The 60,948-nt window shown below is 41.5% G+C and overlaps 2 protein-coding genes across 3 annotated transcripts; both read left to right on the forward strand.

Annotated features, from left to right (window-relative positions):
* Nucleotides 1–14,820: 14,820 nt before the first annotated feature.
* LOC100690683 (diablo homolog, mitochondrial) lies at nt 14,821–20,453 on the forward strand. Its single transcript, XM_003455937.4, has 6 exons — nt 14,821–14,942; nt 15,353–15,485; nt 15,593–15,715; nt 18,273–18,383; nt 18,537–18,633; nt 19,025–20,453. Exons 1-6 carry the CDS (start codon nt 14,899–14,901, stop codon nt 19,228–19,230), a joined length of 714 nt encoding a protein of 237 aa, XP_003455985.1. The 5' UTR covers nt 14,821–14,898; the 3' UTR covers nt 19,231–20,453.
* A 3,717-nt stretch (nt 20,454–24,170) lies between these two features.
* On the forward strand, nt 24,171–56,715 carry nectin3a (nectin cell adhesion molecule 3a). 2 transcript variants are annotated; one of them, XM_005460674.4, is made up of 6 exons: nt 24,171–24,359; nt 43,781–44,128; nt 47,706–48,005; nt 49,953–50,070; nt 51,338–51,489; nt 53,763–56,715. In XM_005460674.4, the coding sequence occupies exons 1-6, from the start codon at nt 24,272–24,274 to the stop codon at nt 54,416–54,418; spliced, it is 1,662 nt and encodes a 553-aa protein (XP_005460731.2). In that variant the 5' UTR covers nt 24,171–24,271; the 3' UTR covers nt 54,419–56,715. The 2 variants fall into 2 exon arrangements, with proteins under 2 accessions (XP_005460731.2, XP_005460730.2); XM_005460673.4 differs by having other exon boundaries at nt 24,172–24,359; nt 43,778–44,128.
* Nucleotides 56,716–60,948: the final 4,233 nt, after the last annotated feature.

Consider the following 60,948-nt stretch of genomic DNA (forward strand, 5'->3'; position numbering starts at 1 on the left):
TATGTGGCTGTTGTTTCTGAGTTTAGGCCCAATACAATGACTTCACTTTTGTCCAAATTATAGGGTGTTAGCTTCGCCTGTCTGTATTTTAATTTGTACATCTATAGACAAGTTAAAACATACCAACGTGATTGCTCTCCTTTCATCTCAGACAACACTCTCATAAAGCTTCTTGCCATTTTTTAGCAGAATATATATATATATATATATATATATATTTTTTTTTTTTTTTTTTTACATTTGATATGTTATGCACAATGTTCCAATTATACAGTTATATGTGTGGTGAGGTGTTTTTATAGTGTTTTATTGTGCCTTTTCTCTTTGTGGCTTCTCATTTTCAGGCAATAATAAATTATTTGGGGAATATAATAGACATTTATTTAGGTATAGCAGTAATAACATTTTACAATTTTTCAGCCAGGATGAAGCACAGAAAAGTGAAGATCTTTAATCTGATCCAGTTTATCTTCTTAAATTGGTAAATAGTGAAGGAAGATAAATTTGTTTGGGTGCTTGTTGGCAGGGCTAGGGTGTCGCCAGAACAAGAAAACAAACCCAACACAGATGGACACAGATGCATAGTGCGTTTCTAAATGTCAATCAAAGGAGCTTGCAAAGAACAGCGTCTGGACTTCTTAAAGTTGCTTGAAGACGTTTCACCTCTCATCCGAGAAGCTTCTTCAATTCTAAGGTCAAATGGTGGGGAGTCCCAGATTTAAACCTAGTGGGAGTATCCCCCTAAAGAGGGACAAAAGGACCCCCTGATGATCCTCTAATCGCCTGAGCCAAGGTGTGAAAATGGGTGTGGGCCCCAATCAGCCAGGGTTTCGGGTGAGCCCATTGTGAAACCTGGCCCCACCTTGTCATGCAAATTCCTGAGGTCAGATGGCCCAGGATGTGAGTGGGCGTTAAGGCGTCTGGGGAGGGAACTCAAAACTGGATTATAGAGGGCAGACAGTTGGTGTCGTAAACCACCGCCTCTGTTCAAAGATAGTCGCTCACAGTGGACATAGATGGCTTCTTTCACTCCTCTTTCAAACCATCTGTCCTCTCTGTCCAAAATGTGAACATTGGCATCCTCGAAAGAGTGTCCTTTATCCTTAAGATGTAGATGGACTGCTGAGTCCATCTGCATCTGCATGGACCCACACCCATTTTCACACCTTGGCTCAGGCGATTAGAGGATCATCAGGGGGTCCTTTTGTCCCTCTTTAGGGGGATACTCCCACTAGGTTTAAATCTGGGACTCCCCACCATTTGACCTTAGAACTGAAGAAGCTTCTCGGATGAGAGGTGAAACGTCTTCAAGCAACTTAAAGAAGTCCAGACGCTTTTCTTTGCAAGCTCCTTAGACTACGATGACCTGGATGACTGAGAACCTTCACAGACTAAATGTCAATCATTTATTGACACGCAAAAACTAGACAAAAGCAAAAGAAAACACACTGAACATGGTGTACTGTGAATTCTGAACAAGAACAGTAAGCTATGGCAAAGGTCTGGTGTGGCAGCTGAGAACCACTTGTGGACTCTACAGTAGATTTTCACGAAAGAGGTCAAGTTTCGAGGAATGGTGATCAGCGTCACTGTAACAGAGGGAAGAGGCGTCAGGTGAATTACTGATGGAATGACCGGTTGACATATGAGTGAACTTTGCCATTTTACTTTGAGCAGGTAGGTGATGGTGTGGCAGGGAGGCAAACGATGAGATCTGGGTGAGTGTCCAATTGGTGAAGATTCAGAGAGTCCAGTGATCCAGTGAGTCTGAAGCAATGAAGGCAGGTAGGCAGTAAGGCAGGCAGGTGAAGCAAAGAACTTGAGCTGGTGTGAGTTGTGGCTGTGAATGAGTCGGGAGACCAGCGTCCAGGAAAGAGTGAAAACAGGTGATGTATTAGAATTTCTTCTATTTATGTCTTGATGCATTCTCAATCATCCAGGAAAGTAAATCTCCAAAAGTTGAATCTGTTCATCTGGACGTAGCGTTTTGTGGGAGAAACGTTTCGTCACTCATCCAAGTGACTTCTTCAGTCTCAGCTGACTGCAGGTTTCCCCAAACCTTATAAACAGTACATTTGCATAATGGGTGTCATCAGGACGCTACAACACAGAGCGAACACCATCCCCACTGACACAGCGGCCAGGGAGGCAGAAGAACAGCACATCAAGAAGGCCCTGAGTAAATGTGGTTATCCCAGCTGGACTTTTGTCAAAGCTGGGAAGGCTCCTAAAGAAAGCTCCAGGAGAGAAGGACAACCGCTACCCAGGCGAAAACCTGTAGTGATCCACAAAACTGGTCCACCCCAAGGATCGGGTCCCCCGACACAAACAGAGTAACATAGTGTACGCTGTTAAGTGCCAGGAGGATTGCCAGGATTTATACATCGGGGAAACCAAACAACCTCTAGCGAAGCGGATGGCACAACACAGAAGAGCTACCTCGTCAGGCCGGGACTCTGCAGTCTATTTACACCTACAGGCCAGTGGACACTCTTTCAACAATGAGGATGTACACATCCTGGACAGGGAGGAACACTGGTTTGAGCGTGGAGTCAAGGAGGCCATTTACGTGAAAAGGGAAAGACCATCTCTGAATCGAGGAGGGGGCCTAAGGGTACATCTTTCGCCATCTTACAATGCTGTGATTGCAGCCATGCCCCAACTCTCTGTGAATGGTACTCATGGCCATTGATCAGTGTTCTTTGATCAGTGGGTTTTGGTCAGTGATTGTTGATCAATGGTCATGGGAATTTGCATAATTATGATTAAGGAACTGACCTCACAGCCCATTGTTCCTTCAGTGGGCTGGTTTCAGTCATTATGCAAATGTACTGTTTATAAGGTTTGGGCAAACCTGCAGTCAGCTGAGACTGAAGAAGTCACTTGGATGAGTGACGAAACGTTTCTCCCACAAAACGCTACGTCCAGATGAACAGATTCAGCTTTTGGAGATTCTTCTATTTATGTATTATTCATATTATTTTATTGTATAATGCTGGTTTTAGCATGTCTGCCTCATGCCCCATTCAAGCAGTTGTTTGCAGACAGATGGTGGAGGTCTGTTAAGGAAATGGGGACATTCACCCAGGAAACCTGGCACCAGTAAAGACTCCACAGGTAGTGGAGTCTTTTGTTCTTCGACCACTGTAAGAGGTAGCAAGGGAGTGTAAATTTTTCCTTTGGGGGAAGACCAAAGGTGTTCAGACAGCTGTGCATTGCCCTTTATTTAGTAGAAGGTATTTAAACCCAGGGCTGTGCAGGGTTCAGGAGAGACTCTGCCGGTTGTTTGCCCTGCGATGGCTGCTCTCACCAAGCTTGGGCTTTTGTTCTTTTTGATTAAAGGATGTTAGCTACACTCACCATTTGTCTGCAGGCTTTATTAAATGGGAACTTCCACAACAGTGAGTTGATGATTCAAGGGTTACTATAACACAGGAGATGACACAGTCAGCACAACAAGAATACCAGACTTGACTAAACATTACTTAGCAGCTGGCACTAGCGAAGGATAGCCGACGATCTGACGAAGACTCATCGAGTTCGTTAGTCTTATATACAGCCACGGAGATTACTAGCAGGTGTGGACAATGAACAGGCCGATGAGGCTCCACCCAAGGGCAGAGGCCAGAGCCTGGAGGAAACATGCAGCCACTCACCTGGGCGATGACACTCATAAAGTGAGTAATTATTAGTTTGTTCATATTCTAGTTCAAGTTCAACCTGTTATAGGAAGGCCTGCAGGATAGTGGAGAATGTACTGTCTAATTCATGCCAGCGGCAGTGATGATGAATGGCTGCCAAAAAAACAAGGAATCAGGATTAATCAATGCTAGCAGCAGTGACAGTGAAACTGAGGGTACTGAAGTAGCTGTAGGTGGTAACAAAGCAATGCAAAAATGTCGAACCAACTCCCAACTGAACTTCATTTCAGTCTGATTACAAGGAAATTTGGCAAAACTTCCAGGGCACAAACCAAAAATATGCAAAACAAAGCACCTGTCCTGTGAGAGATGCTTCGGGTGTCTGGCCCGTTTTTACTGGCCATTCTATCCTTATACAACTGTTGAAAGAGCTTGGTCCATTTCCAGTGGGTGATAGACTCTGCCAGTGCTGCCCTTTGTCACCAATTCTGTTCATAACTTTTGCTGACAGAATTTCTAGGCATAGCCTAGTGGCAGAAGGATTCTACTTGCCTGGTCTCAGAATCTCATCTCTGCTTTTAGCAGATGATGTAGTTCTGTTGGTTTCACAAGGTGACGGCCTCCAGCCTGCACTGGAATGGTTCGCAGTATTAAATTCAGTTCTTTGTATTCTTTAACGGCCAAGAAAGACACGGCTCAAAGTGGTCTAACTTAAAAAATGATCTTTAATTTCACATTTTCCGGAAAATGGAGACCTAGCACAGAAATGCCAGCTCAAGTCTGGGGGATCAGGAGCCCATCTCGCTATATATTTTGCAGCACGTCACACATAGTTTCGATACAAACAAAACCTTATATGGTACAAGTTCCTCTTTTCTTTGTGTCAAATTTCCGGTGGAGCTTTGCACTTCCTCTTTCTAAAGTCTGCTGCCAGGGCAACTTGTCACCCTTAACCTAGTCTTGTCTCCTCTGAGCTCAGTTTCTAAAGGCCTCTCATATTAAAATACATAAAACAATATAATCAGAAAATAAGCATTAAGAATATATATTTAAATCCCAACAGCAGCCAAGTGTGAAGCAGCAGGAATGAGAATTAGCACCTCCAAATGTGAGATCATGGTTTTCAGCCGGAAAACGGTTGAGTGCCCACTCTGGATCAGGGACGGGTACCTGCCCCAAGTGGAGCAGTTTAGGTATCTCAGTCTTGTTCAAGAGTGAGGGGAAAAGGTAGCGGGAGATGGACAGATGAATTGGTGCTGCAGCTGCAGTGATCTGGACGCTGTACCAGTCCCTCTTGGTGAAGAGATAGCTGAGAGTAAAACCAAAGCTCTCAATTTACTAATTGGTCTACATCCTTTTATTCTTTTTATTATTCATTTGGGTAGTGACTGAAAGAACGAGATTGCAGATGCAAAAAGCAGAAATGAGCTTCCTCTGAAGGGTGGCTGGCCTCCTGGGAGCCTCCTGGGTGAGGTGTTCCAGGTATGTCCCTGAAACAATTTCTGTTAATTGATGCAAACACATTACTTTTTATTTTTACCCTGCATGTTTTGTCAAATTTCCTTTAAGTCAGACTGAACTGCATTATTTTAGGTGCCAGTAATACTTTTGTAGAAAATCCTTGAAAGTCCGCAGTTCATCGGTCAGGATTAAGGTTGTGGAGGTAAACACAGACGACACGAGAGCTCTCGATTAACACTCCTCGTTTATTCCTCATCACAACACAACTGAACACTTTCCCCTCCAAAACATAGCGACAACACTTCCTGAGAACTGGGTGTGAGTGGAGCCCTCCAGTGGTCCACCACACATGCCCCCCCCCGAACACCCAGTAGGGTCATCCCCTAGTCCAGAACCCTCGCTTTAATCAAACGTCCAGAACGGCTGAACCGGGGAGGTGGAGAGCTGGCTGAGGGGAAACGAGCCTGAGGACCAGGCTGGCATGGGCGGCCAGGAGAAGCTGAAGATAGCTCGGGCCCCGCCAGGTGGGGGGTGCTCCCAGAGGAAGAAGCAGGGCTGTCCAGTCCAGTGGAAGGCGGGCGGCCACGGCGGGGGGCCTGAGCCGGCACCAACTGATCATCCTGCAGCACATGTGCCGGCTTAAGTCTGTCAATAGAAACAGTCTCCTGACGACCCCCAAAGTCCAAAAGGAAATGCTTCTGGCCCGGTTGAATAACCCTAAAGGGGCCGTCATACAGTGGACGCAGCGGAGGCCTATGAGCGTCATGCCTGACGAAAACAAACTGTGAAGAGTCCAACGACCTCGGAACAAAGGTGTCGGGCAGACAATGGTGCACTGGGCCAGGAAGAGAAAACGAGTCTCTCGGGGGACGGAGAGACAGCACAGAGGGAGCAAAGCACGGGGGTGGGCTCTCGGGCAAGAATTCCCCGGGGACCCGGAGGGGCTGACCAAGGACAAGTTCAGCTGGGGAAACCCTGAGGTCTTCTTTAACCGCGCAGCGCAACCCCAGTAAAACCCATGGAAGGCGGTCAACCCAGTTGCCATCTGTGAGAGAAGCACGGAACGCGGCCTTAAGCAACCGGTGGAAACGCTCGCACATCCCATTGGCCTGCGGGTGGTACGCAGTGGTTCGGTGGACCTTGACGCCCAGGCCGTCAGCCATGGCAGACCAAAGCTCGGAAACGAACTGGGGGCCCCTGTCTGAGGTGATGTCGGCAGGGGGACCGAAACGCGAAACCCACGTTGACAAAAACGCCCTGGCCACTGCTGCTGCTGTAGTGGACGCCAGAGGCAGACGCCAGACGCCAGGCCTCCTACCACAGTCAAAAGGTGCGTGAAACCTTGTGACTGCGGCAGGGGACCAACCAGATCCACATGTACATGATCAAAACGCCTCCCTGGAACGCGGAAGGATTCGAGGGGCGCCTGTGTGTGCCTATGGATCTTAGCGCGTTGGCATGGGATGCACGCTGCTGCCCAGTCTTTCACCGATTTATGAAGGCCCGGCCAAACGAACCTAGAGCTGACCAGCTTGACCGAGGCCCGGACGCCCAGATGAGAGAGGGCGTGTACGGAGTCGAAAACGCGACGACGCCACGAAAGTGGAACTACAGGGCGTGGTCGGCCGGTGGAAACGTCACAAAGCAGGCTAGGCCCGCCGTTCCACACGGGTCTGTCCTCCAGTACAAGGCCCGTTTGCTCAGACCGAAGGGCAAGGACGTCCGGGTCCGCCCGTTGGTCAGCGGCCATAGCGTCAAAGTCTATGCCAACATAAACGGGAGAAACCAGCGCGCGGGATAGACAGTCAGCCACGCAGTTGGACTTACCAGCCACGTGCTGAATGTCAGTTGTGAACTCGGAAATGGCTGCCAGCTGGCGCTGCTGGGTCAGATACCTTGGACATCGCGAATGTCAAGGGTTTATGATCGACGTACGCGGTGAAACTCCGACCCTCTAGAAAAAAACGAAAATGCCGGGTCGCGAGGTGCAGGGCCAGCAACTCCCTGTCAAAAACGCTATATTTGCGCTCACTGTCCCTAAGCGTGCGACTGAAAAAGGCAAGCGGTTGCCAGACACCGGAGACCCGCTGCTCCAACACTGCGCCCACCGCCACGTCCGACGCGTCAGTGGTCAACGCAATCTCCGCCGACGGAAACGGGTGGGCCAGCAGGGCGGCGTTTGCCAGCGCGGCTTGGCCTCAGAAAATGCCTGGATGCGTTCAGGGAGCCAATCAATCGGGTCCTTAGCAGTTTTACCCTTCAAAGCAGCATAGAGAGGCTGCAGCAGGTGCGCAGCTCTGGGGAGAAAGCGGTTGTAGAAATTGACCATCCCCAAGAACTCCTGCAGCGCTTTAACGGACGCGGGACGCGGAAAAGCCGAAACGGCCCGGACCTTGTCCGGCAACGGAACCACACTGTCAGCGGAAATGCGGTGGCCCAAGAAATCCAGAACCGGCAAGCCGAACTGGCACTTGGAGGGGTTGACGATCAGGCCGTGTGCCGCCAAGCGCTGGAAAACCTGACGCAAATGTGACGCGTGCTGACTCTCAGAACAGCTGGCCACCAATATATCGTCAAGGTACACGAAGACGAAAGGCAGCCCGCGCAAGACAGAGTCCATCAACCGCTGAAAAGTCTGGGCGGCGCCTTTCAGGCCGAACGGCATGCGCAAAAATTCAAACAGGCCAAAAAGGGTAATAACGGCAGTTTTTGGGACGTCTTCGGCGCGCACGGGAACCTGGTGATACCCCCGCACCAAGTCAATTTTAGAAAAAATCGAGGTGCCGGCGAGATGGGCGGAAAAATCCTGTATGTGGGGAATGGGGTAACGGTCGTTCTCCGTGACATTATTCAAACGGCAAAAATCCCCACACGGCCGCCACCGACTGTCGGACTTGGGCACCATGTGTAGCGGAGAGGCCCAGGCACTCTTCGAGCGCTGCACAATGCCGAGGCGCTCCATAGCGGCAAACTCTTCCCGAGCGATGGAGAGTTTCGCGGGGTCGAGGCGGCGCGCGCGTGTGAACACCGGGGGACCGACCGTCGGAATATAATGTTCAACCCCGTGCTTCGTTGCCGTGTTTGAGAAATTAGGAACAGTCAGTGAAGGGAACTCAGAGAGCAAACGCTGAAAAACATTCCCAGAAGTCACCAAATTAGCCCAATTCAGGGGCTCAATGGCGCGAGTGAAACAGGGCACTGAAGAAAAAGACTGGGCGTCGATTAAGCGTCTGTTAGCGACATCGACCAGCAGTCCGTGGGCACAAAGAAAATCAGCGCCCAAAATAGGTACAGAGCTAGCGGCAACAACAAAGGTCCATTGGAAATCCCGACCATGAAAACAAACAGTCACGAACCTTTTCCCGAACGTTGCGATGGGAGAGCCATTAGCCGCAATAAGCTGCGGTCCGCAGCCCGCTGCTAAACTGTCGGCGCCGGACGGGGGAAGGAGGCTCTTCTGGGAGCCGGAGTCGACCAGGAAACGTCTCCCGGAGCCCGAGTCTTCTATGAAGAGCAGTTTTTCTTTGTCGCCAGCGGTCGCGGCCGCTACAGCGCGCTGTCGGGGCCTGTGTCCCAGGGTCGGAAAAGCACAAGGCAGCAAGCAGCGGCGCGCTCTGGGGCCAAAACGCTGATGGTAGAAACAGAGGTCCCGTCCGCGGTGTCGCGACCTTTGCCGCCAGCGAAGGAGCGGACACGTCGGGGCAGGTCAGCTGGGAAGTAGAAGGCGCCGCCGGCGAGGCTGGAACTAGGTCGTGATCATGGAAAGCGCGGGTAGCCAAGAGAATACGATCCGCGTCCTCAGCCAGGGAGCGATAATCCTTCATGCCCAGAAGCGGAGAGTTGGCGAGGCCGGCTCTCACGGCCGCCGGCAGCTGTTGGAGGAAGATGTGGGCGAACAGGAATCCCCCGTCGTCCGGACCGAGAAAGGACAGCATGCGCTCCATCAGTTCGAGAGCTGTACCGCCACCCAGGCCTGAGAGGGAGAGGAGCTTCTCGGCTCGCTCTGCGTCGGAGAGGGTATCGCGCCGAAGAAGCAGCTCCTTAAGGGCGGCGTACTTCCCTCGGGCGGGTGGGTCCCGGAGGAGAGTCAACGCACGACGGGTGGCTAGCGGGTCGAGAGAGGCCACCACCTGGTGGTATTTCGTGTCGTCAGCCGAGATGCCACGAAGGGCGAACTGAGCCTCCAAGTGCACGAACCACGACAGGGGATCGTGAAGCCAAAAGTCCGGCAGCTCGAGCGGCACAGCAAACGAAGCCGCAGCCGGAGGCAGAGGGCTGGCGGCTGCTGATGCATCCAGAGCAGAGTCGGTGCCACCATCGGACTGCAGCATGTTCGAGTCAGGGGTCACCAATGTGGAGGTAAACACAGACGACACGAGAGCTCTCGATTAACACTCCTCGTTTATTCCTCATCACAACACAACTGAACACTTTTCCCTCCAAAACATAGCAACAACACTTCCTGAGAACTGGGTGTGAGTGGAGCCCTCCAGTGGTCCACCACAAGGTCAACATTTTTGCATTGCTTTTAAAGGTATTAAAAATGTTAAAATATGAGGAAAAACATAACAGTATTAAAAAATATATTTTATTGTCTTTTTCTGTTATTGGTTTGTTGAATACATATTTTTTTTCAAAGTCAAAAAAGTGTCCAGGTGAGTAAACATGTTTGCAACATAGAAAAATGGGTTGGTAAACAAAATTTCAATTTATACTGTTTGTTTGTTTGTTTTTTCTTGTCTAAAGAAAAATAAAAACTCTCAGAAATCACAATCACAAATCTTGACAGAAATCTTGTTTCATAATTTTATAATTCATACATGAAAAAAAACTATCTGCTGTTTTGTATTTAAATGACATTTGAGTGTTGGAATCACTATATCCACATATGTCAGGAAAATGAAACTTTGCTTAGTTTTAAAACATTGCTACATTACTGCTCAAAGTTTGACCTGCTCATCAGTTTGATGTCATGGGGGAGTTCCAGGTTGTTTGTCATCAGCTGATGTTTTCTTTAATGCAGCCATAATGATGATAATTAGCCAGTCGACTTTATCCCTTTGTGTAATAATAATATCTTCCACTGAAACTAATTAAAAGTGATCACTTATGGGATCATTAATTATTTAAAGACTGGTGGTTAATGACAACACATGCAATAGCAGGTAAACAATAGAAGGTTAAAGTTACTGGGGAAAAAATGGTCAACAAAACTTAAACTGAAATTCCATATATTAATGTTAAGATATATGCCTGAATGCTGAAAGTGGAAATAAAAATTTGCATCAATAAATGAGTTTGAAGGTGTGGAGAAATAATCTCATGCTTATATGACAGGATCTATTGCAAAATGCAGGTTTGCAAAATGTAGGTGTGCAATATCTTCCACACCTTGCTATCTTCATATGACTTTTTAATTTGTTTAATTTGCATTCGTGCACCCTGATAATTTCTGAAGTACAAAGGTTAGTTACATTAAACTTCCAGTCCAGAAAAGCAAATATAAGTAGTGTTTAAAAATGCAGCCAAAAATTTTTTACACCCACCCCAAAAGCCATAATCAAAGAGAATTTTTTTGTTTTTGTTCAGCATGACTTTTTTAAGCTAGCCTTCAGCATCATAGCATTATACTATGATATGTTATAGTTTCAATAAGAAAAATCCACTAATTTAATGTCTCTGTGCAGAAGAACAACCATTCAAAACCTGATTTTTATCTGATTTCTGAAAAGTCACTTGAGAAAAATTCAGAAACTGCATCTTTGGCTAAACTTTAAATGGTCATGTCACCATTTGGGATAGTGGACTGAGATTGCCCACCCCTGGTCCAGCACATAACAGCTGCAAGATGTTAGCATCCAGGGCATACATGGAATGCCACGACCAAGTGGCTGGCATATACAGGAACATCTGTGCTAAGTATGGTCTAGAAGTCCCGAGGTCAACATCAGGAAGAAAGAAGATGCGAAGCTTGAGAAATACCAAGCACTGAGAGAGGACATTGAGAAGATGTGGAAGGTGAAGTCAACAGTGGTCTTCATGGTAACAGAGCAATGAGCCCCAAATTGGCTTCAGCAGATGCCAGCAATGCCATTCAAAATCTCTGCCCAGAAGAGAACAGTCCTAGGAACAACACAGATAAACATGCAGAACCCTCAAGCTCCCGGGCCTCTAAAAAAACCACCTGAACTAAAAGGATAAAGACTATTAACAAATATTAAGATATTCTTCTAAGTTCACGCTCAGTCCTGGGTACATTCAGGAAACAGATGGCCAGCTGACCTGAGAGAGCAGGTGGGTGTATAAGGCTGTAGCAGGTCAGAGAGATAAGATGGGGCTAGGCCAGGGGTGGGCAATCTCAGTCCACGAGGGCCGGTGTCCCTGCAGGTTTTAGATGTGTCCTCGAACCAACACAGCTGATTTAAATGGCTAAATTAGCTCCTCAACATGTCTTGAAGTTCTCCAGAGGCCTGGTAATGAACTAATCATGTGATTCAGGTGTGTTGACCCAAGGTGAGATCTGAAACCTGCAGGGACACCGGCCCTCGTGGACTGAGATTGCCCACCCCTGGGCTAGGCCATGAAGGGCTTTAAAAGCAAAGCATTTTAAAATGAATCCTAAAAGCAACAGGCAGCTAGTGAAGTGAAGCTTCACAGGGGAAATGTGCTCAAACTTTCAAGCGCCAGTTAAAAGACAGGCCGCAGCATTTTGCACCCTCTGTAGATAAGCAATGTATGATGCTCTGACCCCTATATAAAGTGCATTATAGTAATCCAGCCGAGTGCTAACAAAGGCATGGATAACTTTCTCAAAGTGCTGCTTTCAAAGAATTGGCTTTATTTTAGCCAACTGCCTGAGCTGAAAGAAGCTTGATTTTACGATTGCCTTAATCTGACTGTGAAGCTTCAGTTCAGAATCCACTTTGACCCCCAGGTTTGTGACAGTTGGCTTATTATACGGGGCCAAGGAATCTAAATACACATTGGGGGTCTCAGTGGGGCATCACCTCAGTCATTTTGTCAATGAATTTTAAAAAGATGAGAAACATCCAACCCTTACCCATATGGAAAAGATATATATAAATCTTATAAAGTTTGTATCTGTCTTGTGTGAAACTTGTATGAAAAGCATACAAGAGTGAAAACAGATATAAGATCCCTTGAAAAATTATATAAATGAAACTTGTATGTTTTGGATACTTACTAAAACAATATATGAAAGTAATGAGAAAAGTGGCCACTTTCATGAGTAAATCATATAAGCCTTATATGATTCACTATATGAAGTAGGCCACCTCTTATGCAAGTCTTTTATAAGTTTTTACTATTTCTTTTCCATATGGATAATGTCATCAAGTCACTGAAGTAATGGCTGTATGGAATAAGTGCCGTTTTTCTTTAGAGGGACATAGATCTGACAGTCATCAGCATAAAAGTGAAATACAATGCCGTGTTTTCTCAGTATAAAACCCAGAGGGAGCAGATACAAAGAAAAGAGGAGGGTGCCTAGAACTGAGCCCTGTGGGACACCACAAAAGAGATGAGCGGAGGACGACACATGGTCACAGAGACTGACACAAAAAGTTTGCTCTGCCAAGTAGGACCAGAACCACTCCAGTGCTGTGCCCATAATGCTGTTCCCACTGTTCCAAACTAGAGAGTAAAATGGCATCATCAGGGACAGCATCATTTGGAGACCCCGCATTCTTCAAATGACCAACAATCTCCTTTAAAGACGACAGAGTCACCGGCTCAAACCTGTCAAAGACAGCAGAGCAGGAAGCAGAGACTGAGGGGTCATGAGCAGAAGGAGAGATTTGAGCCCTGGTGGAGGAGACCTTCTCAATAAAAAAGTGTAAAAAGTTTTCACAGGCTTCAGACGAGGGCTCGATACAGTCAGTATGTTGTGCACTAAGAACAGAGTTAATGGTCTTAAATAAAACATGCGAGTTGTGACAGTTTGACAGAATAATGTCAGAGAAGTGTTTACTTTTGGCACCTTTTACACTTTTTTGATACTGACTCCAACAGTCCTTTAGCATCTGGAATGACACTTGTAGTTTGTCCTTTTTCCATATGCGCTCAGCTCAACGGCACTCGCATCTGACAGCTTGGGTCATGTTGTTCAGCCAGGGCTCAGATTTAGTTTTGGGCAGCCTTGTTTTTAATGGAGCCACAGTGTCCTGTAGGTGGAATAAAGCCAAGAGCTCAGTTCCTCAGTCTGGGTGCATAAAAACTCCCGGATTTTATAGCTCTGGTTAAAAACTGATGAAAACTGCTCAGCAGTGGAGGAGTTAAAAATGTGACAACGCTGAGCAGCAGCACGAGGTTTAACTGAGGTACAGGCAAGAGGAACTACAAATATCACACTACTATGGTCAGAAAACACAGGATTACAAATCTCTATGTTAAAAAACAGAAAAACCATGAGATAAAACAAGATCAAGTGTGTCCTCGTCCATATGTGGGACCGGTCACACATTGCACCAAATTAAAAGAATCGATAAGGTTTAAAATGTTCTTTGCCATGGGCATATCAGGGCAACACACGTGAATATTTAGAAAAAAAAGACCCACAGGAAGAAATTTCAAATGCATGCATGAGGTGCAAAAAATGTGCCAAAAAGACCATAACACTTCTGGATTTTTTTCAGCTTTTAGTTTGGGTGTCTTTTTCTAAGGGCCTTAACTTGTCTGTCTGTCTGTCCACTTTATTTATTTATATATATAGCTTTGTCCCATTTTTATTCATCTTTTCATGCATAAAAATTTCATGAATAAAAATACAAAAGACAAAAATCCTGATTGAGGTTGTCATGAAAGAAAAGGAAGACAGAGCGGGAGACAGAAAAACAGTGCATGTAGCTGTTTAACCACAGGGGGGCGACCTTGTGTGTCTTTGCAGAGCTTTCACTTCATTGTTAGATTAATTTAAAGGTACGAGATTGTCCAACACAAGGCACATTCAGGCCTTGTAGAAATTGAGAAATTGAGATGAAAGCTTTGACAGTTACACAGAAATACCTTGGGCGAACACTCCAATTTCAGTATTAGCAGCAGCCATTAATACTGTGTAGTCAGAAATCAGAAAGCTATAATACACTGTTTCAGGGTTTAAACATGGGGGGAGGTAAAGAATCAGTCATTGGTCTGTGTAACCCAGAGAAGTGCTCACAATCTTAAAGGCCTTTCAACAGAACAAAGAGAATTTTTTTTTCTTTTCTTCTTTACATCCAAATCTATTAAAGTGCAGTTTAAACAGACCTGATCATACAGAACTGGATTTTTGGAGCGCTTGACACATAGGAATATGATATTTCTATGAATACCTGCGTCTGATGAAGTCAAGAGTAATATCAAGAGTAAACGTCATGAGTAATGTATATATTAAACTCATAGAAAGACAAGTCTCTTTGTGGGGTTTTTTTTTTTTTTTTACTGTAGAGTTTCCATATCCAACAGCCATACATCATAACATCATATCTTGTATTCATTTTTATTATTAGTTTTTATGTTGTGGCAACCCCAATGCAATAACAGCCTAATGTTACGCAAAGTGTAAGATGATGAAGATACCAATTCATAAAATGCACAAAATATGCTCCCAGTGCTTTGTTGCACCCCTGTAGTTTGGATCCTGCTGGCATAGTTGGCATCAATGAGTAAAGAAGTCATTTGTTTTCTCACATCGTTAGAAAAAGATAAATGAATATAGAAATGCACCCTGTATTGTCTGTCCCTTCTCGGCTTCCGTTGGAGGTCTTTGCTCGACGCAATGTAATTGCGGCGGATCATAATGGCCGCGCTCAGGAAGGGAACAGTGTATCTCCGTTTCGTCAGGTAAGGCATTAAGGTTGAATAAACATACGGACTGATTATGTCATCAGGTCGATTTATCCTAGGCTGAACTGACTTTTGAAAAGAAAATCCTTTACTGTAGGAAAAAGATTTTTTGTTTGATATCGCGGTTAACAATGGCAACGGGAAGTTACGAGTCCTAAAGTCATAACTCATCTACGCTTAAATGAGCGTTGTTTTAGTGACTCATTAAAAACGTAAAAAAAAAAAAATACATTCACTTGTAAACCAGCTTCACTTTTGTTTTAATTTTTATTTGGTTTTTGTTTGTTTGTTTGTTTTTTCCCTCGTTGGGCTTTTTGAGCTTTGGCACCTGACAGACAGGTAAAAACGTCATGGATTTCACTGGAATTCACAGCCTGAAACTGAAAGTATTTTTTTTGTTTTTTCAGGAGTTCCGGTGGTGCCCTGTTGAGCAGCAGAAAGCCTGCAGTCAGTAAACTGGGAAAATGGAGAAATATTCTATACACAGGTGTAGCGTCGTTAGCTGTGGGCGGTGGGCTGTGTGCTGTACCTTTCAAACAGGTGAGTCGGCCTCCCTACCTGACCAGGCAGTTGTTAGAAACTTCACAGCAGTATATATCCGCTACCTGACTTACTTTACATGTTTATGTTCTGTGTCTTTGCTGCAGGTTGAACCCCTTTCTCATGACTCCCTAATCAAAAGAGCAGCCTCTCTGGCGACCGACAGCTCAAGCACTTTTCTCTCTCAGACCACTCTAGCACTAATTCATGCCATCACAGAGTACGCCAAAGTAAGCCTTTCTCTTATGTTAAACTTTCTGTCCAAATAGTAAAATCTAGTCCAAGTTCATGTTTATTGTAGCATTTTTACCATCACAGTTGATGGGAATTTATCTCGATGGGCTCACATATACTGCAAGAAACAGCACACAACTCTGCACAACATGTTATCAAAATACAAGTTCATGCAATAGATCACCCCATAAAGAACTCCACTGGATCAGTTTTCGTTAAAAAATTTTTTAGCGGAACAACAATCCACAGTGCAACAGGTTCATTTAATATACAGCTTAATATGTAACTTTTAGTTATTATAATTTTATTGCTATTATAACAAAGATAATAGTATAAGTTTCATTGCATAATACGTTCAGATTATCGCCTCACAGCTGGATGTAGATAAACTGAATAAAAGGTACAGTGCATATTTAAGCTTGGGGGTAGGTAGTACTCCTGAAGTCTGATATTCTGCTACTATTACACTTGTATCTTTTGCCTGATGGGAGAACATTGAACAGGTTATGTGAAAAATAATACTACATTTTTCTACTAAAGTATATACTGATCAGCCACAAAATTAAAGTTGAGTAGTAACTGCCCAAACAGTTTTCACCTGTTATGACATGGTCGCTCCGTACCCCTGCTCAAATCTTGGCAGCAGATCCTTTGGATCCTGTGTTCTGCAGGGTGTTGTGGGCTCCATAGGTCAGCCTCGTTTTGGCCCATCACCTAAAGATCATACTGTGATCGTAGGGGTTTGGAGGCATTATATTGTGTTTTTGCTAATGTTTATTTATTTGGTTTCTTGTGTGTGCCCCTTGATTTTTGCATTAATTAAACATAATTCAGTTTGTGGCTCCATAATGTAGTACTTAGTATAACAAATTTGATTTAGCAAATGAAAGGATGCTGGTTCAATTCCATCTGAGGAATTCCCCTTTGGGGTTGTGAGAGGAAGGACATCCGGCATAACATTCAGCCAAATCACTACCTGCCTACCTGCTGTAATGAGCCCCTGTGAAAAGGCAGTAGCCAAAGTAGCTGCTTGTTCTTTTTCCGACAGAATGCCTTTCCTGTCTGTGGGGAAACGGTAGCCCAATCATGCCTTGCTCAAAGCAGTAACATCATCACTCTGTCATCAGCAAAGCAGACAATCACAGAATTCAATATTCTACACCTGGTCCACAGACTCCTCAGTCTAACATCTTGTAAAGATGAATACTACTGACACCTACTGGCAACTATACCTATCATCAAGTGTTACACAGTTCTAAATAAGAATTAGTAGACTATCAGTAACTATGATCAATACATGTGTTTACGAAATCCTCAAAACAAAGCAAGAAAAACTGGTATAAAAACTGCATGCTGTGACTGTTATGAACCGTGTGTTTCAGCAAATGCTATTTTCGTTAACATACCCGAGGCTGTTTCAGTTGCTTAGTACAGTTCAGTGAGAGAAAAACAAGTAACAATGTCTTAAATTTGTCATGTGTAAAAAAAAAAAAAAAAAAAAAAAAAAAAAATTCTTTCAAAAATTAGTTTTTCAGCATTTTAGGGTGAGTTAGTTTCTTTTTTGTTACATCCCCATGAAAAAATAGTTCACACAGCGTACTTGTATTTATTTAATATAAAAAGAAGAACAGTGTCCCTGTAAATAGTGTCCCTGTAAATAAATGCCAATAAATGACCTGTGGATCATGTGTCATGTCTGGAACAAATACATCAGGGAGGTATTTTTTGACCTCTGCAGTGGCATCAATGCTTGCACTGTGGGTACTGTGGGTATAGCTGGGTTTCACTGTCAAAGAGTTCCCACAAACTATCTGCTGATTCTTTTGCTGTGGTTGCTGCTGACACTCCTGCTGATGATGATCATAATGACATAAGTTTTGTGAGAGTTTAGTGTCATCAGGTTTGTTCAGCACTCTGCTGCTCAGACCTAGAAGCACCAGACAAGCCACTTGTCAAAAATGGCCTGAAATGCACTAAAACCTCAGTTAGCTATGGTCACATGATGTGGCTATTTTGAACCATGCTTCAGACCAGTGTACAGAATATCATGTAAGGTCAGTATCGAGTTCCCCATTCCCAATGAGTACACATCATGCCTGTTCAAAAAACTGCTTATTAGATTGATAAATAAAGGTTTATAAAATCACGAGTTTGGAGACTGCAGTGCTTATCCTGCTCAGTGGAACACATTAAACTGCATGTGTCCGCATCCAGTTTAATTTAAATCAAATTTAAACCACTTCAGAAAGCTAGTTTATGTTCTAACAGCAACTTTTTAACTAATCTTGCAGTTAAAACCATTAAAATACAGTTTAATTTGTTTGGACATGTGCAGTGGAGAGATGGACAACAGTAAATGGTGAATATGGAGGTGTTTATGGATGCAATGAAGAAAAAAACAGGCAACTTGTTGGTGTGACTTAAGATAATGTAAAGGATAAGGTGAATTGGAGATAGATGTTCTGCTGTTTGACCCCTGAAGTGTTCCCACTCTATAAAACTAGCAAAATACTACTAAGTTGTTCTTTAAAAGGCTCCTTGTGCTTATTCCAGGCTGTGCACACACTCATTGCCCTACAAAAACGATATCTGGATTCACTGGGAAAACTGACCCCTGCAGAGGAGGATTCAGTCTGGCAGGTGATCATTGGCCAGCGTGCAAAGGTCAGTCTACGTTGCTCTCTTCGTTTAGAAGTATTTAAAGAAAAGCATCTCATTTTTGTTTTGTTTTTTGACATTCTTTGTAAATGTGACCACAGATTTGCAAACGGGTTGCTGTAGATCTGTTCGGGTCTTATTCTGATTTTGTCCTGACAGGTTAATGACAGACAGGAAGACTGCAAGCATTTTGAGTCAACCTGGTTCAGTGCAATGAAGCTCTGTGAAGCAGCAGCTGAGGCGGCATACACATCAGGTGTGTGTGTTTTTTTTTTTTTTTGGTTTTGTTTTGTTTTTTTTGTTGTTGTTGTTGTTTTGTTTTTTTTTTAAATCTGAGCTATTTGGCCTGTGTGGTACAACAGTCAGGTTGTAGTGTTGGGGCAAGTTCTCTTTGGGTTCATCATCTTGAACCTTTCTACATTGCCATTTGTGGTGGTTTCTGTTCAGGTGTTGACAATGTTAGACCTTGATCGGTGTATGGATCATTTGCTGTCACTCTGCAGACGGCCAGGTTTTTGCATTTAAACAGAATGGAGATGATGGACAAGGAAGGCTGCCTAATGACTTTAGCCAATGTCTGAAGTGGACAGGGTGTTGTGTGAGTCTTTGAACACTGTGTTTGCATTTGTGTGTTTTGTTTTTTTCAGGGGCTGAACATGCGTCTGTAACAGCAAGGACGAACATTCAGTTGGCCCAGTCGCAAGTGGAGGAGGCACGAAAACTCTCACTAGATGCAGATAAGAAGTTGGCCGAGACTAAAGTAATGGAGGTTCAAAGGATGGCACAGTATGCCGCCTCCTTAGAGAATAATGAGGAGGAAGAGGTGCCTGAGGCTTATCTAAGAGAAGACTGAAACGAACAGCCACAAGTATCAGAAAACAATAATTTCTCATCATCCTTACACTGTCTTCTTTTATGATCTGTAATGTATTTGGTTTGGTCAAACTGATGTGCTTACATCAACAACATCAACAAAAACTTCTGAAAAAGAGAAGGGTATCTATAACTCAGAGCTTCTTGGAAGAGTGTTTCTTTAATGGGTTTTTTTTTGGGGGGGGGGTTACCAACAGTGAACTAACACAAATCATTTGTATTATGTGAAGATTTATTGCAATAAAGACAAACATCCTCTGTAAACAAAAACAAAACGCGAACTGTTGTCATGGTGTTGATCCACAGAAAATGCGTTTATAATTTCTGCTAAAATTGGACGGGAGACCGTGTGTCCACTTTACATTGTTGCCAAACTTAATTGTTAGTGTTTCAAATGAGATGCACGAGTGCCAACTATGCGAACAAAATATCCCCTGTGGTCATTGTGAAAATGTTCTGTTTTCTAAAATGACCAGAAGCCACTTTGTAAACACAGTAAGTTTGCCCAGATGACTGACTGTCAAACACCTTTGTGCATTACAATCATTCTTGCATGTTTTGTTTTGTTGTTACAGTTGAAATGTCTACAGATTCCCACCCGTATGTTCCTCTGAAGACGTCTTTAAAAACGGCGTTAGCTTGCTTGTTATTTGTATCTCTTGTTTTCACTCAGCAGCTTTACCTTCACTGCTAATTACCCATGTCCTGATTCAGTCCAAGAGAGCTTTTAGGCAGGTTTTCAAAACCCCTCCTTTGCTTTCCTGTCGTCACTTCATCCACAACAGCAGTCTTTCCACACCACCACTGAACAGGAAAAAAGTGGAGACCCAACCTCTGGAAAAACGTTAAAAATGTATGAATTATGATGCTTTAAGGAAAAATTTTAAAAATGGAAAAGACAAGTTACTTCATAATTGGATATAGGGTCTTTGTTCCCAGGAAAGTTAAAAATGTGATGAAGCAGAGAGAAACTTGTCTTAGTTTATTTATGTTTATTCCAGCAGATGGCGATGTAAGTCCACTCCACTCCACATCTTTACCCTCTGCTTCAGTCGGATGCATTGCATTTACATTTTCATATCATGCCACATGTATTTTATATATGCAAGATGCAACTCATATTTTACTCCAACACATGCAGCCTGTATTGATTTGTTTTGAATTAATGGTTGTGATTAAATAGAAGCCCCAGATTGTACTGCATACCTACATTTACATATGGCATTTTGTCCCTGAACTGGTGTCTGCACATAAAGTACAGTGAGACTCTGTATGAATTTTAATTAGTTTGAATTCCAAACACTGTAATTTATTTCTTCAGTTGTTACTTTTATGCATCTCTTAAGAGTTGATTGAATACTGAAGAATTTTAAATAACTTTTTAAAGATGTACACAGTTATTACCGGCCTTATCCATAATATGTCCTCTGTAACAGGTATTCTATCTTAATTTCACATGTACTTTCTAAAGGTCGGTGTGTACTACAGAGGTCATTTCATACAGAGCTCATTATGGGAAAGACCTGTGTGGAGGTGCAAGCACAAGTGTGTAGCGTCAGCAGTGAGGTGACCTCTCCTCGTTGTAGATGGTCAAACCTTGGCAGGAGATGGGACTGAAAGTGTGGCTACAATGGGGGAGGAATGGGTGGGAGGTTTTGAGGTGTGCAAGGGCCAGCTGACCAGTGTGACTAGTGAGGAATGTTGTGTTTAACAAAGGCTGTTTTCACAGACTGTAAAACCAAATGTCCCAGACAGCCTGTGTGGATGTGCAGCCACTGGTCACAGGGGAGGTGGTGCCAGTGCAGCATTGCTTGCCTGGAAGAAAATGTAATAACACTTAGTGAAAAGTATTTTTGCTGCATAAAACCTCAATGAGGTAACCACAATTACAAAGGTCATGGGCCATAAATGCTCATAAACTATTTAGTGCTACTGAGGGGGGTTTAGGCATTTATGCAGCAGTATGCATTTATGCCAGTGGTGTGGAATAATCCTTGCTGAAGCTGTTTTTACCGAAATTGTTGATATAATTAACACATTAAGAGTTGGGTAGTCGAAAATAAGATGTGAATTATCATCTCATAAAGACAAGAGGTTGCACTAACTCTATCGTTCCAATGCAAAGTGCCCCAGGAGGGGAGATTGATTAGTGAAAAGGCCATCACTTTCACCTGGGGATTTATAGCTCTTTGAGGATATAAATAAACCACCAGAGGGTATGAAGGTAGGGGGTACAGTGTGGTGACACATCACGGGTCATGCTTTAATCACTGTAAAGCTGAGCTATAGCACTGAGAGGGAGTGAGTTCGTTCTGCAGGAGATGGAGGTTCCCTGCAGAGTTCACATTCCCCTGATGAGGACTCGGAGCTAATAGAGTCTATAAAGACATCACTGCAGAACGAAACTGGTGGCTCAACGCGAGGGAGGCACATCGAAACAAGCATTTTTGCTTATCTTCAGTGAATAAATATGATGTTCTCCTAAAACTGCTGAGAGAGCAAGTTTATCAGTTCAAGCTTCAGCGCGTGATAATAACACAGTGCTGCACACAGCGTCGGATTCCTGAATGTGTAAAAGCTGTAATTATCTCAAAGAAAAGAACAATGCAAGAGTGTTTCATTACCACTTTGTTTTAGGACAGAGTAGTTGAAGTGTGTCTGCATTCACGCTGATGAGTGCACACTTTTTTTTTTCCCAGCACTGTACCTGCATGTGATTGCTTTGTCCTTCAGTGACTGATCTCCTGGGGTTTATATTAACTTTCACATTCACTTCCTTGTTTCCACTACAGTTTTAGGATAGTTCAGCATATCTGTGACTGAGTTAACATTATTAAGCTGGGTTTAAAAAAAAAAAAAACCTTTGTGTGCACTGTGTGCACTCAGGCTTGGTTAATGGTACAGCAATGTTAGCATTTCTGGTGTGTGAGGGTGTGTGTAGGGGTTATTGTCAGTTTCCTTTTTCTACATGCTAAAGGACTGTGGGACAATGGCTCATTATGTGTATTTTGTGTATTTTACTGTAATTAAGGAGGTTAGAAGGGTCATAAAGTGATTGACTGGACTTGCTAAAGTGAAAGCAGCACTTATATCATCTTAAAATCTGCTTAACACCTGCTTATGAAAATGTGATGTAAAAATAGATTATTTGGTCATTAGAGGGACTGAAGGGTAACCAGTAGGTTGCTGTTTTTTATCCCCACAAAACCCATGAACCCACCAAAAACATCTTTAGTATATTCTTAAGCAACTTGATGAACCTTTGCCTGTTTAGTTGCTGCACTGAAGATGATAATCATGATTAAAAAGCAAATGGTTATTTGTGCTATAAATGGTTCTGTTCACATTTAATGTCTGTTTTCACAAGTGAGACCTTAAAACAAGGGAATTCCCCACTGATTCCACAAAAAATAAGAAGAAAAAACAAACAAATAAACAAACAAAACGTCATTATATGTGAGGTTTTAGGCTTTCTTTCTTTTAAAACTGTTAAATCCTATGTTATGATCCTTATCAGATCGGTTTATATTAACTTAGTGGTGAAATCAGTATCTTTTTTAAGCCTAGTCATTGTCAAAATTTGATCCTTTCTATCTGTAAAAGTCCTTTCAGCTGTATCAAGATAAAGTCTTATGAAACAGTGCTTAGTAATAAATGTAGTACTATTTCATCAATCTTGCGTATGAAAATGTTTGTGACTCCCTCTTGCTAATCCTGCTGTCCCTACAATAACAACAACAATGACTGCTATGGCTAGGGTTGTAATATTACATGTGAAAATAATTAGGCAGTTTAGATGTTTCAACTATTTTTTCATCACCGGGGAGGTTTTTGATCAGTCCCATATTTTACAGCCCAAACATACAGCAACAGATGGTTTATATGGCCCCACGGAGACCCGATTTCAATCATGCAGTCAGTCTGGGATTGCGTGAACAGGCAGACGATACCAAGACAGCCTAAATCCACTGAAGCACTATGGCAAGTTATCCAAGATGTTTAGACAACCTCATTTGCTTTGACAGGAAGAACTGGCACTGTTTAAAAGATAAAGAGTGCTTACACCAAAAAGTTCTACTTTTATCCGCTTTTTAAATGAAATTAAAAACAAGAATCACCTATTTCTGAAAGCATCCTTTCTTTGCTGTAAAACTAGACTAAGTCGTCTATTTTATGACTGGATAAATTCACTTCAATTTGGCAGTTAGCCTATTGTATACTTGAATGTATACTGTGACATCTAAAAAACCTCAAAGCTATCTGAAACGTCAGTTTGGGGCAAGTTTTTCCAACACAATCAATACAAGCAAGCCACGATAGTTTTTTTCTTTTTTTCTTAAGACTGGGATGTCTACTAAGAGTCAGTGCTGCTGCAGTATCTGCTCTAGGCTTTAAAGCCCCCTCACTGAAATTATAATGAGAGAAAATCTACTACTACTACTACTGCTAATAATAATAATAATAATAATAAGAAGAAGAAGAGGACAAAGAAATGAGCGAAAATAAGAATAAATAACTAAATGGATTGGATATATAAATGGAAAAAAAATTCTTAACAATCAAACATCGACAACTGGCTCCACACGAGAAACTAACTGAAATTAAACGTAATAAAATAACAATTAAACATAATTTAGAGTACTGATCGTGATAGCCCTGCTATCTATATTTATGTTGCCCGAATCTGTATATAAAGTACCCCCCAAAAATCCCACAAACAAACAAACAAACAAAAAGACAAACAGCTCAATGACAAGCATTTCAGAACTGCGCTAAAAGTGTATACACATGGGGACGAGTGGGTCAGCGCGCGTGCGTTCTTAAGTTTCATGTGTTTTCTTTTTGTTGACTTGCAGAATGGTACAGCCCACGCGGTTCGGTCGCTATGGAGAGAGGCTCCCCAGGAGTACGAGCCAGAGAGAGAGAGAGAGAGAGAGAGAGAGAGAGAGAGAGAGCAGGGACGAGCGAGGAACGAGGAGAACGGATCCGGGAGTGCCGAGGCGCACAGACACACAGGAATCATGGAGAAAAGATTACCGCTCAGGAGGACTTTGCCATCTAACGGACTGCGACTTTTAATATCCCTCCTCACCTTATACGGACTTACCGGTGAGTTAACGGTTTCTGTATCGTCCCTGCCATAATACTTTTGAGGCCATTGAAAGAAGTTGTTGCAGTAGGATTGCTCGTAGAGGGTCCTCACGGATACAGCCCACTACCCAAACCGGCTGGCTAGTTTTTGTTGTTTTGTGGTGGGCTCGTCCTGCTGCATTTAAGCTAAGCTTAAGCAGGCTAGTTGTTGCCTGTGGACAGTTATCTTTACGTTAACACTGATGGGAAAGTAGCTGCTGCGTCAGTTGACCGTTAGCTAAAACTCACTCTCCTCCCCCCATTTGAATTCAACTCCGTTAACATCAGTTAACTTCTTTGCATCGGAGCGACTGTTACACACAAGCTAACTGTGTTAAGATTTTCAGCTCATTCCAAGAGACACAACTCAGACACGGCACTGATTTGTGTTATGGTGATAATGGGCAGACCTTAGAGCTAAGGTTACTTACAGTATGTCACATCATGACTTGGCTAACATCATTCAGGGAGTTTGGGGGATTTACCGGCTAGTTTGTCTCCCACCCACATGGTTACAAACTGAGGAGAAGCAGTGATTAGAGGTGCACAGAAATAGACAAGAAATGGAACAATCCCGGTGTCACGTATGGCTAGGAAAAAAAGAGACTCCTTTGTGAAAAGTTTGCCAAGTGGTTGGTTACAGATGGATTGGAGGTTATGTGATACATGACAGGAGGAGAGTCAGCGCAGAGTCTTCAGCTTTGGGGTGAGGGGTGGCAGGGGAAATGAAGACATATTTGAGTGCAAGCACTGCAGTCGCAGAGTCTGTAGAAGTATTGACCTGCAGTTGGGCTGCATGCCAGCTGAAGCACCTTCCAGCCCCCTTACTGTCCCGAGGAGAGCAGCTGGAGAGCTTTGCTGTGTCTCAGACACAAACACAGATGGATGCTTAAGTAAATACTACCCAGCAATACACCAGTGTTCTTTTCTTTTCTGAATCCAAGAGCAATACAAGAAAGGAAAACTTTTACTGTATTGCTCATTGTAATGTGTAACATAGTGTTGGGTGGTATGGAAAAAAAACAACGACTGCATGATGGTATTTTTTTTAAGATTCTGGATGGTTCACAATAGATCTATTATTATTACTATTGTTTACAGAAAATGTGCTTTTACATTACCTTTTCATGGCCGTCTTTAAGGTTTATACGAAATTTAAAAAAAAAACTCTTCTCTTTTAAACAATTTAAAAGGAAAAAAAGCAATCAAAATAATAAGTAAACCACACTTAGACTCTTATCAGTAGTGCTCATGTGTGCAGTAGAATTGGTCCTTAATAGACTGCTTGTTCTGCTTTTAGGTAAGATGTCAAACTGGCTCCTTAGCATTAATATTTCCACAGCAGAGCAGAGCTGGGTCTGAAAAAGCCTTGACTAACCTCATATCATTGGCTTACCTGATTCCCTTTTGCTGTGTGTGAGTAGAGCTCCCTTAGACTTGCCTCCAGTGAAAGTCACAGAGACAGCATGACACAAAGCGAGTCTCATTTCTTTACAACTGAAAAACCAACAAATGACAAACCCAGCTCCTCTCTGGGTCACAAGTCATTTGGGTTCATCCCCAGTCTTGTTTTTTTCATCCCATATGGCTTCACTGTTCTTGAATGTAGTGAGGGAAGCCCACCCTTACTTCCCTAGCTGTTGACACATTGTTATGATGTGTTCAAGCCATATGCCAACAGACGTTTTCATGTGGTGTGATTACATACAGAGTGAGGCGAATTGACAGAACTTGCGCTACGTGACAGGAGTTGGGATGAAGCTGTTTGCTCAACTTGTGACACACAAAAAAATCAACTTCACTCTACGATAGAGCCAAAAAATGAAGAACAAAGCTTGGAGAAAAGCGAGTGAAATCATAGTAAGGTCTCAAAATACATGATCATAGTTTGATTCCAGCTATTGTGTTTATTCTGTCTCTGCCCTCTTTTAGGGGCAAATATTTCTTTGTTTTGAACTTGACTATGTTCATAAGACTAATGCAAGGTCAAACTTTGTGATTTATGTCAACACACCTTGATGTTTCTTGGCACCTTTCTGTTTTAGTCATGCAGCTTTGTAAATGTACTGTTATTAATGTTTTAAGTGGTTTTATCATTAATTATTCCATACCATGATTTTTTTTTTCTACAGGTTGTGGATTGTTAATATTGTGTATGATTGGAACTGAGTTAATATGGGTACCATCTCAGTACACTCTTCTGCGCTCCTAGTGGCAATATAGTACATGTAAACCACTTGGAAAACCTGAGCGAGCATTTTGCCTGTTCACCATTATTTGCAAAATTCAAACATGCATGAAATTAAGCTCAGGATGCTGCCCAGCACAAGTGTGGCTCCCAATATAACACTAGCTAATGGCCTTTTAAAAGCTGTGCTTTTTGCCTAGACACTTAGAATTACTATTGATTTATCTCTAATTATATTCTTGCTTAATTGCTTGATCCAAACAATCTGTGTTACAGTTTTCCAGAGCTCAAGCTGATGTACAGAGATGCCATTTTTTGTCAGATCTGTAATTAAAAAGCAGATATTTTTGGTTTAAAACCCTAGAAAACTGAGCAAAAACTCTCTGAGAAACCATGTCTTGTCTTAAATTGTATAATATCTGCTCTTATAGTAAACTGATTAATGAACAGATTAATCGGTTGAGCACTTGTCTTTTGCGCCTGTCCTCCTGCTACAGTCAGTTTCATTTCAGTTGCTTTCAACAAATGTTTTTATAGAAGCCTCTTCGTGCCTTTCTTTTTGTGTCTGTACCCACAAAACACTGGTTCATAAATCAGCACAGCAAACCAATAAACAATGCACTGTTGCAATCTAAGCTGATTAGCCTCAAAGGCGTGTTCAAGTGTGTTTGCAGATTTCCAGTCCAACAGGGTACCTCTACAGCCAAATTTTCTTAGCATGAACACAGACGATAACCTAGCCAGCATTTTTTTTTCTTTTTCTTTTTTTTTCGGTTTTGTATTTGGATAAAAATGTGTACAGGTTTTTGACTCGTAAAAACATTGTTAGCAGCCACGTGGTCCTAGGGGACATTGTGATGTAAACACTTTTGAAGTTAGTTTTCTTCACTTCGCTGTAGCGTGTGGACAGGATTTTTGAGGAGGGGATTTGTTAAAAGGCGTGGCCACTGGCTGTGAGGTCTGTAATTGAAGACCATAGTTTTGTGGTTCCTTCTCTTGGGGCCACATGATTCACAATCTAAATAAATAATGTAGTAATGGAGCCACCCCAAATTACAGACTCAGAAATAGATTTGAAAAAGCAGTGCAGCGACTGAGCAGATTTGGTCCTTATAAAGCTTAATATGATTCTGGACTCATTAATTGACAGCATGATGTAGCCAAGAAAGTTACTTTGTCATTAGGAATATAATTAAAACAGCCGTGGCTTTGCCACCACATGGTATAGGGCAGATCAGGTCAAGACCCTTTTGTTGGGGGAGGAGATTGGATAACTTAATATAAAGTTACATCCCAGTCTTACTGGCTTTTCTGAGCAATTACAGCGTTAATACCTTGGATCGAGTGATTTAGCTTTTTCAGGACTGATTACAGTCATTAGTAATTATAGAGGTCGATAACCAATATTTTAATGTATATTTTTAAAAATAGCATGTTGTCATGTTTTTATTCTGCTATTTTGATGCTTATTTGTTTTTTATGTTTTAAGTATTAGCTGTTATGGTGTTTTAGTGTCTATTTAAGCCTTATGCACTATTGGGGTTAGCACTGTTGCCTCACAGCAAGAAGGTCCTTGGTTTAAATCCACCATCTGGCCAAGGCCTTTCTATACGGGTACTCCGGCTGCAGATGTTTGTCTGTCTCTCTGTGTTAGCCCTGCGACAGACTGGTGACTTGTCCATGGTGTACCCTGCCTCTCGCCCTGTGGCAGCTGGGATAAGCTCCAGCTACCCTAAATTGGATAAGCGGTGGAAAACTGATGGATGAATATTCAGGGTAGTCTGAAGCTGCCTGCTAACTTAACCACTAGCATAACCCTTTGCCCTTTTGCTGTTAGTGTAGCTTTCGCCACTGTGATCCTTTTTCCTTATCTAGTCCCAATATGTCTTGGTTTTCTTCAGTTTTGACAGACTGTCTTACTTTCACCCCTCCAGCTGGCCTGATAGCAAGCCTGCTATCCTTGCCTTCAGTGGATGTCACTGCAAAATATTGCATTTGATCATTAATGCATCTGGGAAACTGTGCATGCTTGTCATGGTTGTGTGGTCATACAGCAGAAAGAATTGCAGCATTTATTGCAAGGTCAGCTATATCTGCGATATGCAGTCCAAACCACAGCTCCACTACTGGAGCTGCTTCAGACTGTGTTCTGCTCTGTGCTCAGTGCTGATAGGCTTTTGTCCATAGTGTGTAAACAGTCAGATCATTCTGTGGGCAGGACCCTATACCACAGAAAGTCATACAGAGAGAGGCAGTTTTGTATGTGACAAATCAGCATGCAAAAACACCGAATAATGACCCCAGTAATCAGCCTATCTATAGCTAATGCTTAAAAAAAATACACCCTTTGTCATGATAAATTTTGCACCACTCACTTGACACTTCTGCATATTTCAGCTAGTCTCTTCCAAACAGTGATAGTGATAATTTATAGCATGACTTTTTGACTTAGTAGATTCAGTAGATTCAACCATTTCTCTTCATTGCTGATGTTAATTATCCACAGTTGTTATTTGTTATCAGAATTATGAGCAAGAAAACTGGCTTTGAAAGAGCATTTTAGCATTTGGATACACATGTGTGGGTCACAGCTGTCACATCCATCTGAGCCTCCTTATTTGATCTCAGTTGAGAAGCAGCTGACTGAACACCCCTAATCACATTAAATGCACACAGGGTTTTCTTTTTGAAGGAAGGCCATCAGCAGATGAGTGTGTGGCTTTGTTGTGTAGGCTGGTGTGTAGGCTGTGTGTGGAGTTCAGTCTGTGGTCACCAGCTCCTGTTGACTCCACCCTTTGCTTCCTCTTCCATGACAGATGTGACTGACTGTCAGAGGCTGTGAATGGCAAGCAGCTTCCTGGTGGTCCTTTAGTGAAAGCAGAGTTGTAAACCCAGTTTTACCTTTTCAGCAAATTTGTTTGTAATTTAAAAGACATCATCGTCAGTGACACTAAAGTTGCTGTTTGTTATACCTTATAAGTGGGGCATAGAAGATGGCACCATTTTTCATTCATTCCAGTGTGAATAGCTCTCTTTTTGGTTTCTTTCTTCGTGAGTGGGCTAATGCACCAGTACGCTTTAGTATTGACTGCAACATTCCACCAATGTGTTCCAAAGCATTTTGTTGTTTGTTGTACCACTTGTCATTGACATATGAATGTTTCAAAGATCAAAAAGGAGGCAGCTAATTCAAGGGATGAACTGCTGTGGTTTTGCACATTTTGCATTAAAGCACATTTTACACAAATGTGCTAGTAATGCAAGAAAGTCTAAGCGAGCTCAGGCTGTGTTGAAGAATAAAGGTTATCTTATCAAATATTGACTTTCAAGCTTATTAGAATTGTAAAAGCTGTGTTTTTTTTGCCTTATATACTGTATATAACCCAATTTCCCATTGTTCTAATAAAATATAAAGAAATGAGGGGTGACTATATGGAATCCATCTAAAAGTAATTTTTAACCCCACCGTCTCATTTTGTCAGTTAGTGACTTCTGGTGGCATTTGTTGTTTTATGTCTGTACCAACTTTAGTAGTTACCAGTCATTATGACTGCAGTGCCTGAGTGCTTAGCCATTCAGAATTGGAAGGAAAGGGGAAAATATAGAAAAATACACAAAAAAATGCTAATATTAGCAGTACTATTTTTTACTAGTATGTCTTGCCTACTGAATAAATCTTGGATAGACAGGAATCGACTGTTTCAATTACTGAGTCATAGGAAACGGTGCTGTATAAATGTCTTCCAGATATTTCCATGGTTAATTACCTACCGTGAATGAACAGAGGGAAACTTTTTAAACAGTTTTTTTTGTCTGCTGTTTTCAGGAGTCCGGGGTTTTTCCCAGAAAAACAGAAAGAGTAGATCACATTGTGTGGCTGTTAGGGTCACATGAGCACACTGTTGCTTTACAGTCCATATTAAAAAGCTATACATACAGTATGTCCACAGTCAGCAATCCAGTTCCCCAGGAGAGGAGCACAGAGGTTATGGGAAACAGGTGTGGCGGCTGAGCTTCATCCGCTCGGTCTCATTTGTTTCACTCTTTTCAAGTATGGGATGAGCACGCAGTCAGTTGTGTGCACTGACACACACCCTGCCACCCAGGTGGGAGATTAACACCCACCAGTCAAATACTGGGCAGTGTTGGTCGTAGAGGGGAAGCTATCTGCAGCGTTGTCTCGTACACACAAAGTATGGTGAGTAAGGTGCATTAAATTGAATAAGAATAAGCGCACCTTCATATTACTCATCTGCTCTCTGCATCCAGCCTGGATGTAATGTTGCTATTACAGCCGACTGGCATCAAATAATTTTCTGTTGTGTTCTGACTGTGCGCCCGAGTGAGTGACATTTTTACCTATGTAGGTAACTACAGAGAAGACTTCTAACACACATACTGCACTTGAAAGTTTCACAAAATGTGTTGGCCACAGCTTTAAGACAACTTTTTTTTTTTAAAGTAACTGTTTTTTATTCTCAGTTTGCATCGTACACAGTTATGCTACTAGTTGGAGAGCAGTTTTGAGAGTGTTTGCAGATCTTTTATACAGACTACTTGCGACTGTGGCAACCTGCTAGTGATGAACATGATTGCAAGGAGGTTTTTGTGATGCGCCGTCTTTGTACTTGATTTCGCCAAGCAAGATCTAGCAACCTCCAGAAACTACTTGACAGTCCAGGAGGGAAGGGGATCATTAACCATGTAACTGAGACCTCAGTTATTTATTTATTTTATTTTTTTTAAAGGTATGTAAGGTGTGATTTTTTTTTTTTTTTTTTTTTTTTTACATATTTAAGAAGTCGTGAGTACACCTCCTTTCATGTGCATAGGCTCAAACCCTCTCCTCAAGCTCCATTTTTGTTCATTTTCAGAGGTTGTATAGTTTTCCTTTTAGCACCAGCCATGTTTTAACCATGTGTGCTCTAAGCTCTCTAGCATGATGTTTATTTAGTAATAAAACGTGATATGCACAAAGAAAGAAAACAGACATTTTATTGAAAGATGTTTTCACCTCCGTCAATCAGTCGCAATTCTAGCTTTTATCAAAGACCTTATTTACCCTCCTTGATCTAATCCTCATTGTATGGTTTTTTGTGTGGATAATCAATGACATACACCTGAATTAAGTAGTGAAAGCACAGAAATATTTGGCTAATTGGAGGTTGAAAGGTTCAGTTCCTTGTTCCTCCTGTCCTCATGTGTGCTTGGGCAAGATACTGAGCTTCAAATTGCCCCAGTTGCATCCATCTCTGTGTGAGTGTGAGATGGGTAAAAAGCACTTAAAGACATCGAACAATGTGGAAAAAGAAAAGTCATATATAAATACCAGTTCACTTGCCGTTTACGATTGAACTGTGATCCAAACCCAGAAGTGAGCAGGAAATGTTCACTGCATGCTTTATTTACAATAATATATTTTCTCATGAGTGACAGCCTTAAACTATTTTTTGCATTACCAAGGGTAGAGTTTAAACATCTGACTGCGGAATTCAACATTTATTTGAAACAGCCTGTTTGTCTTTAAGAAAATCAATGCCGTGACACTTTTTGGATTTCACAGTTACTGTTTTATCATACTGTGGTCCAGGATTTCAGACACTGAAACCCGGGGAAGGAAAACCTGTCTCCTAATTCACACTTTGCTAATTTATCTTTCTGAGCATGGTCCAGAATGCAGATTTGTTGCAGTAAACGCTTCAACACAATACTGCACAGCCGTACTCTTGCTGGTTTTCAGACAGATTGTTCTGTTCCCCTGAGAATCACCGCTACACCACCCATGTCCATGCAGCCCCCTTCTCCATACTTCAGTCTCTCTGCTTCTGTTTTAGTTTCTGATCCCTTTTTCCTTTCAGCTGAATGCATTTCCCCATCTTGATTAAAGCAGCAGCAAAGAAGAACAAACAGACTGCAGGTTTTATTACTGTTTAATATTGATGAAGGAAAGTGGACCATATCTGTACACTTTTTTTTCCCCACATCAAGTTACTCTGTCACTGAGGGGATGAGTCATAAATCAGTGCTAATCTCTGACAAACTTAATGGTTGTTGTTTTTGCCTCAAAAAGAATCATCAACAAAACAAATGGACAGGCCGGTTCCTTTTAGGTCTTAAAAGAGTCGAACAATATCAGATTTTTGAGAAAGCAAGGCACATACTCTACATCCTAAATGTGTTAGGCAAGCAATAACAGAAATCTTTGTTTTGTACATGTGAGCTTTGTTCACGTGTAACCTAGATTTTTTAAATCTATTTGTTAAAAGTTTGAATCTCTTTTGATTTAACAAATGCAGGTGAATGTGGAGAGTGTGTAGTACGTACGCATGCATTTGCCTGTTTCTCTGAGGTCCCTGTGGATACAAGCTTCAATCAGTTTTGCATTTTGTGTTTTAACAAAAGACCTGAGTGACCCAGACACCTACATATTATCTCCTTGTTCTCTCTGTTCAAAGTGGGTGGCACATCTGAATAGAGAGAAGTGCCTTAATCTGCTGCAGAAAAATGGTGAGAGCATGTGAGTGGGTGTGCCGGAAAAACAAACTTCCTCTTAGCAGGATAATGCTGGGGCAATGCCACACTGACCAAACTACTTACTACTTATATAAACAGGACAGGATTTTGTTGGTTTGCTTTACTTCCTCCCCCTTTTGTGAAACAGTCAATATTGCTCTATACGTGTATAGAAATCATAATATACTAATTGCACTAATTAAAACCCACAGGTGTAATCCTATCTGAGTAATATCTGAGTCTGTGTTTAAGTTATTCCAGGTGTCTGGATAATATTTTATACGATTTGTCTGTTTGATTGTGGCAGAAATCATAAAGGGGATTACTTTAATCAGTAATTGAAATCTGGTTTGTTTAACACTTCTGTTAACTGCTGGTCTATGCTAGCCAATTGCCTCCACTTGGGTGTTTGCATGGACAGCAAGAGGTCCTTGTGGCACGGGACTCGTGCACCTTAAGAGAGATCATCATAGTAGCCACAGGGACAGTGAAGAGCTGAAGACAAAAACCAGCTGTTACCTTGGTTGCATGCCACTGAACACCAAACAAAGGCAGCTGCAGGTTCATCCTCAGAAACCTTTTACAACTTTTGCCCTGGATAGATCTTGTTGATCAAAGACTCTTTCCGTCATTGCTCAAGTTAAGGTAAACTGTGACTGTGTTTTGGCTTTCACACTTACTTTATGCCCCATTTGTTGCCCTTGCGAAATTTGGCACATGCCAAGAGTGATATCAGAAAAACTGGCGGCAGCACTGTTTTTTGTCTGACACACAGTCGGCACACCCAAGTTGGAGCAGATTGGTCTTTACCAGCAATTCAATTACATGTCAGCTTAGATGAAGATGCTGCAGCAGTTGAAAAAAGATGATATGTTCGTAAGAAAACTGGGGGATAAAAAAGTGTACTGAGGCCAGTACGCTTTAAGCACCAGTGGTCATGGGGCTTTGTTGAGGTTAAAGTTTGCATGAGCAATGGCCAATGCATCAAGCATAACCACAGCTTTAAGTCAGGACAAATGCAAATCACTGAAAGAAGAAAGGTTGTGCTTGACTCTGATAGTTGGAGCTATAATCTGATAAATCATCCGGCACGGTTATATAATATACGAAAATGTATCAGGATTTTTCGTAGACATGTTTGAAAAACCCTCCATCAGAAGGGATCATCTCAGCTTCTCTAGTCCAAACAACTCAGGTGTAATGTATTAGTACTGGGCATTTGACTGGAATTAAAAATCCTTTCTTTTCTGTACATTATTTTGCCAACCCTAGCCTGCTGCCTTTGCAGCATGAAGTATTTTGCTTCATACTCATATTGAAATTAATATCATAATGTGAAATTATTATTTGGGGAACTTTTTGCAGCAGAAAATATGAGTGCAGTAGACACCCTCAGCCATTGGTCATAATCTTGACATTGTGCTTATGTTGTATGTGCTTCAAGGTTGTGGTTTGGACTGGCTCACCAATGACTAATTGTAAAGTAAAAGAAGTCTGAAGTTGACCTAATGCTTTTGTAGTCCAAGCAACTCAGAGTCACTTTCTTCTGCTTTTCATCCATTTCATATCAATATTTTAAGCTTATTAGCATGACCACACATGTATTTAAATGTGCTTGTAATCAACATTCAAGTTAAGTGTTTAGCTGATTAGAAGATAAAATGTCAGAATTGAGTATTTTTCATATCCCACCACTATTATTTTTCCATCTTTGTTGGAGTTAATGAACACAGCTCTTTGTATATACATAGATGATGTCCACTGAGTAGCATTGTTTTTGACATTCATAGGCCTTGGAGATGATAATTTTAGATACTGGTTGTTCACAGAAATTGGCATCATGCAAGAAATCCAGAATTAGACATTCATGAGAATCATTTGAAAGCAAAACATTGTAATTCCCTCTGTGGGCTGTGGGAAAGTATGTTTCCATTATGTTTGATTGGCTTAATGAAAGTACAGTAGCCCATTTAGACTCAGCGAAGGGCAGTGGAGTCTGTGATCAGTAGAGAACTCATTTTTTCTTCGTTGTAAAGCCCTCACCACCACCCAACAAGGGCGGGATCTATTTCTGTCCTAATTTCTTCATCAGGAAATTACAGTAATTTTCAGAGAATAATGACATGTAAATGTGGAGGCAACAGCATGCACCTAAAAACAAAGTGTGCCTCTAAGGTCATTGCAAGGTTAACATAGTTTAGGAGGCTGTTGTTTTCACCCAACTTCTTTTATTAGCACAGAGCCTGGAGTGGAGGGTTATCCTTGTAGCCATAGTATACTGTCCTTGCCTGGCCTGTTTGGGATTTTAACAAATGCATTGAATGATTTACTGGGATTAGTTAATCGGATACTAAGCCACCCATGAAGCACACCTTGTTGTTTTGTAGACACTTTATCGGTGCAATGTCTGACCAGCCGAGTCAACAGTTACTAAAGCAATGGATTGCTGTGAAATGTTTATACAGGACGTTTCGTACTCATTGTGATCCGTTGGCCAAATAATTCCAATTTGATCTCAAGTGGGATGCACCTTTTCCCTTTCTTTAAGTCTAAATATATTCACTTGAATAATGTTTTTTTTAAGATGTAATGATATGTTCAGCTGAAAGACTCCAATTACTCAACTCCCCTAAAAATTTACCAGATTTCAGAAGGTATTATTTCTTTTCAAACTATGTTTCTAATCTATTGAGTAAGCCATTTAGAAGGAGATGACCTATAGCCTAAGTGTAATTTTCATCACTGTGTTGTATAGTGAGAGTGGTCTCTGTTAGCACCTACTTGTCAGGGATTTCATACACTTAAGCTCTAATTAAGAAATACTCAAATTGTTGCCTCTCTATTTAAAAATAGAGAACTTCAAAATTTAGTTGCTTATTCTCACAGCACAAAGGCATATTCTTCTTCTTCATTGTGCCTCATCCCATGCAAAATCATTTGAATCTCGGAAGAGTTTCCATCTGATCCCCCCAGAATCAGATCATTTATACTAAATCTTCTGAAACTCAATAAAACTTGTTTATGTTACTCTACATCATAGGTATTAGATTGGTGTAGTTTTGTAGTGAAACTATGTTGTATCCCATGCTATTGATGCAGGTTAGGGGAGTTGGTTGTAGAGAAAATCACACTAAACTAAACAAACTAAAACAAGATTTTACTTCAGATTGTGACATATGGATTGGGTGAAAATTGATTTGGTGGCAAGAATACTGGAAGAAGATAACACAAATTAAAAGGTGCAAAGTTGTGACCCATGCAATTGAACTTTAAAGGTCTTTAACTAGCAAAGGATTTGTTAAATATACTGAAGTTGTATAAAAAACATAGGCCGATTTAAATGGAAAGCATTTTTTTTTCTAATTTAACCCACATGTCTTTTTTGCCTTCTTAGATCAGCTGTGACTTTTGTAAATAGCCTTCTCTGTTCTTTTCTACATGCATGGAAAAATAACATTTCCACCCATCTTTGGGTCATCTAGCAAATTTGCACGCACATACTAAAATACCGCAAACCCCCACAGCAAACAATAACACATCCCACACAGTAGGACAGGACACTGTAGGAATGTTTGTCTTCCACTATGTACCAAGCAACACAATGCCCTTCACAGGTCCTACGGCACAGCTATAGTTGACTCTGATGAGAGTTTGCTTTCTGTCATGACACTCTGTATGCCTACATTATTGATCTTTTTTCTTCTAAGCTCCGATCTTTAATCAAATGTGACTCAGATGTGAAGGACACACAAGTCTGCATTGCTATGGGGGAGCAAAGAGAAAGAGGTTTTTAAGAGGACAGTGACATGTGAAAGAGGCCTGACCTGCCCCCTTTTTTAAAGGCCTGTCAGCCTGTATTTGTCTATGTCATGAATTAGTCCCCTGAAAAAAAAACTCACACCCTCACAGGATATAATACTCGGAAGGAAGGGGGGGAGTGGCACTTCTAACAATAAAAGCATACTATTCACTAATGCGCCACTCGGCCGATCCTGTTTCTAACTGATTAAGGAAGAGTTATAGGTGCCGCAAGAATGAAGAAACGATGTGGGGGCCTGTGTTTGGCATATAGGCATTGTCTAATGATTTATTTTCCCTTGCTACTACTTTAGAAGCTAACAATACTAAATGGTTCTGCACTGCCAATTGACTTTATTATGTTAGCGGTGTTTAAAGTCATAGACGTCTCTCAAATTGAGGACCTGGTACAATGTCTGCGAAAAAAATTCCCATGTCCACTTAGATATTAGCGGATAATTATTTTCTGAATTACATCCTGACCTCCTGTTTTGTGTGATATTGGCAGTGTGTGCAAATGAAATTATCAAATGCATGTTAATGAACATTTTTACAATGTGACCTTGATCATCGGAAGGAAGTTTTAATAGTAAGCCAATGATTCTGTTGGCTTATACGAGAGGGAGAGAGTGCCTGTAAGGAGTATAAATTACTGCACTCATTAAACAGTAATGAAACACTGCCCTTCAACCTGCCTACCTCCTACACTCACTTGAAAATCACTGAACCAGGAAAGGGAGCAAGCTGTAGGCTAACAAATTGGAGAGGAGCATGACAGGGATAACCTTTACCTTCAGAATGATCATTTTGCCCACTTTGTTCAGAACAGCTTCAGATATCTACTGTGATGTTATTAGAGTGTAGTCAGCTTCACAGACATGTTTTAATTTATGAACCAAACTGATTTTAACTTCGGTTTCCTCGATAAGTCTCTTCACTCTTCTTTTTTTTCTTCTTAGACCTGGTATTCTGGGGGTTTTCCATTGATATGTTTCATGTGTAGTTCTAAACATGCCTTAAACTTTGATGCTGTGTTGAATGTTAATTAAAAACAGAACACAACAATCTGAAAATGACTGAATCCCTATATTTAGCTGAAAATGCTACTAATAGCAAGGAGCAAGCAACAGTAGGCAACTCAGCACAAACCCGCACTCAGCTTCCTTGCTCTCTGACCTCAGTAAATATTTTCCTGATGAGTTAATGATCTCAGTAACTGCTTTCAAGTCTTACTGAATTTTGTATTCCATGATCTCCATTGCAGTCAAAAAGGAGGATAAAAGATGGCCCACTGTGTAACTTTGTTTCAGTCAGATCTCCACATTACCAGTTGTGTTCACTTTCAAAAAACCAAGTAAGTGAGGATGGAAAGGCTCAGCTTCAGATTGCCTTGTGTCTTAAAAAACTAAGATGGCAACATCCATCTTTTATGCTCAGTCTTTGGACTGTATATAAAACTGCATTTTGCCATTTTCCTTTATCTTTATAAACTATGTAAACATTAGACAATTTTTAGCTATGTTATTGTTTCCTTTATTGTTGTAATTGTAATATGTTTGTCTGAAACATGTCTCTCTTGTAAATGAAACATGAAGTTTTAATAAAAGTACCTGTATAAATAAAGGTTGAATAGAATAAACAAAGCACATTTAAAACAAGTTGACCAAAGTGCTGGACATGAACAATAAAATAAGAGCTACAGTACATGCATACACATGCCCGCTCACACCAGTAAATATATTTACAGGATTGCGAAAATACATGAGACAATACAGCAGACTAAATATCTAAGCTCTCACTCCGGGATGTAAGCCAAGGAATAAAAAGTAGTTTTAAAAATAAGCAATGGGGAGGCCAGCCTAACATTACTTTATCAGTATCATAAGTGTGAGATGTCAACTTAGAGAAACCCAGTATCAGCTCATGTCAAAAGTTAAAATGACCCAGCTCAGATTCATTTCCATGACCTGACATAGATCAGGATGTTTGTTCACTCTTCTGTCTAGTTCACTGCTGAACTTCTTCTGAATAGCTGCCCTATTTTCTTGCTTTGTGTTGTATTCATTCTCTGCTCAACTCAGAGTTTCCTCTTGCTTTTAGTCTTAAACCACACTCCCTCTTGCACAGATCCTATGTCTGCATTCTTCTCCTGTGAGGTCTTCAGATCAGTTCCTCATGAGTGCTGTTTGACACGATAATCTATGCATGGAGTTTGTCTACATGAACCTGACATATTGTCTGTTTTGTTGCTGCTCATGAATGTTGCTGGCTGTGGATCCCTCTTGTTTCACACTGCTCTGAAACGGACTGCAGGGTTCATTGGGAGGATCTCAAGCCACGAGACTGCTTCCTCAGGGGAGGTCAAGGCTGAAGCTGGGTCAGGTCTCTGATAGGTGGGGATTTTGGCTCGTCTAGTGGCCGACTTGGACTGTTTGAGTGTTGCCAGGCAAAAAGGAAGGTTTTGATTTACCATCGCGTCTTCCGAGCAGCTTGTCGCAATTAGTGATGTCAGCAGGGAAAGAAACAAATATGAGGCATTTCTTCAAAGAGCAAGCATACTCTTCCCATGAGTTCATTCTTTCCTCGGGTTTCTGAAGAGAAAAGGGGGCAAAAGTGCAGCCTGTTTCTCTTTGGCCAAGTTAGGTTTTGCAGGTCAGGGTGTTCTTTGTGATCTGCAGGCTAAGGTGTCACATTTAAACTGGACCAACTGGATTATAAAGCGTCAAAAACAGTGACAACATATAAAGTTGGACAGCATGATAAGTTTTGTTTGTATGTTTATTTCATAAGCCGTACTTTTTAGATGGATAACCAATAATAAACTTAGTGACACATCTGAGCTGTGCCTCAGCTCTGCATTCTATTTTCTTGATTTAAACTGTATGACACTGTTGTTTAACACATTGCTTACATTTCAGTTGCCTGCGGTATTTTAGACGATATATCACAGCGCTCTAGTTTGTGAGCATTGGTTGTGTTTTTCATGGTTGCAGCTAGCAGTGCCAAGTTTCCCCACTCTCCTCCTGGCTGTAGGTATCCCATGCAGAGGCCATCTGTCTCTACTCCCCTAATGGTAAGGGTGGAGTCCTCTTTAAACACCCCCCCCCACACACACACACACACACACACTGCCACCACCACCCCGTTCCCTCTTATTTTCAAATGCCTACTGCAAAACAAACAGAGCATGGCATAGATGGAGTTTAGTTTCTTTGTGTGCTTTGACTGGCCTGAAAACTGACACGAGTCAGACAAACTACCTACAGTAGCAGTTGGGGTGTCGTGTCAGGTAGCAGCAGAATGTGGAGCATGTTGAAGAGAAGTTGGGTTAGAGACACGTGTCTGCATACATCAGTACAATGTCACGCATGCCAAGTATGTAAGTGTGCTGCAGGAGGGGGTTTTATCATCCTGCCATCTACATTCTTGTTTCTGTCATAGATACGTTGTAGGTCTTGATCTCTCTGTCAAGCGTTTGTCTTCTTTTCTTTCGTCAAGCCAAACAAATGAGTTGCACTAGTAAGGTGACAAAAAAAAAAACAGCTGTTGTGATGGCTCAGATGACTGTGGAGTGGAGAATGTGGCTCTGACCCTGATTCTCCCCCACACCAGTGCACCCAGAGGACTCCTATAGAAATAATGCAAACACAGGGCAACAAATGCACTGCAAAGCACATTATAGGACTCAGACTTTCTTCTTCTTCTTCTTCTTCTTCTTCTTCTTCTTCTTCTTCTTCTTCTTCTTCTGCTGCTGCTGCTGCTGCTGCTGCTTCTTCTTCTTCTTCTTCTTCTTCTTCTTCTTCTTCTTCTTCTTCTTCTTCTTCTTCTTCTTCTTCTTCTGCTTCTTCTTCTGCTTCTTCTTCTGCTTCTGCTTCTTCTTCTTCTTCTTCTTCTTCTTCTTCTTCTTCTTCTTTAGACCAGGCCATGATTCAAATGTGAGGAAAAGGTGTGGACATTTAAATTTTTGTGGCGAAATGAAATAATGAACCACAGTGACTTTTCAAAATGTCAATTTCAAGCAGATGGCAAATAAGGCCATCTGGACTAAACAATTCAGGTTAAAAGTTTAGATGCAGTGCAGAGCTGTGTTGGATCAGTCTGCACACAACCAGAAAGGTTAGTAAATGTGTGTGAGGAAGAAGGAAAAAAACTCAGGAAAGCCCAAATGTGATATTACAGCACAAACCTTCACAACATAATGCAACATACATTTAAGACTGAGCAGCCATTCAAACTAAATGCCCGCCTCTCACACATGGTCACACACTTATTTCTTATTTTGGAAGAGAGAAACTCGGTGTGTGTTTGTCTATGTGTGTATGTGTGTAGTCACTGAAATTACAGGGGACGTAATGGAGCACGGGGAGCCTCAGCCTCATTGGCTGTATTCCTCACAAACCAAGATAGCATTGCTGTGGCTTACCGCTCACATTCATGCCAGCAACTCAAAATACCAGCCAGTGGACGGCTTTTATAAGCTTTACTCCATACACATCCGAGACAACGGACAAAGTGGAACTTTATGGCTCCCAAATATAACTTACTCTGCAAGCATGTCAAGTAACCCAAGAAATACTGTTTGATTATTTTGAATAAAATCACCTTTTTATGCTTTATGTATGCAACATTTTCACAAAGTCTAAGGTGGATGTTTTCTGTTATTCAGCCTGAAGCAGGGCGGTAAGTCCTTGTATGACTGTGAAAAATGAGTAAACGTGCATCAATCAATGACTCATTGGTGTGATTGTTCTAGAAAAAAAAAACAGGAAGGATTTTTTCCATTTAGAGCACTAGCCAGAAACCTGCAATTTAAGATTTATTTCAGGTTACCTTTCCAAGATACAGTATTCATTCCCGCCAAACTAGATGTTTTTGTTTGTTTTGTTTAAACACAGCCGTATGCCTGTCAGCAGTGATCTGTAAATTGATAGGGATGAGAATCTTTGGCAATAACAATATCCAGTTCTGATTGTTGGTGTCATTGTTTGATCAATTCTCAATTCAAAAAGGAGAAAGAGGATTTCTTTGTTTTGGTTCTTAGTTCCCCATATGGAAAAGAAATAGTAAAAACTTATATGATTTACTCATGAAAGTGGCCACTTTCTCATTACTTTCATATATTGTTTTAGTATCCAAAACATACAAGTTTCATTATATAATTTTTCAAGGGATCTTATATCTGTTTTCACTCTTGTATGCTTTTCATACAAGTTTCACACAAGACAGATACAAACTTTATAAGATTTATATATATCTTTTCCATATGGATCTGTACACAGTAGGGTTGGCACATTTACTCTGTACTCCATAGGCTGATGTGTTCACCTTTGGGGCAGCATAGGATTTTTGCATGTACCCATTGTATTATCATGATCCATCCATGCACAATGCACAATGTGTGGGGCACCCATCAGTACAACGCTTGTATACAATGTGCCTAACCATTGACTCCTATCATTTGCCTGCTGAGCTGCAAATGAAACTTAGTTGACTGTTAAGTAGTGCTGATTATGTCATTTTCTGATTAAGGCATGTTTACAGAAAATGTTGGTAGGCACGAGGCTCATTGTGACACACAACGAGCCTCGTGCCTACCAATTTCTGAAATTACCGTTAGCTAGAGCCTGGTGAACTCTATCACACTTGCAGATGCAGTAACTACATATTATTAGCAACACCAATTACAGACAAATGCAGAGAAAGCTCCTTCTGTAAAACTTATTTGTTTAGTTTTTTTTAATATAGCTTATAAATAATATATTGTTAGTTTGTTTGTTTGTTGTAGAGTTTGTCAGTTTAAAATGTATTGATTTCTATTATTTTGTAAGAAACAAAATGGTGTCGTCAGCATAAGGCAGTGGTCACACACTTATCGGTCCTACAGTTAATCTATGAATTTATGACGTACAACTAGGCTAATCCTAGCATACGCCTCTTTTAATAGATATTGGTTCTAAAAGGTTTTAAAAGGTTGTCAAATCTATCTTTTTGTCAACATGAATCTTTTGACACATACAGATATGATACAAATGTGAAGACGCAACCATTCATTTCACCAAACTGTAACTTTTTGCTGTGGTACTGTATTAGTTTCTCTGTCTACAGTATTCAGATGGCCATTAATGTTCAAAGCCAAGTTTACGGGTTGCATTAAAAAAACTGTGGTGGGCCTTAATTCAAATTAAGAGCCTCATAAAAATAAGCAATGAAGCCATCCGCTGGCTTGCTTTGTTTCATCTCCTTCCAGTAAATTGTTTTCTTGCTTGTTTAAAAGGTGCTCTGATAATTAGCAAAAGGGACAGGCTGAGTGTCCTGTGGTGAGAGTGTGTTGCTTGTTAAGAGCAACCCAGAAGATATTTGTTCTGCTTTTCAACCACAGGAAGAAACATGAATGAAACAAATGGCTGTTAGTGTAACCATGGGAAAACTACTCAGAATATTCTAATATATTGCTCCTTTATATTTGGTGCGCACTGCTAACATTAGAAAATTGGTCCAACATCTCACATAAGTGGAAATAAATTATATTGCGGTGCAGTTAGATACCACATGCCTTGTGAGTATATGCTGATGTTCTGTTTCCAAGAGTTGACAGTCCTCCAGAAAACATCATCCTGAATTAGCTCATCTCAGCGACTGTTTTTCAAATTTAATATCGTCTGGTGATAGCACGTCTATATCAGTGTTGTTACAACTCAAAAACTGGATGAGGAAACGCAAATTGAATCTATGTGACTTCCCAGACAATTTTCTTCCACTGCTACACACCAGAGAATTAAAAAAAATCTCTTAATCCAGTGAAGTGACATTGTCATGAGAAATTCATTCTTCCCATTTTAATTATAGCTGCAACTCTGTCTTTTGTGTTTCTGAATCCCATCTCTGTTTTTTCTCTCAGCAGGTGTGAGCAGTAACCAGGTAGTTGTTCCTGAAAAAGTGAATGCAGTGCTGGGAAAGAACATCACACTGGGCTGCCGAATAGAAGTGGGTCCTAGCCTCAGCTTTACACAGAGCTCCTGGGAGCGTCGTCTTCCTTCAGGCACTATTACCCTGGCGGTGTTCAATCCCGAGTTTGGAACCTCATATTCTTTACAATATGAAAAACGCATCTCATTTGTTTCCCCTTCAATACGAGATGCCACCATTACCCTTGAAGGAGTTGACTTTACGGATATCGGGTCCTACACCTGCAAAGTGGCTACATTTCCTTTGGGCAATACACAAGCATCCACTTATGTTAATGTTTTAGGTAAAGTACTGCTTCCTCACTTCACTTCCTCACTGAGTGCTTCTTCATATTGTCCTTAAATCTCACTTTTTAATAAAGGTCATTGTTTGTTGTGATTAAGCAAAGCCTAGGTAAGCACTTAGTGTCTGCCCTGGAGGAAACAACGGCTCCCCGAAGCAACCTAACGTTTAAATTACAGCCTGGACACATGCCATGTACATTTAAATCCCTGCAGGAATCTGAAGCTGCATAAAGGCTGCTTTGGTGTGGTCCCACCTATCTCCCTCCCCCCACTGTTACGTTAAAAGAAAAGCCAATGTAACTGTTTTTATATTCACAACACTGTATCAAAATGTTTCACAGAGTTTCCATGGCGTCCTCTGTAAAGTCACTTAGGCCCTACATGCAAGACACAAAACGGAAACCTTCTCATTCAGCAAGCACATAAATATAATGCAGCAAGTTCAGAGTGTCCCAGCTCAATGCAACTTAGTTGCTTGCAACAACAGTTTAATTGTAGGGTGTGACACAGGGTGACTCTCGTGACATTTAGTTGCGTTTTGCTAAGCTGGATTACAACTACAGTCTGCACCTCTTTCCCTCAAGGCTGTGATGATTGTTGATAGTTTTCTCTCCTTTAACCATTTGTCCCTTATGTCCTTAAGTGATAATCAAAGCAAGGTTATTTTCCAGGTCACTAAACTAAAAATGAAAACTACCTGTGGATCCCCTCTGAGTTTCCAAATAAAATAAACAAAACAAAGGCGTATTACATTTTAATGGGTATTCCCATTATTATGTTCTTATTTTATCCAAACACAAAGCATACATAGAAAGCAGCATATATTCCTTTACATCGAAGTTTCTCACTGTAGCCTCACTTTCCAGAGGAGCAGAAACACTGAACTTTCCCTGTGGTCAGCGTATGTTTCAAGCCCTAAATTGGTGCCAGTGCTGAGAGGAGGAGATTGCAGTGTACGCAGCAGCAGGTTCTCATCTCCCTCCAGAGACTGAAGGAGACTCTGATGTCTAATGAGTGGTACATTAAGTGCTGCTGTGACAGCCACGGTGTCTAGAACCTCACAGGGTTCAGTTACAGCTTTCTGTCTTCTCTGAACACCTTCTTATGCATATTTTGTTTTTGTTTTTTGGGGGGTGGGTGGGTCTTTGATGGATGCATATATCCACACTCAAACACAAAAGCACATGCTTAGTCCTACTTTACATTTCAGATGTAATTAGGGTGTGGTGTATATTCTTTGCAGTATGATACATGTCAAGTGGAATGCAGGTTATCCCACAGGATATTTTTCTGTGAGAGTGCATGTCACGATTACAACAGCAAAAGTCAGCAGGTTCAGAGAGGAGTGCCTTCCTCATCTCTGCTTTGTTTAGAGGTGACTTTTTCAGTTTCCTCAGCCACTCTTTTGATCATGCAGCCCCACTGTAACAATTCCAATGTGAACAACAACGACAGCAAACAAGAATTTCTGAATAAAACAAAGGTTTCTGGAGAAAACGTTATTGTTAATCCAGCATACGGTTGTGTACATGATATTGGTTATCCAGTGTAAATCAAAGTTGTTTTAGTTTCAGCTTCAGTTTGTAAGTTAACTTAAGATTCCCAGTTTTGATTCCTGTTTATACTCTGAGGTTTATGCGAAGACAGACGACTGCGTTTTCGTTCCTTTCAAGTGGACTAAAGTAAATCAATGATACTTTCAAGCCCATGAATAATGCACCAAAGTCACGGCAAACTTCATAATGATCAACAGGTGCAACAGACGTGGGGTTAATTTCAAAACTCACACAATCTTGATGCAAAACTTGCTGTGAATAGTATCAGTATTGTGAGGCACAATCTCAATAATTGTATTAGCTTTCTCATGTTCTTTTATTTTATCTTTGTGTCAACAGTGACTCATAAAAAGGGCCAAAGCTTTTAAGAAACAGTTTAACAGGAAATGTGCTATGCTATGTGAGCCAAAAGTCCTCGACATTAAACAATAGGAAAGAACCAAAGGAGGAAATTTTGACACATAACCCATTGTTTTCAGATACTTGCAAGGCAAAAGGAAAACTAGTGAAAAAATAATTGGCTGTCTTTTAGACAAAGCACACACTAAATTTACTGGCAAGATGTAAGTGTGTACTAATAAATCATCCTGCTGATAACTCTTCAGAGGTTAAAGCTCCTCTGACTCTTCATATGGCCAAAATTGCAACTCTCTTCTTGAGAAAAGAGCCCAGCAAAGAGATGGCTTTTTCCAGTCTGTTGCCATACCCGATTTACTGCTTCAAACAGTTAATATTTCCAATTTGTATTTTTTATGCGAGATTTTACCGTAAAAATGTCCAAGTGTTTAAGTGCATGCCCATTGACCATGCTGTTAAACCTTTTCTTTATAGAGGTTTCCACTCAGCGTTTAGCCTGCATATGTGGACAGGAAAGGGCCAGAGCAGCCAGTTTGCTGAAGGGAAATCGTTACCCTTTCCCCCAACAGATTTCAACTCATCCAAAGCGTCCCCCTCCCTTTTTGACAGCAACTTCAAATTAACACCCCTGAGTGATTTAGGTATTCTGATGCTTCATCCAGCTCGCGTCCGAACACAGAGCTGCTACTGTTTATAGTCAGAGGCCTGCAAGGAGGGGCAGGGAGGAGGGAGTGAATAATGTGAGGTAGAGGACTAAGAGCAGCGTCCCCACCCCGGGACAGGAGACGCCAGGTTATTTTTGGAAAAAGGCGGTGCCGGTAGTTATTTGAATTTGTTGTTGGAACTCCTGCCTGGCTGGGGTGTCTTAAAGATGATGGCCTCGCCTTGCAGCGCGTGCCCCCGTGCACCACCTTTAAAACTGTCACCACTATAGTAAGTGGAACAGCTGTTAGTCTTCATTTAAAGAGGCAGCTAGGGGGGAGACGGTTCAGATTGTGCACTGCACCACAAAGAATAAGGCAGTGGTTTGTGATATGTTTATTTTATGATAGATTAGTATAAGACAAACAGTTTTTACTGCTTTGCACAACAGGTAGAGAGTTGAATTCTAGTCACGTCCCCCTCACATGGATCTGTTTTGTTTCTCTGTTGAGAAAATCCTTGTTGCGTTTAAACATTGAGTCGTTCTCAGGAAGCTGGTGTAACATTACTTCACCTCTAAAGTGCTGTGAAGAGTACGGTAACTCAGCTCCTCGTCTTCCAGTACAACAAAGTCAAATATAAACACAGCACAGTGTTGGCTGCACAGTGTTTTTCTTCAAAGTCACATGCCTGCTTCAGGTATTGATGCACTTTTCACAGAACAGGACTAATGGAGAGTATTACCTTCACTCAGACATACTTTATGTTTGACACACGGCAATAAAGAAGTCTCCACAGAAATGTGTACATATAATTGAATAGCGTGGTTCATTAATTTTTAAAGCATATAGGTGAAATGGAAGAAGTCAATCTGTGCTCTTTTGGCAGTTAAGTACACTGAAGCCTCCAGGCATTATTTATTCATATTTGTTCACAACGGGATCGATATTCATTTTGTAATCTTTCCCCCGTTCTGTCATTTCTTCCCCCTCCTCCTTCTCTTCGCTCTCCCTTTACACAGTGGAGCCAAAAGTGTACGTGTCCGCAGGCCCCACAGCTCTGCTGGACGGTGGCAATGAGTCACTGGTGGCCACCTGCATTGCAGAGCGGGGTCTTCCTGAAGCCAAGGTCTTCTGGGAGACGGAGCTGCACGGGCGATCAGAGAAGCAGAGTCAGAATGAGGCAAACGGCATCACCACCGTACGTGTGCACTACATGTGGCAGCCACAGAGCTCCGCCCAGGGGAAGACACTCACCTGTGTGGTGAGACACCCAGCCCTGCAGACAGAGTTTCGCATACCCTACATGCTAAATGTGCAGTGTAAGTAATGAAACATAAGACCTCCTTCCAATAGAATATAGATACCTTGGTTTTGGCTAACTGCAGATACAGAGTGTGGCTCTGATGCCAGTGTTAAATTAATAGGCTGTATTCCTGCTGAGGAAGAGCCTAGGAATCATCCTTGCGGGCCTAAATTAACATTGCTTTTCTAACTTTGTAAAAAAAAAAATGTAGCCGTTAATAAAATGTACTGATTCGGTATTAATTAGTAAAATAATAGATAAAAACAGGCTCAAGGTAAATTTAAAGCACATTATCACAGTCTTGTTTTAGCTCTGAGAGAATGTTTAGGCTGCTCCATTTACAGCCACAAAACCATGCACATGTCATGAGCTTCCAAGACTCAGCTGAAGTGAAATAACATTAATAAAGTTGTGTACTACACATTATGTTACCATAAAAGCGATAAAATTTACTGAACAAACATTACACTCAGCTAATGTCCTCCTTGTGTAATTTCTCTATCACTGAACATAATAAGTTTTAAAGTATGAGGAAGAGGTGTTAAAACACTATTGTGTCAACTCACATAACCATACATTTCAGTTAAGTACAAAAAATTTCTCCCAACACACAAAGAAAAGCTGCTGGTGTAGCTGTGTGAAATCCCTCCAAAGTGCTGATAGTTTCCTTCATGCTATGTTATCTCTCACACTAGTTGCTGATACTATGATACATCTACCACTTTGATCTGGCATGCAACTATCAAATCTTTGCACCCTTGTTTTTAATGTCAACACTGAGGCAGCTAATACAGATAAAGAAAATTATTAATCGTCACTTAAAAAAATCTGCTGTGTTTAAAACAAAAAAAGTCTCAAACATAGCTGAAAATGTATGTAGAGGTAAAAATATCAAATATAATCCTGCAGCCACTGCACTGAAATGCTTTTACAATGTAGAACAAAATAATCATCATTATTATAACACTATATTTTTAGCCCTAAAACATCCAGGGTATTTTATCAGTATTAACCTGTGCTGCTGCCTTGATTTACAATGAGCATGCTCAGTAAATGTTTCGTCCTCGCCCACAAAGAGCAATTTAGGAGTCGTCTTAATGTTCTAATCATTGATGCATACTTCCTTGGCGAGCAGTAACGTTACTCTGTGTTTGGACTGTGTGAGTGCAGGCTAATGAAGGTGTTTTATGAAATATTGATCAGGCCTCAGCAGGAATTCAAGTAGCAGACTCGGGCTGCTGGGGGCAGCGGATGGAGACGCAGAAAAATCAAGGTTAATATGGGAAGAAAGGAGCTTCCCAGCTCAATAAATCACACCAAGTGCAGAGGCAAGGGATTCTAAGTGCAAAAGAAGCACAATTTCAACGTTGATACGTGTGAAAAGGGTCAGCGGACATTGTGGGCCAAGACATCTTCTTGTGCGCAATAATGAGTTCCTCATTTATCCTCCAGAGAAATCAAAATGAAAAATTGGATATCTAAGACAGTGTTTGTCATGTTTTATTACAGTGGCATGTGTTGGGCTTCATTTAGGCATCCTCCTGTCTTCCTTGATTTTTTTTTTCCCCTTTGTCGTGGCGACGCAGTAGAGTGTATTATTAGCTGCAGTTCATCTGCTGTCTGAGTCTGTCATTTTCGAACTTTCCACCAACCCAGGATCGTTTGTTTGTTCGCTTGGCTCGCTTTCACCAACAGATCCTGTGCCCTGTTACAGTCCTGCAAAGCCTTTTCTTTGTCGTCGCTTGCTGCTGTGCTTTATAATACGTGCTTTGTTTCCTCCGGAAAAGCTCATTTGTCATCAAGCTGCAGGGATCACAATGACTGATTGTGAAGTCCAAGTCTTTTAACTTGAAAAAGAAAAAAAAATGATGGTCAGTGTGACCAACCCGACTGCAGGAGGATGTTAAAAAAGTACAGTAAAATTATGATTTTTAAAGCTTTTTTATTGTATTTTGTTTTACAGTTGCACCAGCAGTATCGATCATGGGAATTTGCAAAAATTGGTACGCTGGCCAAGCAAATGTGAAATTAACCTGTGAAGCCAAGGCCAACCCAGCTGCGCGTCAGTTCACATGGACCAGGTCAGTATGCCTCAACAGTCTCTGATATGTGAAATATAAAAAATGCATTCTATCTCTCACACATATTACTATATTGGTCAATCAAATAGCTCAATAATTAACACAATTACTTGCAAACTGTGAAAAGCTTGCAAGTTTTTTCAGTTGTAATTCAAATGGATAAACTGACTAAATGTGGAATAAACTAAATCTGCAGTACCCAGGCAGGGGATTAATTTGGAAAAGAAAGTGCTGAAGGCAATCCAAGAGCATTATTGCAAAACAGAATGCATTAATCATTTCATCTGAGTTATCTTGTTTGCACAGCACCACCAGCTATAGATCTAAATTCGGACTTAAGGAATTCAAGGCCAGGTACTGCTTAGACTCAGCTGTTGTAACCTTTGCAGCGCTGAGTAGTGTTTGAGTGCTGTAAAAGTGACGCCCTTGTCAACTCATAAACCCGAGAAAAATCTTTCGTTGTCTTAAAGCAGTCGGGAGTTTATGTTCATGATCTGCACCACTGAAGAATGTAAATAATAGAAGCCAGGGGTAAATACTCTCTATGGGTCATCAAGTAAAATCTCACTCACACGGAAGTACAGTGAAATTTGTGTGTTTGCTTAGTTGATCAATAGCTCGTCCAGTACCAGGCTCAAGGGACTCTTTATTAGCAATTACTACGTTACTGATCAGCTGTTGTTTGGTTCATTTGCATATATCTAAACTGGGTTTAAACAAAGCTCAGTGAAGCAATGAAGTGAAGAAGCCTCAGTCTATAAATTACCTCCAGCATAACTTTCGGGCCTGGACACTGGAGCTGTCGAATGCACTGCTGCGCCCATCGGGAAGACTCCCTGCTATAAATAAAAAGATTCCAAACAGTTCATGCATCAGAGCAACGCTGGCCTATTGGCAGCTCTTTGTCATCATCTTGCTTTGAAAACAAGAGCTATGCTCTCATTTGGGCTGACAGCCTCAGTAAAGTCTAGACAGCCAACCTCTTTTGGGCCAGACCTTGTGTTCATGCAGAAAGCTTTTTCCTCTCAACTGATGGCGGAGCAGGCAGCTCAGATTATCATGTGATCTTATAATAGTTGCACCAGGAAAACTGGACCAGCAGCGCAGTGATGTCATCGCAAGTCTTGAATAGCCTTTTTCAGTTGTACATCGAAAATAATTTATCTTAAATATGAAGTAGTGATGGTTTTTTTTCATTCCTGCAGGGTTTTTCCTCTGATGTACAGCACGCTGAAATGTCTGTCTGTCATGTTTAATTTGTGTACAGGTTGGATGGCTTGATGCCTGAGGGTGTTGAGATCTCAAACAATAGCCTTGCTTTCACTCGCCCATTGGAGCGCAATGACTCTGGAGTCTATCACTGCGAAGTGACGAATGACATTGGTACCAGCAGTCAGGTTGTGAACATCTGGGTACAAGGTATTTTTTCTCCCTTTTCTCTTTCTCTAGCTACATAACAGCTCTCTAGCTGCATTTTTTTTTGGTTTTGTTGTTTAACCATCTCCAGGGTTTTCACAAGAAAAGTTGTCAGACTAATTTACACAACTAGTAAATTAGTTGCCAGGAAGGTCCCTAAAAATAAATCAAAACAGCCATTTTGTTAACCCAAAAGGGGCTCAGCTTAGGCCCTGCAATCAGATTAGAGTGAAAATCCTGATGTGATCTCAGGAAACCTTGAGAGCTTACTTACTCTGAAACTAAAATGAATAACTGCCTTTTTGCATTTTTCATGCTTTTCTCATGTAGGATTAAATTCTTATTTAAATCGGGGCCCATATCAACACTTCTAGCAGAGCTAAGTCTTTATATACGTATAAATGCCCCTGCCCTGATCCGCTTTCACACATTCCTGGCAACAGAGGAGCACGGGGTGCAGATAGAGTATCAGTACCAAACGTTTCCAGTGTTGTGGCTTTGGCAACATTAGATGTTTCAGATAAGGAAGCGGGTGTTTACCCCTGCTTGCTCAGCAGCGTACGCACTCATGTAGCCTTTCTCTGTGTTTTGTTTGAGGTCAAGTTTCACAGCAGGACCTAATGAATTGTGCTTGCAGATTTGCAATACACACAAGTTTGTTTTTGTACACCATGAAATATGTTATTTAGGAGGGTTTTTTTGCAGCAGCAGCAGTTGCACAAACTATGATTGAATTAGTTTAATTGAGCACTTCAGAAATGAGACTATCAAGTAGTGAAAACCTCTTAATTGTATACTGGGGTTTCCCTGCAGTTGGATTTGTTGAATGTTGTTGATCCATTGATATAAATTCTTGTCATAAAACATGCAGCTCACTGAACTGCCCCCGTCTGCCATCAGGGTGTGGATCCTGAGAACTCTACCATCTTTTTATTTTCATTTCTCCTCTCCTTCTTTTAATCCTATTCCAAACAAAGCTACTGCTGCTTTTGGCCACGTATTCCTCTAACACACGCAGTCCTTTTGGTTTCCCACTGTCGAAAGGAGTGAGTTGGAGATGTCCCAAAAAAGGCTGTCAAGCTCCATCTGCGTACAGGCCTGGTTTGGAGTCCCGCTCCAAACAAAAGCACAGCTGACATCCTGTCCGAGACGGACTTGCACTGAGTAATTATCTTGCTTCTCTTGTCAGATATTACAACTTGGACATGCGGTCCCTTGCCTCTCTGTCCTGTACAGATAGTCAGGTTGAGCTCAGTGATATTTCCTCCACACACCCCCACCCTCCCCGGAGCTGTTTGGTGTAGCTGTTTCACATTCCCAGTTGCGTACGCAGCCTTGTGGTTTTTGGCCGCTCGTCTCTCAAATGATCAGCTACATAGTTGCAGACGCTCGTAATCTGCGTGGGGTTAAAATGTGCCGCTGCAGGGTGGGATTGATGGTGACTGATGAAGGAAGCGATTGCCAGTATATCGGTTCTCCGACCTTGATCTGTCTTCCTTTTCCTCTCTCCTGCTTTTGCTTTACTCCTGATCCTTCAGGCTCACACACTGTGTGTAATTGTAGGTAATTAGATTCTTACTCAGTTACCAAATCATGGAAATCATTATAGCTCTATGGGGATTCAGATTTTGATAACTAGTACTTAAGAACCTCCTGGTGATGCAGACCTTATATTAGTGCGAGTCATATTGCTTTGTAGTCGGGCCTTTGATGTGCCTGCGCACTGATCGACAAGGAGTGTCAGCCTGCTCTTCGTTTCAGAAGCTGGAGGTCATCATGGAAGCACTTATCCCGACCTTGAGCTCCAGGCAGCCCTTTCCTCTGCAGCTGTAGCAGAGAGCAAATCAGATGCAGGAACCTCACATCGATCAGTGTTTCATCTTCTCACATGACTTCCCCACAGCAGAGTTTAGAGAAAAAAAAAGAGGGGAGAGCTAATCACACTTTCTCTGATGCTTAGGAGTGCACGTCCTCCGATCCCTCTCCGTCTCACTGTCATGTTCACGCACACATTGACATTTAGCACTTAACCTCTTTCTGCCCTGCTCATTTCCCCCCGTTTTGCTCTACAGCACAGCTTTCAGCAGGCTCTCTCTCTCTCTCAGGAGAGGCATGTGTCTGTGCAGTGTTGGTATAAATTGATCTAAAAACCATTCGCACTTGCTTTGTTACAGAACATAAAGTGTAGTCTTTCCTTCTTTCAGTTTTATGACTCGTCTCTCCATCTGCTTTCTTTCCTCTCTGGTTTAAATCATTTCATCACATTTGCTCTGCAGATCCTCCCCCCACCACCGCAGCCCCCAGCACCACTGCCTCTGTCCTGCACGACACCCCTGGAACCGGCACTGCCGTGGACCAGCGGAGATCCCCGTTCACCTCCCCCACCTTGGCGTCCTTACACGACAGCAGCCTGGGTACTATAGTTGGTGGGGCAGTGGGAGGAGTTCTCTTCCTGATCCTCTTGCTGATCCTTGGCGGGGCTTGCTATATGCACCAACGGCGAACCTTCAGAGGGGACTACTACACCAAACAGTATTTGGGACCCTCCGACATGCAGAAGGAATCTCAGCTGGACGTGCTGCAGCCGCATGAGCTGCAAGAGGTGTACGGGGAGAAAACGAGCAAAGGCAGCCAGGATCTGAAACCCAAATTGGGTGGAGATATCATTTACCCTGACTACACACCTGAGCGCAAAGACAGGGACGACTGGATCGACAGGGGAGATGCCAACAGGGGCTTCAAGGAGGGAAACTACTACCCAGATCACTACAACAGCCAAAACATGCACCCCTGCGGGCCTCCTGTGCACAGCCCCATAGTCAACAACGGCTCCCCCTATCTCCCGGAGGACTGCTATGACAATGGTACAGACAGCGACTATGTCTCCCACATGGACGGATCTGTGATTTCACGCAGGGAGTGGTATGTTTGAAGAAACAAGCAAATGAGGGGGGGGGAAATGGACAGCTGACTGAGAATAATTTAACAAATGACAGATTTAAATATCATTAAAAGCCGTGTCATTTCAGTTAAAGGATAAAGGAACATTTCTCAGCTCAGTCTCACAATGAGCTCTTTGAACAATACTGCTCTGCCTTGATTTTAACCACTTAAACCTTAAGGACATGGACATGGATTGCGTTTCACTTTTGTGGCATTTCAAGGAGCTGCAAATAAGCTGGAGCGCCTCAGTGATATTATCTGTGTAGGTTTAAGAGGCTTCAGCGTACAGTGACGTTTCAACTGATGTGAATGAGGTTTTTCGTTCTCGTGTTTGCTACCTGTCTTTGTCGCAGGTCACATGTCGGGTGTTCAAACCCTTGTCGGTGAAGTATTTATTGCCCTGACTGACTCTGCTCCCATTAAATTCTGTGGCATTAAAAAAAAAAGGATCTCATGATTGCTTACAGCCTTTTCGTACAGGCGAGCTGTTTATCATGACCACGATCAGTATTTCTAGCAAATTATATTGCATGGTTTTGTTTTGTTTGGGTTTTTTTGTTTTCCAAAGTATGTCTGTAAGTGAAAGGGAAAGTCATGTGTTTAAAAGGGAGAATTACACAGGCATTGTACCAAAGGAAAAAAAGCTGACGTTACATAGAGACACTGCCCCCATGCACAGCTCTTCTGTGGCTTTTGTCATTTCACTGCATCTCCTGAAACTTTGTTATACAATGGAAAACCTGAGCGCAGTCACGCTTTGTGGATATAGTTTTACTTTCAGCTTCAATTACTTAATTTTGTTATATAGCTGTTGTTTGTAAAATGTCAGACCTGGTTGATTTGGAAACACCCATGGATTTGATGTCACAGCAGCTATGTACAAAGCAAAAGGGGCTACTAAACTGCTCAACTCAACACACCTGATCTGATCTGATAAAACTGCTAATGGAAAAAAATCAGTCATTGCTATCTGCCATGGTTTTTTGGAAGACAATTTCTTTCAATATGAGACAGTAGAAAATGTTTGACACTTTAGGCCCTTACATTTAGGTTAGCGGCACAGTAATAGCAGACTAATTAAAAAACTATAATCAGTGAATGTAGCTACTTTGAATGGCTAATCCAGAAAAAGTGCAGACCCTAAGTAGAATTAAAACATTTGCTTCGATATTAACTTTATATTACTCAGTGGAGAAATGTGTTAATTCAGTCACATTCATGCAGTGAAAAGCACAACTCTGTTATTACAGTTGTGAGCAAACATCAAAAGAAGCCACCCAGACCTTGGCCTTCCCCACTTAGCCATGATAACAGGCTGTGTTGCTGTCTTTTCCATTTTCCCTCCTCACTATCCTCGGATTTCTGTCGGTAAGACCAACACCAATAGGGTTTTTTTTTTTAAACTTCACTTCAAAGTAATGTGTTATAAATACCAGATGTGACTGTAACGGCTGTCATCATCTAACATTACGCGGCTCCATAAACCACCAACAGTTTCACTGCTCCCGCTCGACACTCTAGTGTCGTGATTCATTATTGTAAATAAGCAACAAATGGAGAAGGAGTACTAATAAACTGATCCTTCAGTTTCAGATTGGATGTGTTTGTTTGAAGTGTGATTATTTGAGTAGCTTGGAAACGTCGTGAGCAGCTGACGTCACTACTGTACAGGCCCTAATGCTGGGGTTTGGCTCCTCTGAGGATACGCAGCGATCATGGAAACAGGAAACTTAATCCACGAATGAAAAAATCAGAACCATGTAGGTTAAAGCTGTCTCTGCAATGGCTCCCCAAGGGAAATATATATATATATTCTTTTTTTTTTCCTACAAACAACAAAAAAATTGGAACAAACCCCAGCAATATTAAGTTCAAGCTAAAAAGTTGACATCATCAGTGATCTCATCTGTTCCTGCTTGATTTGACCTCAGCCATTTGTTTCCTCAGGAATGATACATGGATCAAAGTGACCTATGCTAAGTCTCGCATGAATGGGAAAACGTAACCTTTTGGAAACGCCCCACTTTAGTCAGTTTGTGTGTTTGTAGCTAGAGAAAAGTCAGTGAATATGTATTAAAGTCAGTTGAGGACAGGCGGTCAGGTGTATTTATTATTGTGAGGTTTAATAGATTTTGGACACACTTAAAAAAACCAAAACCATTTCTCCGCCCTTGATTTCTCATGCCAGAGCTTTGGTTGAAGGTTTAGAAGCTGAGAATAAACTACTTTAATCTCTTCAGCTCGCTCTCACTCTCATCGCCAAAACACACGCACCCGCCCGCCACACATCTGCCACTGCGGCCCACATTCAAGGAGCAGTCCTCGCCTCAGACTTCAGGCTTTTTAATTAACTTTTATTTTTTCCCCCCGTCATCACACTCGGCGACAGAAGTGCCCGGGCTCTCTGATATATAGCACGTCCATGTCTGCATGTGCGTTTTGTTTCGTTTTTTTCTATGGCCGATGATTCATAGCTGTCTGCTTTAGTTTCTTATTCAGTCTCAGCTTCATCTCAGAAAGACAAAAATGAGCTGGAGTGATGAATGTTTTCTTTGTTTGTTTTTGTAGTTGTTTGCATGTAAATGAAACTATTTGCTTTTAATTTTTCATCACAAATGTTTCTATACGTGTACATATTGGGATTAGCTTTAGTTTAGGATTAGCTGTTCTCTCGGTTTGGTTTAAATGTTGGTGTACAGTTTGTTCTGGATTCCCCTACTGAATAGTTGGTGCCTTAAATGGGCTGAGCAATGCACAAGCTTAGGAACTTAAAACTATTAAAATCATTAAAGAGGAGGACTGACTGGTTCTTTAATATGTATTTCATCTCCATATTTAAGATTTGCTGTTATCAAAGCATTAGAGTTGACAAAAGGTTGATTGTCATGCCTTATACGTTTTAAAAAAGGACACATGTAACAAGTTGGTTACTGAGAGAATTGCAATAAGCAAAGTTTCACTGGGAATTTAGTCAAGCCAGATTCATAGAAAATATTATTGTCCTGTAAATATGCTGGCTTTTTTATTATTATTATTATTATTGAAGAATCTTATTTTTTGTATGAGGCCTGTAATTTTCGGAGTATTGGTTTATCTTTCGAGCGTTCGAGGAGCTTGTCTCATGATAACATAGACAGCGATCCTGTTTTCACTGCATTTTGTATTTGTTCTTGAGAGTTTCTGACCAATTATTTTGTACATTGTCATTTGAGTGATTGATGTCTCACATGAATCGGAGATGGAAGTTTGATAGATTGTATTTTGTTCCTTTGTTTGCAATAAAAACCACCATTATTGCACTCAGTTGTGTCCTGGGATTATGTTTTCACAAAGGATTTTAAATTCTTTTACTGTAATTATCTTGCATGGAGGTTTCCCTTATCAAATTAAAGCCTGTCAGTAAGACACAAGACTAGTACAATAGCCTTGCAAACCTTACAGTTAAGTCCAATTGAGATGTGATGGGCGTGCAAACTCTCAGCTTTGATTCAGTGGATTTCACAAAAATGTTGCACTATGTTGGCTACACCAAATGTTTAAAGGTTTATTTAGCTTTTTTTTTAGTCTAAATATGGCTTATTTCACTTGCATCAAGTTTGGAGCTCATATTGAAAATTCTAGTTAAAAGATAACAAGTGCAAGTTCAACAGTTCTTAATGTCTTGATGCATGTTCAATCATCCAGGTACGTAAATCCCAAAAGGTTGATTCTGTTCATCTGGACGTAGCGTTTTCAATGGGAGAAACGCTTCGTCACTCATCCAAGTGACTTCTTCAGTCTCAGCTGACTGCAGGTTTCCCCAACAAGAAGGCCCTGATTAAATGTGGTTGTCCCAGCTGGACATTTGTCAAAACTTTGTAGGCACCTAAAGAAACCTCCAGCCGATCCAGGAGAGAAGGGCAACTGCTGCCTAAGCAAAAATCCATAGTGATCCCATATGTGTCAGGAATATCGCAACAGCTGAGACTCATTTTTTTCTAAACACAGAGTCTCTGTGGCTTTTAAACCCCAAAACAGGCTGCGCCAAAAATTGGTTCACCCCAAGGATCAGGCCCCCCGACGCAAACAGAGTAATATAGTGTACGCTGTTAAGTGCCAGGAGGATTGCCATGACTTGTACATCAGGGAAACCAAACAACTTCTGGCGAAGCGGATGGCACAACACAGAAGAGCTATCTCGTCAGGCCAGGACTCCACAGTCTATTTACATCTACAGGTCAGTGGACACTCTTTCAATGATGAGGATGTACACAGAGGACAGAGAGGATCGCTAGTTTGAGCGCGGAGTCAAGGAGGCCATTTACGTGAAAAGGGAAAGACCATCTCTGACAAGCATAGTAATGATCTAGGAACTGACCTCACAGGCCATTGCTCATTCAGTGGGCTGGTTTCAGTTATTGTGCAAATGTACTGTTTACAAGATTGGGGAAATCTGCAGTCAGCTGAGACTGAAGAAGTCACTTGGATGAGTGACAAAACATTTCTCCCATTGAAAACGTTTCGGCCAGATGAACAGAATCAATCTTGTGGGAGTTCTTCTTAATCTGTCATAAAATAAAGCGCCAACAGTGTTCACCTGACCATGTAGCTACATGTCAATAAATTGTCCAATTAATTCTGATCTGATGAAAGTACGGATCACAGTAGAGACCAACAGTGATTGGAGACTGCACTACAACCAAAACTTCCAATGACCTTGTGATCTCATTGCCTTTGAAATAGCTGCTTTAAGAATAGGGGCCAGGTCTGCGACCACTTGCAGTCACTTGAGGTTAAGCGGTCAATTGCATGCAATCTGTTTGTGATTAAGTGGAAATTGGTAAATCTGTTGCTGGCTACATACACAGAAATTCACATTCACTTCTTAGATTCAGAACTGACTGATTGATTGCAATATGCCTGTGCTCATACATTAAACAGCAATTGTGTACAAACCTTTGCAATCAGTCTGTCTGAGAGTGATTGCAGCCAGTGTGAGTCAGACTGGAGCTGTTTGGAAACAGGTCCTAACAGACAACCTGCACAACTGCCTTGCAATTGCAAGTGGTTGCTGAGAGACTGAGACTGTTGGATGTTGATTGCTGCAACTACTTACATTCTGTTGTTGACAGCAAAAATACTACGTGCAATTATCAGGCAACCAGCAGTTTTTTTCTAGTACCAAGGACGTTGCTGTCCTCCTATAGTGTAAGTTGTAATGCAACGTGATTGTTTATTATTATCATTATTTAATTTAAAATCCAGTGTGGTGGTGTACAGAGGCAGAATTTAAAAAAAAAATATTATTGTCACTTATCTCCACACACAGGACTTGTTAAATATAAAGTCAGGAGTCAGTTTTGTTGAAGAAAGTGTCTCAGTCAGTGTAATGTTTCACCTGTGGTGGAAAGTTAATTCTTAATCTTGGAAACAAGATTTGAAAAACAATAGCTGTGTTCAGGTTTAAAGATCCACAATCCTAACTAGCCTCAAAGAACAGCTGCCACATGGACCTGATTTTTCTGTAACTGCAATGCTCTCTTTAAGCTGATTTTCCTGATTTGCAGGAACTGTCCTCATAGACCTACCAGTCAGATGTGGTCTGTGTTTATCCTAAAAATGTCTGGTTGCAAAAATCTTTCATTTAAAAAAAAAGGTGCATTTGAGTTATGAGTGACACATTATGTCAGCTTTTTCATTCAATTCAGTTGTTTTTTTTATGCAGCTTTTGGACTCTTGGGCACCCCTTGAGTTAAGAATGATTATTATTATTACTATTTCAGAGGTTAAAAGGATCCTTCAAAACCCTTAACCCATCAGTTGAACAAAACCAAATTAATCAAATGAAAGTATTTTGCTCTTACGGTGTTATTTGATGCATTTAATTGTGTGTTAGAAAGAAAAAATAATAGCATGAACACCCAGTAAACATACAATGGAAATAGGTCCTTTGGCTCCATAATAAGAGCAATACTTTATTTATCCCATATTCAGGTTGCAGGGAGAGACCTCTGTAGATTAGTTTCATTTTCAGCTTCGCTCTATTAGAGAGAGAATATTTTTTTGTATGTGATTTAACTTGTTTAATTCTCTAGTCCCAGTGCAGATATGATTTTAAATATAGCCAAATTTTGGCGGTGAATGTCATTGATTCCAATCAGATTAGGATCAATGGGGGTTACTCAATTTCCATCTTGGGCTCTTTGTGGTTTTCCTTGAGCCCATTACTAACCACATATGCAGTGCGGTGCAGCACATTGTCCTGCTGGGGAAAACCATTGGCATTGGGGACCTTTGTTAGGGGTGTGTGCTTGCCTTCAGCAATGTTTTAAGTATTAGGTACATGACAAAGTTTAATCTGAAGGAGTTGCCAAAACCCCAAATTTTCTGGCCAGTGTTATGCAGATCACCTGTCAGTGGTTATTGCTCATTGGGTCCATTGGATGTCTGATCATGGATGGATGGATGGATGACTGGATGGGTGGATGGATGACTGGATGGGTGGATGGATGGAATTCTTCCACACATGAAGTGAAGAGA

Source organism: Oreochromis niloticus, linkage group LG14, assembly GCF_001858045.2.
Source record: "Oreochromis niloticus isolate F11D_XX linkage group LG14, O_niloticus_UMD_NMBU, whole genome shotgun sequence".
In the NCBI taxonomy this organism is placed as follows: domain Eukaryota; kingdom Metazoa; phylum Chordata; class Actinopteri; order Cichliformes; family Cichlidae; genus Oreochromis; species Oreochromis niloticus.

Coding starts and splice junctions, on each gene's coding strand:
- LOC100690683 (XM_003455937.4), top strand. CDS start 14,899: ATGGCCGCGCTCAGGAAGGGAACAGTGTATCTCCGTTTCGTCAG. Junction 14,943..15,352: donor GTGTATCTCCGTTTCGTCAG/GTAAGGCATTAA, acceptor TTGTTTTTTCAG/GAGTTCCGGTGGTGCCCTGT. Junction 18,384..18,536: donor TCATTGGCCAGCGTGCAAAG/GTCAGTCTACGT, acceptor TTGTCCTGACAG/GTTAATGACAGACAGGAAGA.
- nectin3a (XM_005460673.4), top strand. CDS start 24,272: ATGGAGAAAAGATTACCGCTCAGGAGGACTTTGCCATCTAACGGACTG. Junction 44,129..47,705: donor CACTTATGTTAATGTTTTAG/GTAAAGTACTGC, acceptor CCCTTTACACAG/TGGAGCCAAAAGTGTACGTG. Junction 51,490..53,762: donor TGTGAACATCTGGGTACAAG/GTATTTTTTCTC, acceptor TTTGCTCTGCAG/ATCCTCCCCCCACCACCGCA.